Below are 69668 nucleotides of genomic sequence, written 5' to 3'. Positions count from 1 at the left end.
CACAGGGATGAGGAATATGGTGTGAGAAATATAGTCAATAGCTCTGTAATATCTTTGTATGGTAACAGATGTAACTAGACTTATCATGGTGATCATCTTTGAACGTATAGAGATATTGAATCAGGACTTCCCTGGTGGCGCAGTGGTTAAGAATCCACCTGCCAATGTAGGGGACACGGGTTCGAGCCCTGGTCCGGGAAGATCCCACATGCCGTGGAGCAACTAAGCCCATGAACCACAACTACTGAAGCCTGCGTGCTGCAACTACTGAAGCCCACGCGCCTAGAGCCCGTGCTCTGCAACGAGAGGCCACCTCAATGAGAAGTCCGCACACGGCAACAAAGAGTAGCCCCCGCTCGCCACAACTAGAGAAAGCCCGTGCCCAGCAACGAAGACCCAACGCAGCCAAAAATAAATTAACTTAAAAATAATAATAATAAAATAATGCTTAAAAAAAAAGAAATATTCAATCACTGTGTTGTGAACAGGAACTAACAGTGTTGTAGGTCAATTACAGACAACCAAACAAACTCATAGAAAAAAGAGATCGGATTTGTGGCCACCAGAGGAGGGGGGAGTTGGATGAAAAGAGTCAAAGGGTACAAACTCCCAGTTGTAAGATACTAAGCATTAGGGCTGTAATGTACAGCATGATCAATATAACGAATACGGCTGTAAGTTATACGAGAAAGCTGTCGAGAGGCTAAAGTCTGAGTTCTCATCACAAGGGTCCATCAGTCCAGCAATCCAGTTGGCTCCCATGCCCAACAGCAGACAGCCAATCTCTCCAGGGTCCTGGGCGTGGAAGACCCAACAGAATCTAAACAGGTTAGGGAAGGGCAGCCAAAGAAGGTGCTGCCCCGTCCTGGGCCCCTGTGGGCGCTGGCACCCCACCAGGAGAGTGGAAGTGAGGAGAGGGTCGGCTCCTGCCCCAGGAAGCGGCTGGTAGTCTGATGGGGGCGGGGCGGGGGGCAGCGTACATCTGTCCTGACGCAGAAGCCGTGAAAAATGCCACAGAGGGCTTCCCTGGTGGCGCAGTGGTTGAGAATCCACCTGCCGATACAGGGGACACGGGTTAGTGTCCCGGTCCGGGAAGATCCCACATGCCGCGGAGCGGCTGGGCCCGTGAGCCATGGCCGCTGAGCCTGCGCATCCGGAGCCTGTGCTCCGCAACGGGAGAGGCCACAACAGTGAGAGGCCCGCGTAACGCAAAAAAAAAAAAAAAAAAGCCACAGAGACGGATGTATGGAGAGAGTTCCCAGGTCCTCACGCCTGACGGTGTGTCCATTCCCAGACCACAGGCTCTGTGAGTGTGGGGACCATAGGGCCCTGTGCTCCCTGTGACCCCCCTAGCCCTCACTGCGGGGGCTGCCCCGTGGTTGCTGAGTGACTCTCAGATGAAGGGCTGTCTCTTTCCTGCCCCAGCTGCGCGCCGACGTGCTCTCAGAGCCCATTTGTTGGAGCTCCTCTTCAGCATCCCTTCTTTCCGTGTCTTTATTTCTTCCTTCTTTAGGAAGCAAGATCTTAAATCTCTCCTATTAAAACGAAATAAAGCAAAGCAAAACAAAACCTCATGTTTCCCAAAACTCATCCCTTTCTAGCTATTTTCCTGCTTTTCTCGAAGCAGTTCTCCTCAAAGTTTACACCCCTGGTTCCTGCTCATCAGGACACCCAGCTCTCAGTTATGTCAGTGATTTTTGTTTTTTTTCAATTTTTACCTTTTGGCTGCGTTGGGTGCTCGTTGCTGCGCGCGGGCTTCTCACTGTGGTGGCTTCTCTTGTTGTGGAGCACGGGCTCGAGGTGCGTAGGCTCAGTAACTGTGGCGCACGGATTTAGTTGCTCCGCGGCACACAGGATCTTCCCGCACCAGGGCTCAAACCCGTGTCCCCTGCATTGGCAGGCGGATTCTTAACCACTGCGCCACCAGGGAAGTCCGACATCAGTGATTGTCTAATTGCAAAATTCTAGGAAAACTTTTCAGTGCAGGGGATGGGAGGTGACTGGACAAGGGCAGAGGGTGAGGAAGGGGCCGCGGGCAGGCCAGAGGCGAGAACAGCTAGCCATGGGAGGGCTGGCGCTTCTCAGCTGGGGATGCTGGAGCCTGAAGGCGGGGAGCTAAGGCCCCAGAGCTAAGGCCAGCCCTGTGGCCGTGACCGACCTGGACCTACGTGCTGAGCCAGGCCTCCGGGCTGGGAGGGAGTGAGGAAGAGGCTTGGGTGGGAAAGCTGGGGGCCCTGGAAGGTGGTTGTACAGATAGATATTTAGGCCTGGAGGGGCTTCCCCAGACCTTCTGCAGGCAAGAGCACGTGGGAGCATGGTCCCCTCAACAAGCTGGCCTCCCGGCCCCCAGTGAGCGGGACAGACACTTTCCTGGACCTGAGGAGGCAGAGTGCGTTGAGTGTGATGACAATGGCAATACTAACAGCTAACTCTGCAAGTGAGTTTGAAACCATGCACCTCAGATTGGGACTTGAACCCACATGCTGTGACTCAAACCCGGCCAAAACCCACAGTCTTCCAACTGAGATCACACACCTGGTTTTAGAACTTAATGAAGCTCAGGTTTTTGATGTCTCGTTGCAGAAAGAATTCAGTGAGAAAGTGATAGGTAAGAAGTGGATTTATTTAGAGAGAAGCGCACTCCACAGAAAGAGTGGGCCATCTCAGAAGGCGAGAGCGGCCTCAGGAGAAACACACTCCACAGACAGAGCAGGCCATCTCAGAAGGCGAGAAAGGCACCAGGGCCTAGGGCTGTCAGCTTTTATAGGGGTGGGTAACTTCATAGGCTAATGAGGGGGAGGAGCATTCCAGCTATTTCAGGAAGGGGCGGGGATATCCAGGAATTGGGCCACCGCCCACTTTTTGATCCTTCTGGTCGGCCTTGGAACTGTCATGGCACCTGTGGGCGTGTCATTCAGCTTGCTGATGTGTTACAGTGAGCGTATCCTGAGGCTCACGGCCTAGTGGAAGTCCACTCGTCCGCCATCTTGGACCCACTTGGCTCTAATCAGTTTATGTCATGTCGTCGGGCTACGTCAACCATTCTTTCAAAGGTTGTGCCCTGCCCCCTTCCCTCCTGTTTCAGGTTTGTCCCATTGTACAGATGAGGAAACGTGGGTTGGAAGTTAATTTTCCCAGCTCACGGTGGGGCTGGGATTTAGAATTGACTTTTGTGGCGTCAAAGCCCAGGCCTTTCCATTTCACCTCCTGCCTCTCCTTGAACATGTGTAAAATGCTCCGTGCCGGGCCAGAGCAGTATTGAGGAGACCTTGGTGCGGTGCGCAGCCCTTATCCCCAGCAGTACTCTGTGTGGGAAGCAGGGGCAGCGGGGAGGGGGAGGGGGGGGCAGGGCAAGCCCGTGACCCAGTTTGGGCTTGGCCCGGGGCTGTGGCAGTACTCTGCTGAGTCATCCCACCGTGGGGCAATGACCAGGGCCTCCTCCCCACTGCTTGACGCTCCTCTTCAAATCAGAGCAGACTGACCTGGGCAACCCCGAGGCCCCCCTTACCTCCCCAGGCCCAGGGCCCTGAGGCCTCCACTCCAGAGGTTCCTGCCCCTCCCGACCGCCTGGCCCATGGTCCAAGCTGAGCCATCTTGAGACCAGAGTGACTCCCTTCCCTCCTTCCCTCGCCTCTGAGCAGTCAGGCTCTTCTTCAGGAGAGCCCTGCGGGCACTCTGCCCTCCTCCACCCCGCGGTCCTCTGTCCACCCAGCTCCTCCAGAGAGGTCATTACACCCTTTTGTCTGCCTGATGTAATCTCATTGCACTGAAGGAACAGGGTCTCCTGGCTCCTCTGCCCCAGGATAAACACACATTTCTCCTTCATCAGGTTTTTCCTGGTGTCTAGCTTGACTTATTTTTTTAATTAATTTATTTTTGGGTGCGCTGGGTCTTCGTTGCAGTGCGCGGGCTTTTCATTGCGGTGGCTTCTCTTGTTGCGGAGCACAGGCTCTAGGTGAGCGGGCTTCAGTAGTTGTGGCTCGCGGGCTCTAGAGCGCAGGCTCAGTAGTTGTGGCGTGCAGGCTCGCAGGCTCTCGAGCACAGGCTCAGTAGTTGCGGCTCACGGGCTTAGTTGCTCCGCGGCATGTGGGATCTTCCAGGACCAGGGCTCGAACCCGTGTCCCCTGCATTGGCAGGCGGATTCTTAACCACTGCGCCACCAGGGAAGCCCCAAGCTTGACTCTTTCTTGCTGTAAACGGAATGCTGCCTCCTGTATTTGTCCTCTTGGTGGGGGAGGGATGTGTGTGTGTGTGCAGGGGGCGGGGGGTAATGGGGACGGGCCTCACCGCTGCTCCAGCTCCAGGTAGGAAGGAGCGCTCTTCTCTAGAGGGATTTTTGTCACTGCCTTTGGAGGGTTTCCGCTCCCAGAATGCCGGGCTTCTGCTTCTTTGCAGAGTCCCAGGACAGTCTAGGCAGAACTTGGGCAGCCAGGGTCTCAGGAAAGCAGGCAGGGGTAGCCAGCCTGCCCTGGGTGGCTGTAGGAGCAGCAGAGGTCCAGGTCCGGCCAGCGGGGCAGACGGGGAGAGCCAGGTTGTCTTTAAATGGCACCTTACTCAGCCTGCAGCCCTGCCAGCTGGGCAGGGTGGGGCAGACAAGTGCTATTTTGGGACTGAGGGTAAGAGAGGAAGAAGGCTCCGCTGACAGCTCTCCTCTGTCCCCACTCCCTCTCCGGGGAAGGGCTCACTGACCCTTCCCACCTGGGGTCTGTTTTCAGCCTGACCCCGCGTGAACCATCTGCGCAGATGCGAACGGCCGGTCTTCCTCGGCAAGACCGGCTGTGCGAGGGCAGCTCCAGGTGCTGAGAACGACACTGGGCTCAGTATTAGACTAATCATGGCCCCCACGGTACCGGCGGTGAGGCAGCCCCGCAGTCAGAATCGCTGCAGGAGGCGTTCCTCGGACCGGGAGGTGGCGGCTGGGGATTCAGCAGCTCGTCCAAAGCGGCCCCAGGGGATGAACAGCCGAGTTAGGATGCAGGATGCAGAGTCCCCGCTCCGAACCACCGGACAGGGCAGGGGCCCTGCTCTGCCACTTCCTGGCTCTGCGAACTGGAGAAACTGCCCATCCCCTCTGGCCTCGGCTTCCGCGCTGTAAACGGACTAGGGTTCAGTCAGACCCACCAGAACCGCAGGTCAGCCGGCAGTGGCACTCTGGTCCTTCTCTCTCTATTCAACGGAAAAAGGATTTGCTGGAGGTCACTGGCAGGTCACAGGCGGGTCCTGGGCGGAACTGGCCCTCCTACCGCAGCCGGTGAGCACGCGGTCAGGCAGGGGAGCCAGGCTGGGAACCAGGGGAGCAAGAAGGCCATGCTTCTTTCTTTCAGTCGAATGAGATCAGACTGAGTCTCTATCCTGCCAGCTAGTGGGGAGTTCAGTCTGTTGTCCCTATGGTTTGCTCCCCCTGCCAGGATCCCAAAAAGGTCCCAGGACCTCACACAGTGCAAACACGGGGGCGGGCTCTGCAGATGTGAGTTCGGGAGACCTGCGACTCCAGCGGCCTCGACTTAACGCGGCCCAGGCACGGGGACCTTCCGGGGAGCCCCGGGTCCAGCCCTCACAACTCCTGGTGCTCTGCCAGGATCAGGGCAGGGTCCTCACGACTCACGGGCCCGCGGACTTCTAGAAGCTCCCTTCCTGTCTTCTGGGACCCCTCCCCCTCTCTTCCTCCAAGACCCTGGGCCTAATCTCAGTTGATGCAACCTTTCCATCAAGGATCCAGAAGCAGCTTATCCTCAAACAGTTCTGCCTTCCCCGTGCAAAAGCTGCTGAGGCAAGGAAGTGCAAAAACTCGGCTATGTTCCTGGAATAAGTGGAGAGAAAAAAACCTAGTTAAAGTAGATTAATACATCGATATTTTATAATGTCACGCAGACCAACATGCAAAAGCTCTGCTTAGCAGGTGGTAGGCAGGAGCCGCCGCCGCCGCCGCCTCCGTTTCTGTCCCCCGCACCCACAGCAGGACCCTCACAGAGCTGTCTTCCCAAAGGCTCACCAAGGCCCTAATTTAGCAGCAGCATCTGTGAAACTGAGTCACTCTAACCCAGTGAGTCAGGGAGACCGCCAAACACAGCTCCCTGCAACTGCGACTGCAGGGTGGGGAGGCAAGGGGCAGACGCCCCCCGCCCAAGCCCGAGGGTCTTCAAGCCGGTCCTCTTTATGTGTAACCACAGCCCTGAGGCAGGTGTCAGTTCCCCGTTTCACAGAGAAAGAAACCGAGGACCGGAGGTTGTCGCTTGTCTCAGCCTCGTAATCGTGCATCTCTGGGCCTGTTTCATCCACCTGTAAACGGGGTGGACACAGCACCTACTCTGTAAGGTTAGAGCTGACCCTTGAACATGGGTCTGCATGGTGCGGGTCCGCTAAGACGTGGGTTTTTCCAACAGTAACTACTACAGGATCACCCTGTCCCTGGTTGGTTGAATTGCAAATACGGAGAACCGAGGGCCTCCTGTAAGTCCTAAGTGGGCTTCCGACTGCCCCTAACACCCTCCTCCCCGAGCCACGGTCAAGGATCCACGGCAGAAGGTCTAAACGAGACCAGCAGGTGACACGTAGAGCAGCCCTGCATTTTGTCCTTCTGAAACAGCAGCAGCTGTCAGCCGCCCTGCAAGGGCAGCCTACCCCATCGCCATCAGCCATTCCCTTCGGGCAGTGGGCACTCAACCCAGAACCAGTTTCTCTCGTAACATCCCCAGAGCCACCGCACTGTTTCCTGTCCCCTACTAGACTGGCTCCTTGGGGAAGGGGCCAAGCCCCTTGCACCTGGCGATGGCCTTGCATGTGAGAGAGGCTTGACGTTTGCTGAAACACAATGGAAACAGAGGAGCCAGGAATCGGCTGTTACCATCTCCTTAGTGGTCACGGGTCCGCCGGGTTAGTGTCTTCCACGGGACAGGCCTTTAACCTTCCAGAGCGATGTCCTGTCTGCCCAAGTCCCCCAGCCCTTCCAGCTTCTTTCCTCCACACGATCCAGGTCGTCCACCTGGCCTTCCCCTTGCAGATGGGCCTCCTCTGTCAAGAGTCCTCATTGGGCACCAGACGCGACAGAGCACTCCAGGCGCACTGCCAGGCACAGGAAGGTCGAGGTTGCTGTACGTGACGCTCTGGACGCTGTGCTGCGACCCCAGCCTTCGTGTATACTGGGGTTTTGCAGAGACGCGTGAATAGCTCCTGGCATCACAGACACTCAGTACTGGCACAGGACTGCGCAACAGCGGTGCTTTGGAATCCTTGGCTCTTTTCATGGATGCTCTTGTCAATCCACATCTCTGAAAACCTTACATAGAGAGTCTGCCCACTTTTTGCAGCTTGTAGAGACGTTTGGACCCTATCTGAGAATAGGATCAGTACCTCCCCCTCTGCCCTTGTCTAGGACCTATTTCTTCTGTAAATGGCCTCAAACCCTCTTCTGGAAGATAAGGCATAAAAAACCCTCATCAGCCACTTACATCAAAGGAGGGCTGAGGACAGAGTGCCCTGGGGTACACCATAAACCACCCGATGGGTTAATCTGCACAGAGCTGGTGGACAGTCACCCACTTTTGCTTTCCTAATGCTTTTGCTTTAACCGTGTCCAGATTTCACCTGGTATGTTATTAAAACTAGACACTGAGGCCAGTTTGACATCACTCGCTCTTTTACACTTTATCGTGCTTGCCTGAGTCACCGGCTGGTCCGTGCTCCCCAAGCAGCGGCGCTCGAAGGTCAGGGGCGTGTGCTCCTCGGCTTCCTTTCCCGCCTGTGTGCTTCTCTCCACTGAGAGCTCTGTGAAGCCCTGGGCGAGGCCCTGGTGTCCTAGCCGCTGTTCTTCAGGGTCAGGGGACCTGAAGGATGTCAGAACAGCCAAGGGCTCTTATTCTCCAATGGTCTGACCTTGAACTCCAACTCCTTGCAAACAGGTAGCCCCACCCTTTCCATACTGGAGCTAGCTCTTTGGCCAAAAAGACAGACACAAAGGAGGAGCTAGAGAGAAACTTTTTGTCGGTTCCCTGGGCCTCCAGCAGGTCTTTTTCACCTCCTGCCCTGACAACGGATGTAGTCTCTGAACTCTCTTCCTCAAGGATAGAATGGAAATGTCTAGTGGGAACCAGCTGTCGAGGTAAACGGGATACGTGTGTGACAACGCTCTGGAAGCACGAGGAAGCGCCTGCGCGCCGAGGGCTGCCTCTGCTCTCGCCCACAGCGCTAAGTCTGTGGGGCGGGAGTAGCCCCCTAAATGCTGCCGCGACCCTTTCCTTCAGGACTCAAGTGCTGAGGCAGGAGGCCCGGTCCTCCCCAAAACCAGCGAGAGGAGAGCAGGAGGAAAGGACCTCGCTGGAGGATCACTCTGGCACTGGATGCAGACAGGCTTCCTAGGGAGCAGGCCCGGCCACTGTGCTGCTGGCAAGAGACCACTCCTTTGTGCCTATCCAGGACATCCTGGCCTGGTGGACCTTCAGCACCGAGCCCTGTCTTCAGACCTACAACCATGGGGCGAGTCTCTGAGCACCAGTGGCCAGACGTGCCGTCATCTCCCCAGAATCATGGGGGGAGGAGCAGTGGTCAGAGGCGACATGAGCCCAGGGCCTGGCTGGCAGCCCCGGGAACACACACACACCACCCGCCTCCCAGGCTTTCCACTGCAGGTGGGGGGCAGTGACCAGCAGGGACACCTAGCGGCAACAAGTCCCGAGGCTCCCAAGGCAGCCCCACAGAATCAATGCCCATGGGGGGGTGGTCTTTCCTTGAGAGAGTTAAATTCAGTTTATATTCTATTTTCCCGCTGAGACCACCACCCTAAAGGAATACTCTGCAGCTATTAAAAATGGGGCGCTGGGTGTGGGCAGTACCAAAAAAGGGGCTGCCGGGCTAATCCACCTTCCTCCTCCTGATTTCTTATCCTCATTCACTTTTGAGCCCACCACAGACTATTCCCAACTGGGAGAATCAATCACTTCCTCTAGGTCAGCTAAAACACACAAGGGTATCTACTACATGGCTCTACCTAAGCCTTTCCCCTCATTTTAATTTTCCTTCTAAAAGGAATAGAAGGCAGAGGTGCTGAGACACCTTATACCATGCAGACTAAATTCATTTGTAAAGATTACTTTACTCTCCTAGAAAAATACACATTGCAAATTTGAGGGCTACAACTTACCCATCTTAGAGAATTCCTGAGGGAGAGGGGGAGCCTCTGAATATCAGACTGTGTGGGGATGTGTGTGAGAGGCATGTTAAATATGGTTGGGTCAGGTGGACTTTTTAAAAAAATCTGTTTTTCCCCCATTTTTTTTTTTTTTTTCTAAAAAAGGAAAAACAAATTGCCACGTGTCTGGCTTATCCCGTGCGCGCACGTATACAGAGGAACAGCGTCGGGGAGGGGCTGTCATGCAACGAGGCAAAACCAACATGACCTCCTTCGACGGGGAGTCTCAGTGTCGCAGGAGGAACGGGGGTCCCTGGCGCTGCTTCCCCTCGCTCCTACAAGACCCAGCACGTCTGCGGTGGGGGGCAGAAAACACCACTGTCTCCCGAGGGTATTCCTATCTGAACACGTCAGATGTCCTGCGGAAGGAAACAGGTCCACTTTAGAATATGAATAGTCGTGACCTCCGGTGCTCGTCAGGCGAGGCCAAATAGTCCACGAACACGTAAAACCCTTCTGGGCACTGTTTCTGGCCCGGCCAGCAGAGGGCTCTAGGAGCAAAGGTGGGCACAGCTGGGGACAAAAAGGTTCCAGAGACGGGCTTCTTCAGGGTACTTTGGGAAACGTCCTTTGTTCCAGCATTCCTAGGTGATGGCACTGGTGAGCCTGGTCTGTACTGTCAGTGTCACTCTGCAGAGGCCGCTCCCGGCTGAGAAGAAAGTGCATCTCAAGGCCAGTGAGGGCCGCAAAACGGTGTGCGTCGGGGTGGGAGGAGGACCGTTTCAGATGCCAATGGTCTGCAGAACCCGCCTCTCGTGGTCGTTGAGGTGGCCTGAGAACACCACGTAGCAGGGCTGCTGAGCAAACTGGCAGAGGAAGTCCGTGAGGTACGCCTGGAGGAACGGAGGAACGAGGAGGGAGGCGTCCCTGAGGGCGGGAACCACTGGCCTTCACACTGGTGCCAGTGCCCCAGGGATGCTTGCCCATTCTTGGCTCTAGGGAAGGTTCAACCCAGAGACTGAATTCCACAGGGATTTCCCAAGACCACACCTTGCAATCCACCGCTAGGACACAGCCCCAGGACGCTGGATTCCAGCACGGGGCAAGGGCAGGAAGCCCCTGGGTGCAGAGTCCCCGCCCTCCCCCAGCCCTGCCCACCGGGCGAGACGAGGCGAGCCGCAATGGTGCTGAGCCACGGCTGCTGGCGAGACACCATCTCTGGACACCCTCACCTGCAGATCGACCTGATAGAGAGGGTCCTTCAGGGCATCAGGGTCGTCTTCCTCATCATCCTCGTAGTAATCCTCCTCTGGAGAGACACCAAGCCAGGGAGGGTCAGGGCGCACAGGCCCCGGGGGGCAGGCAGCACCCACACGGCTGAGGTCAAGGGGTACACAAGCCCATGGGACGTTCCCTGGGCGCCCCGCTCTTGGTGCCGGCGTGCACGGGGCTGGCCTCGACGCTCACCGTATTTACTCGTGGCAAGAATATCGGACAAGAGCTGGCCCGCCAGGCCATCCTCCTCGTCGTCGTCGTCCTCCTCCTGGTCGTCCCACATGTCGCTGGAGTCATCTGCACGGGGCCGAGAAGCAGCTGCAGCACGCGCACGCGTCTCCCTCCCACACCCAGACCGGCCGGGACACAGAAGCCCCGCGGGCCCCAGTGGTAGAGGACCTGGCCAGATCCCCCCACCAAGTCCGACTGGGGGGAGAGGACAGGCCGAGAGGCTCTGCGGAACAATCGGAGCCGGAAGCGCTGGCCTCCTGGCCACCCCCGAGGTGCTGCAGGCAGACCCTGGAGATCAGCCTGGGCCGTCGGGGACTCTGCCAGCCAGCCAGCCAGCGATCTGCAAGCCCGGGGCCTGGCTGCCAACCCAGCCTCCAGGGAGGGCGGGCACCTTGGCTCCACTCTGCGGGGGCAGCCTGGCGCGCGGCGTTGGCCTCCGTGACGCTGGACAGCTCGCTGATGATCAGCTTCAGGATCTTGACCAGCAGGGGGACGCTGGTCCAGCGCTCAGGGTCTGGAAGGAGGAGGAGGCTCCACGTCCCACTGTCCCTGGGCCGCTGCCCCGCGAGGCAGTGCGCCACACCTCCCCCGGCTCTCCACTGCCCAGCCCACACCCAGCCCTGAGGCACGACGGAAAATTAAATAGCTTCGTTCTGCGCCACGCTACAGGAGTTTAGAAGTCAGGAGAGATGAGAGATTTCGGGGACCAAAGGAGACAGGCTTTGCCAGTAAAAAAGCCTGCAAACCAGCGACCTGCACAGGGTGGAGCACTCCGGGCCCTGGGACTTGCAGTTTGAGAAACAGCACAGGTGAGCGCAAACCTGCAGTTAAAGAAGGCAGCTCCAGGGCTTCCCTGGTGGCGCAGCGGTTGAGAGTCTGCCTGCCGATGCAGGGGACACGGGTGCAAGCCCCGGTCCGGAAGGATCCCGCATGCCACGGAGCGACTAAGCCTATGAGGCACGACTACTAAGCCTGCACTCTAGAGCCCGCGAGCCACAACTACTGAGCCTGCGCTCCGCAACAAGAGAAGCCACCGCAGTGAGAAGCCCGTGCACCCCGCAACCAGAGAAAGCCTGCGTGCAGCAACGAAGACCCAATGCAGAAAAAATAAATTTAATTTAAGATGGTAAATTAAAAAAAAAAAAGAAGGCAGCTCTGCGCTCTGCCCACACATCACGAGTCACAAGCCAAAGGTAATCAGACACAGAGACACGAGAAGTGGGCATCCAAGGCCCAGAATGAAGCTGGATGCCGGGGGTCCCTGTACCTGGGACTCTTGTCCACTTGCAGCAGCAGAAGGACCCACGCTCTGCTCCACTGTTCACCTGGGGTTCTCTGCCGCTTCTTATCAAACCCATCACTAACAACCATGTCTTAACCGCCTCCCAGCCCAGGTGTCCTGAGCCCCGGGGGCAGGGTGGGGTGGGGGTGGCAGTGCGTGTGTGTGAGGGGAGCAGCGTCACCCACTCTTGGCCGCCTTGGAGCGCGTGCGGGTGCCCTCGTCCAGGCTGTGGATCTCCTCCCCCTTCACGCGGATGTCCTGCAGCCGCTTGTCATCCGCGTTGATGCCGTGCTGAAGCAGCTTACACAGCGCCACAGAGCTGGCGAGGAAGAGCCAGAGAGGGCCGATCAGCTGCCCCCTCGGAGTGCACCCCAAGGAGACAGGCAGTTACGTCCCGACACTTGGAGCGTGCAAGTGCTTTCACAACTAATTAGGGCACAGAAGAGAGTCTGGCTGCAAAGGGGATCTCATGTTCCTACGGACGGTCGGATGAGAGCTGTCCTTGAACAAAGCCGGAGCGGGTGAGCAGCACGACGACGTCCGCACCAGAGGGAGTGTGGGGTGATGAGACGCCGTGGACAAAAAGTCAGAAAGCTGGGTTTGTGAAGAAGAGGAAGCCGCCAGCAGCACTTGGCTGGGTGAAGGTGCGGGCAGGGGAGGGTCTCTAGCCGGCAGAGATCAAAAACACACGCTCTACCTGTGATGACTATCTTCTGGGAATTTCAAGAGGGCAGCTACTTGAATATACAGTTTAGCCAGAAAGAAACAGAGGGAAAAGGAACGCAACGGGCAGCTGGGTAGCTCAAGTCAGGGGAAGAGGCGGAAGGCCCAGAGGAGGAGGACGCGGCCCCACCTGACTTTGCCCTCGTACTGCCCGTAGAAGAGGTGCTGGCGGCTGGTCCACTCGGCCATCACGAACTCCAGGGCAGGCTTGCCGGTGGGCCCCGGGAGGCTGCACAGGAACTCCAGGAGGGGCTCCAGCTGGGTGTGCACCAGGTGGGCGAACACCATGATCAGGGACTGGGGGGACAGGAGGACACCTGCTTCAGGGACTCAGGCAGCCAGGCAGGAAACAGAGGGCAGCGTGGCCGTTCCCTCGCCAGCGTCTCAGGGGCTGGGGCCGTCCTACCTGCATGACGCTGAGCGTCTCCGCCTGCTGCATCTTGCTGAGAATGGCACGGAGAATCTGGTCCAGGTTCTCCCCCAGCTCCCGCCCCGCCTTGGAGATGAGGGTGGACACGAGGCGGCCCACGAAGGCGGCAGTGAACTCGGAGGTGCGGGGGTCCAGGAGCTGGCTCACCACCTGCATCACGTACCACAGCCCATTGTGGCCCTGCTCGTCATGCCACTGGGCCACCTGCTCCAGCGTCACCGACACGTAGGCCCGCAGGCACTCACCACCATTCTAGGAGACAAGGGAGGGGACTAGGTCAGCCGCGGGCACACAAGCCCTCCGTCTGCAGGGTCTGGGGGGCTCATCCCGCCGGAGTTGGGGCCTCGCCGTTGCAGACACAGGCGCGCACCACCCTGTCTCTGCTGTGCCGCATCGGTTAGCTCAGAAACGCGCGCTTCTCATCAAAGGGAGAATGGACACGCAAACGGAGTTTCAACCGTAAAGCTCTACCTCTGGTACTGAGAAAACAGCTAAGACACAGCAGTGACTGGGGGGACTGCAGGTCTCTGTGAGCATAAAGCAGCCTCCCACCAACCACGCTGCCTACAGGTCTCCAAAGGCCGGTCCCTTTGCTGACTTCGTTAGTCTGTACATCTATAAGCTCTTCCGCCGCAGCAATACCCAGACACAGAGAGCAGGATGGCTGGCACTCACACCTCTGAGACGCACAGAACGTCTTGGTTTCAGCAGTCGGAACCCTGCCTGGGTCCTCTGGGTAAATATGGATTTGAGGGGTTTCTCTCTCAAAGGCAGGAAATGGTGTCCAACTGCTCAGCCTGCTGCACATGCACCGCGGCTCAGACACCTGCGTGGTGATACCTGCGCGGAGATACCTGCATGGTGGCGTTGTCATCCGTGTGGAGGGTGCACTGGGCCACAGCAGGGAAAGCCTGGCAGATAAGCAGCTGGGAGAGGGGGGGCTTCGTGTTCCGCACGACCGTGGTCAGGATGTCAATGGCCGTCTGCAGGAGAGAAGTCAGGCTTGCCTCTGGGGTGGGCGGAGGGGGGCCCAACAACAAGATCCTTACTGTGCGGAGCCCACCCACCAACCCAGAGACACTCATAATGAAAGGCGCGTTTCTGGAAGAGGAAGACAGCAGAGGGTACTCTCAGTCTCCTGGCGGCAGCTCATCACATGAGAAGCCATGGGGGTGGGCGGGGGCGGAGGTTGACTGGACAGCCAGGGACAGTGTCATCACGGGACTGTCCAATCACCGAGGGCACCTTGGGAACAAGAGCTCCCTTCTGAAAGCCTCGAGAACCAGCCACTGTCCTCGTGGGTGAAGCAGCCCAGGAACATCACCCCGTGAACATATCACACTGCTGGTCGGCGTCAGCGGGGTGGGATCTCGGGGGGCTCGTGCAGGGCTCGCGCGTGCTCTCTCATCCCCACCCCGGCCCCGTAACGACTGCCGTACCGCACAGAGCCCCGCAGGGATCTTGTCTGCTGGTGCCTGCATGATGCTGACCAGGGTGGGAATCAGCCTCATCTGCATGGGGCCCTGGCAGGCTTCAATCTGGGACAGCTCCTTGAAGATGTCCTGAGCCAGCGAGGCGACCACAGGATCTGAAGTGGAGAAGGCAACATGAGTCCCCCCGCCTGGTGGTCTGTGTGTGCTTCTGCCTTAATGCTGCCTGTTGTTTGGCCCTAACCGAAGTGAACAACTTCTGCTTTGTTGTTTTTTTTTTTAAGAAATTTCATGTAATGTCTGAAACATTTATACTAACATATTTCCATACAAATAACCCAAAGAAAGTTTAGTATTAGTTGTTTTTTGTGTTTGTTTTTTTATACTGCAGGTTCTTATTAGTCATCAATTTTATACACATCAGTGTACACATGTCAATCCCAATCGCCAATTCAGCACACCACCATCCCCACCTCACCGCGGTTTTCCCCGCTTGGTGTCCTTATGTTTACAACTTCTGCTTTGATTACACATCACTGACCCGGGACCTGCTGGGGCCACCGGAGTAACCTGAAAAGCAGGGAGAGCTGCTAGCTGTCTGGGAGACAGCATGTGTGTGATCTCACGAAGTCAGGGACGAGTCAGCAACAGCTATTCCTAAAACAAAACCTGCCTCTTTTTCTGGGACAAATCTTTAATGTCTGTATTCTTGTGAAACTTGGACTGATTATGAAAACAAATGCTTAAGGGGAAAAAACGCCCCCACTGATACTTTGTTAAGAAGACATCAGTCTCAGAAACTGCCCAAGTACTGACTCTTCCCAGGTTCCCACGTGTCGACGAGGACCACGTACTTCTCCCGGGGGTGGTCACCACACACAAGAACTCCCGAAGCCATCGGAGGGCAAAAAAGGTAAAGCCTTCCAAAAGCAGAGGCTCGTGAAGAAATGCAACTTCAGCTCGACCTGCTTTGTGTAAGAAAAATATAAAGTCCTCCTCTACCTAGCATGAGACAACGTATGCAGTGTGCAGGGCACTAAGACACACGTTAGAAGTTCACCACAGTGTTGTCCGTAATAGACAAAAACTGTAAACAAGCCAGAGGTCCATGACCAGAATGGGTAAATAAATGACGATATTTATGGAATAAATACTATGTGACGGGCGGAGAGAACAAGGACTGTCTAAGAGTGCAGTGTGGAACCCTCCTTAGGACACATTTTTAAGTGAAAAAACGAATTGAATAAAATGTTTAGAATGACATCACGTCACATAACCAACCCCCTTCCAAGCTTCAATACTCGCTCTTCAGATACAAATGTCCTCAATATTTCTAATACACACTGACTGCAGAAAAACTCAAAATGCAGAAAAGTATTAAAGGAAAAAATACACCTGTAATTCCACCACCTGGAGATAACTGCCCTTAACATTTTGATGCATTTTCTTCTGGTAATTTCTCTCTATACAAATCCACACATACATCCTTTTCTAAAGCAAAACCAAAACTTGCAGTTATACTCCACGCATTCTGGAAAACAATCTATTCACTTACTACAAGGTGAGCGCTTCCTCATGGCTTTAACAATTCCTCTGAGGTTTGATTATTAACGGCTGCACAGCATTCCATTTTATAGATATAATTAATTAACCTCTTACTGTTTCCAAATTTTTGCTACTATAAAAAACACGCAATGAACACCTTATTCATAAACCTTTCCATGTATCTCCTTCTTCACTTTTCCTTTTCTAGTTATAGTTCTAGGCCTCTTCTTTTAGGAAGCTTTCGATTTAGTTGCTCAATTCCCTTACTTTACTGTCAAAGTCCCAGATTATATGTCTTGCCGGTTAGCTTTCTTCGTTATCTTTCTTCCCAGTTCTTACAAGACAGCAAGAGTTACAGGCATACGTTCTCCGCTGTTTAGTGCTGCTTGATCTATAGCATGACACTACCCTCGCTAATTCAAAGTCACATTCTTTGCTTCTAATGCTAAGACCATTAGACCCAGGGAAGCGCTCACGTGATCCCCGCCCACTCGCCCCCCACCCGCCTCGCGCATACCGTTACTGTACTTCAGGAAGATGGCGATGGTGAAGGGGCAGATTTTGCTCTCCATGCTCGCTGTGAACTCTGGGTCTACCGTACAAACGATGCACAGGGTCTCCATCACCAGGTTGAGGACCTCTGAGCTGAACTGAGCCGCCAGGTGAATTAAGCCATCCAGGATGCTGGGGAGGAAGGGCTGAAGCACGTGGGTGCTCTCTGAGACTTTCAGCTGGTCACAATAACTGGAGAGCAAGAAATAAGCAAGAGCTACTCACCAGCGGGTCCCTCAATTCCTGGTTTTTCCAATCAGCATTATGTGTTACAGCATTTTCATGTGAAGCTTTATGAAGCTACTTCTAGAGCTCATTAAGTTTTTATATCTTTCTGTGGCTTTTTTTTTAGAACTAGTACCACCATCATTTCTACGTTTTCTAATTTATTTCTGCTTTGGTCTTTGTTATTTCCTTTAAAATTTCTTTCATCCCTCTATTTCGTTTTGAAGCAAATCCCAGTCATGGTTACATCCAAATTATTAAGATATTAAGTCAAATGACTTATGATTCCTCAGACCATTGTTTTAGTCACATTCCTAAGATATATATATAATTTTCCAAACAGTGTTTTTAAATCTTTTCCAATACAACTGTTATTTACTAGGAGACTATTTTTTAACTTCCATGTTACAAAGATTTTATACTTTTTGGGGTTTTTTTTTTGCATCCTAAGATGAGATCAATGTATATAAACATTTTACACATACTCAAAAAACTGGTGTACTATTTGCAGGGCTTAAAAGTTTGTTTTCAAAACAGAAACAGACTCACTGACTTAAGAGTACGAACTTATGGTTACGGGGGTGGGTGGGAGGGATAGACTGGGAGTTTGGGATTGACATGTACACGTGGCTATATTTAAAATAGATAACCAACAACGACCTACTGTATAGCACAGGGAACTCTACTCAATACTCTTTTAATAACCAAGATGGGAAAAGAATTTGAAAAAGAATAGATACATGTATATGTATAACTGAATCCCTTTGCTGTACACCTGAAACCAACACAACATTGTTAATCAACTAAACTCCAATATAAAATTAAAATTTAAAGATTTAAAAAAAGGAAGTTATATTTCTTAAAAAAAGTTTGTTTTCTATACACAGTTCTACCTTATTCGCCTCTTATTCAATCAATAAATATTTACTGGGTGCTGCTTACCATGTCCAATGGGATACAATTATTAAAAATATATCATCTAAGTCTTTACTTTTGTTATTTTCAGAACGGTAATAAAAGTCAATAAAGGGCTTCCCTGGTGGCGCAGTGGTTGGGAGTCTGCCTGCCGATGCAGGGGACACGGGTTTGTGCCCCGGTCCGGGAAGATCCCACATGCCGCAGAGCGGCTGGGCCCGTGGGCCATGGGCGCTGGGCCTGCGCGTCCGGAGCCTGTGTTCCGCAACGGCAGGGGCCCCAGCAGTGAGATGCCCGCGTACCGCAAAAAAAAAAAAAAAAAAAAAAAAAAAGTCAACAAAAACATTGTTTCTCTATGTTAAAAGAACCTACTGCAGAAACAAGGCCCCCAGACCCCAGGTTCTCAATAAATGGTTTTTCTTAACTTAATTTTTAAGTGTCTTACAATCATATTATTTATATCAGCTGCTGGGTTCAAAGGTCCACAGTGACTAGTAAACCTGCGGGCTTAGATCTCACATTTGTTCAGATTCTTTGTTTTTTGGTCCATAACATCCTTTTTTTTTTTTTTTTTTTTTTTTGCGGTACGCGGGCCTCTCACTGCTGTGGCCTCTCCCGTTGTGGAGCACAGGCTCCGGACGTGCAGGCCCAGCGGCCATGGCTCACGGGCCCAGCCTCTCCGCGGCATGTGGGATCCTCCCGGACCGGGGCGCGAACCCGCGTCCCCTGCATCGGCAGGCGGACTCTCAACCACTGCGCCACCAGGGAAGCCCAACATCCTTTTTTTTTTTTAAGCCACACCTCACGGCTTACGGGATCTTAGCTCCCCAACCAGGGATCGAACCCAGGCCCTTGGCAGTGAAAGCGCCAAGTCCTAACTGCTGGATCGTCAGGGAGCTCCTCATCTATAACATCTCTATGTTCAATGCCACCGTGCTCTAATCTAACTCCTCCTTAAGAGCTGGCTCAGCATCTGGCCGTGGGCAGCTCTTGGCTCGTCAGACTAGGTTCTGCATCCATCTCCACTGGGACTGAGTTGTGCCCTACCTCTTCCCGCTGCTTCTCATTCTAAGGGTTTACAGAGTCTGGGAGACCACAGAGTGCATCATCTGGCCACATCATATGGGATCTTCTATGCCATGCTAAGGAGGTTATTAGACTTTATCCTGGAAGCCAGTGTATATCAAAGTTTTTTTTTTTTTTTTTAACAAATTACTCCTAACACCTAATCTCTTCCTTGCCCTACCCCACAGTCTTCAGGGAAAACCGACATCCCAGGAAAATGCTCTATATTTATCCTGTGGCGTCACGGACCGTCCAGTATACTCTTTCTTCTGGGTACCTGTATCCCAGAGTTCGAAGAGCACAACCAGAGCCATGAGTTTTAATTTTCAGGCACAAGAAGCTGAGCACACGAGCCAGGGCAGCCACAGTGGAGAGGGAGGAAGGGAGGAGAGGCGAAGGCACCAACCCTGGCAGAGAGCTGGCATCTCTGGGAGTACAGACCTCTATCTTTAGGTATAAGATCTAAAGGTACATGATCTGTACTTTTACTATAACAGGGACTACAGGTAGGGTAGGCCTGGAGGTGGTAAACAGTAAGCTCAGTAGTGGATGTGTTAGTTTTCAGGTGCTTGTAAGATACCCATCCTGGCACAGCCAGTAAGCACATACATTAATTTGGAGCTCTGCAGAAAGGCTGGCATAAATATGACTAGAGAAATGAGACACAAGTGGAAGTATCTGTCAATCCATATCTTGTTTCAGAAATGGTTTAAGGCAGTTTGCAATAATACATACACTACAATACGAATGAATATATTAAAACTGGGGTAAAAGAAAGAAAAGCGAAGGTGGTACGATGACCAGGAAAGGGCTGCTGGTGACATGAGAATGAGCACTTCAATGACATGATGAGAATATAAGCCAGACTGAAACTGGCTGGAAAACAAGAGGGAAAGGGCCAAACGGAGAATCCTGGCTGTGAAAGAAAGCACAGCTAGCAGCCCTTCACAGGAAGCTCTTAACCTGGGGTCCACTCTTCCACACATGATGTAAAATTTTATAATCAGGTATGAGTGTCCATTTCTTTGCTGTGCACGTTCATGGCTTTTGTCACTTTTCCAGAGACAGCTGTTACACCTTTCCAGAAAACCAATGCCCATGTAGTCAGAGAATTGAAAACTACTAAAAAAAAAGAGAGTTCTCTTCACATATTTTTTCTGATTATAAGAGTAATATAAAATTTAAACAATCTTGAAATTTCTTTAAATTTAAATTCTTCTCAGCTTTACTGCGGCGTGACCGACCTATAAAATGGTTACCTATGTCCACTGCGGTGACTGGACGTACATGCACAGCGTGAAAGGTTTCCTACGTCCAGGTCGTTGACACGGTCCATCATCTCAGATTTACCTTCTCCTGGGTGAGAACACTAATTTCTACGTCCTGTTACACGATGCAGTCACCATATGTCACGTTAGATCCTCAGCCCTTGGTCATCGGACCGACGACAGCGTGTACCCTTTCATCAATCTCTCCATGTTCCCCACCCTCAGCAACCACCTTCCTGCTCTCCTTTACAATGAGCTGGGCTTTTTAAAAGATTCCACATGTAAGTGATACCATGCAGTATCTGTCTTCCTCTGTGAGGCTTATTTCACTCAGCACCGTGCCCTCAAGGTCCATCCACGCTGCTGCAAACGGCAGGCGTTCCCTCCTTCTCGCAGCTGAGTTATATTATGGTCCACCTAATACTCACACATCTCCTCCATCCACTCAACCACCGATGCACACTCAGGTTGTTTCCATGTCTCGGCCACTGTGAATAATATTACAATAAACACAGGAGTGCAGACACCTCTTCGAGATCCTGTTTCCATTTCCTTTGGATATATACCCAGAAATGGGACTGCTGGATCAAATGGTAGTTCTATTTTTAAATTTTTTTAGGACCCTCCATACTGTTTTCCACAGTGGCTGCACCAATTTACATTCCCACCAGCAGTGCACAAGGGCTCCCTTTTCTCCACACCCTCACCAACCTTGTTATTTCTTGTCTTTTTGATGATAGCCATTCTAACAAGTTTGAGGTGGTGGCTCGTTGTGTTGTGTTTTTTTTTTTTGCGGTACGCGGGCCTCTCACTGTTGTGGCCTCTCCCGTGGCGGAGCACAGGCTCTGGACGCGCAGGCTCAGCGGCCATGGCTCACGGGCCCAGCCGCTCCGCGGTGTGTGGGATCCTCCCGGACCGGGGCACGAACCTGTGTCCCCTGCATCGGCAGGCGGACTCTCAACCACTGCGCCACCAGGGAAGCCCTCATTGTGGTTTTGATGCGCATTTTCCTGATAACTAGTGATGTTGAGCGCTCTTTCATGTACCTGTTGGCTATCTGTATGTCTTCTTTAGAAAAAGTGTCTATTCAAGTCCTCTGCCATTTTTAAAAATCAGATTATCTGCTATTGAGTTGTATGAGTTTTTCATATATTTTGTATATTAACTGCTTATCAGATAAATGGTTTGCAAATATTTTCTCCCATTCAGTAGGTTGCCTTTTCATTTGGCTGATGGTTTCCTTTGCTGTGCTTTTTTAGTTTGACGTAGTCCCACTTGTTTACTTTGGCTTTTGTTGCCAAATACAAAAAAATCATTGCCAAGACAAATGTCAAGAAGTTTAACTTTTATGTTTTCCTCCAGGAGTCTTATGGTTTCAGGTCTTAGGTTCAAGTCTTTAATTGATTTTGAGTTGACCTAAGTATATGGTGTAAGATAAGGGTCCAGTTTTCCGAACATCATTTATTGAAGAGACTGTCCTTCCCCCACTGTATGTTCTTGGCTCCTCTGTCATAAAATAATTGACCATATAAGTGTGGGTTTATAGCTGGGCTCTCTGTTCTGCTCCACCGATCTCTGTGTCTGTTTTTATGCCAATACCACACTGTTTTTTGATTACTGTAGCTTTGTAATATAGTTTAAAATCAGGAAGTGTGATGCCTCCAGCTTTGTTTTTCTTTCTCAAGATTGTTTTGGCTATTCAGGGTCTCTTGTGATTCCGCACAAATGTTAGAATTGTTTGTTCTTTTATGAAAAATGCCACTGGAATTTTGATGGGGTTGCACTGAATCTGTACATTGCTTTGGGTAGTTTGGACATTTGAAAAATATTCATTATTCCAATCCATGAATATGAAACATCTTTCTATTTGTGTCTTCTTCAATCTTTCATCAATGTCTTACAGTTTTCTGTGTATAGATCTTTCACCATCTTGGTTAAACTTATGCTTACGCATTTTATTGTTTTTGATGCAATTGTACAGGAGATTGTTTTTTAAATTTCTCTTTGTGATAGTTCACTATTTCTTCTTTTCTTTTCTAATTGCTCTGGCTGGGACTTCCAGTACTGTGTTGAATAGGAGTGGTGAGAGTGGGTACCCTTACCTTGTTCTTCATCTTAGAGAAAAAGCTTTCAGCCTTTCACTGTTGAATATGATGTTAGCTGGGGGCTTGTCATATATGGCCTTTATTGTGTTGGGATGTGTTCCTTCTATACACTTTTTTGAAAGTTTTTGTCATGAATGAGTACTGAATTTTGTCAAATGTTTTTTCTACATCTATTAAGATATTCATGTGATTTTTAATTTTTCATTCTATTAATTGGTGTATGACATTTGTCGATTTATGGTATGTTGAACCATCCTTGCACCCCAGGGATAGATCCCACTTGATCATGGTTTGTGATCCTTTTACTGCGTTGAATTCAGTTTGCTAGTACTGTGTTGAGAATCTCTGCGTCTATATTCATCAGGCATACTGGCCTGTAGTTTTCTTTTCCTGTAGTGTCCTTGTATGGCTTTGTTACCAGGAAATGCTGGCCTAGTAAAATGAGTTTGGAAATGTTCCCTCCTCTTCAATTTTTTGAAAAGAGTTTGAGAAGGAATGGTATTAATTCTTCTTTAAATGTCTGTAGAACTTACCAGTGAAACCATCTGGTCCTGGGCTTTTGTCTTATGGGAGGTTTTTGATTACTGACTCACTCTCCTTGTTAGTTATTGGTCTGTTCAGATTTTCAATTTCTTTATGATTCAGTTTTGTTAGGCTGTATGTTTCTAGGAATTTATGCATTTCTTTTAGGTTATCCAATTTGCTGGCATACACCTGTTCACAGTCGTCTCTTATGAACCTTTGTCTTTCTGTGTTATCAGTTGTAAAGTTTCCCCTTTCATTTCTGATTCTGTACTTGAGTCTGCTCTCTCTTCTTTTTAGTCTAGCTAAAGTCTGTCAATTTTGTTTATCTTTTCAAAAAACCAGCTCTTAGTCTCACTAAATTTTTCTAGTATTTTTCTGCTCTTTATTTTATTTATTGCTGCTCTCATCTTCCTACTGCTACCTTTGGGCTTAGTTTGTTCTCTAATTCCTGAGGTATAAAGTTAGGTTGTTTGAGATCTTTCTTTTTTCTTAATGTACGTGTTTTTATCTATAAACTTCCTTCTTAAAACTCCTTTTGCTGCATCCCATAAGTTTTGGTATTTGTATTTTCCATTTTCGTGTGTTTTAAAATATCTTTATTATTTTTTAAAATTAATTTATTATTTATTTATTTATTTTTGGCTGTGTTGGGTCTTCATTGCTGTGCGTGGTCTTTCTCTAGTTGCGGTGAGTGGGGGCTACTCTTCACTGCAGTGTGTGGGCTTCTCATTGTGGTGGCTTCTCTTGTTGTGGAGCACGGGCTCTAGGCGCACAGGCTTCAGTAGTTGTGGCACGCGGGCTCTAGAGCACAGGTTCAGTAGTTGTGGCTCACAGGCTTAGGTGCTCTGCAGCTTGTGGGATCTTCCCAGACCAGGGCTCGAACCCGTGTCCCCTGCATTGGCAGGCAGATTCTCAACTGCTGCGCCCCCAGGGAAGTCCCTCAGAATATTCTTAGATCTCTCTTTGAGTTCTTTGATCCACAGGTTGTTTAGAAGTGTGTTGTTTAATTTCCATATATTTGTGATTTTTCCAGTTTTCCTACTGTAATTGATTTCCAGTTTCATCTCAACGTGATCAGAAAAGATACTTGGTATTATTTTAATCTTAAATTCATTAAAACCTGCTTCATGACTTATCCTGGAGAATGCTCCATGCATGCTTGGGAAGGACGTATGTTCTGTTGCTGTTGGATGGAATGTTCTGTATGCTGTTGGGTCCATTTGGTTGAAAGTATAGTTTAAGTCCAACGTTTCCCTATTGAGTTTCTGTTTGGATGAGCATATTCATTGTTGAGGGTGGGGTATAAATCTCCTGCTATTATTGTACTGTTGTCTATTTCTCCTCTCAGATATTGATATTTGCTTAATATATTTACGTGCTCTGATGGCAGGTGCACATATATTTATAATTGTTGTATCTTCCTGATGAATTAACCCCCTTATCATATAATGACCTTTGTTTCTTGTTACAGCTTTTGAATTAAAGTCTACTTTGATAAAAGTATAGATACCCTCACTCTCTTTTGGTCTCTACTTACACGGAATATCTTTTTCCATCCCTTTACTTTGAGCCTATGTGTGTACTAAAACCTATAGTCTCTTTTAGGCAGCATATAGTTGGGTCTTCTTTTTCAATCCACTCAGCTACTTTGACTTTTAATTGGAGAATTTAATCCATTTAAAGTAAGTTTTGATAAGTAAGCCCATTTTATTAACTGTTTTCTGGCTCTTCTGTAGTCCCCTGTTCCCCCGACCTTTCTCTCTGGATGTCTTCCTTTGTGAATGGTGATCTTCCGTGGTGGAATGCTTTGACTCCTTTCTCTTTCTCTTTTGTGCGTCTATCATAGATTTTTGCTTTGTGGTTACCATAAGACATTTTATAGATATGATAGTCTATTTCACACTGACAACTTAACTTTGACTGCATACAAAAATTCTACCCCTTTATTCCCTTCCTTTAATGTTTCTGATGTCACGATTTAACTCCTTTTATACTGTGTATTCGTAATGATAATCATAAAGTATTTAGCTAGTTATTTTTAACACTTTCATCCTTTAACCTTTATACTAGAGTTAGGTGGTTAACACACCACCATATTACAGTATCAGAGTATTCCGAATCGATTATATACTTACCTGTACCAGTGTGTTATATATTTTCACATTATTAATTAGCATCCTTTCATTTCAGCTTGAAGAACTCCTCTTGGCATTTCTTGTAAGGCAGGTCTAGTGGTGAAGAACCCTTTTCAGCTTTGTTGTCTGGGAAAGTCTTCATCTTGTCTTCAGTTCTGAAGGACAACTTTCCTAGCTAAAGCACTCTTGGTTGGCAGTTTTTTCTTTCAGCACCTAGAATATATCATCCCACTGTCTCCTGGCCTGCAAAGTTTCTGCTGAGAAATCTGTTGCTAGCCTTATGGGAGTTCCCTTGTATGAGAGAAGAGTTTTTTCCTCTTGCTGCTTTGAAAATTCCCTCTGTCTTTGATTTTAGATAGTTTTTGCTACATTTTGTCTTGGAGAAGATCACCCTGGATTGAAATTTTGGGGTGATATATTAGCTTTATAAGTAGGAGGTACAAGTCTCTCCTCAGATTTGCAAAGTTCTCAGACATTATTTCTTTAAAAAGCTTTTTGCCCCTTCTCCCTCTCTTCTCCTGGGACTCTAATAATTTGTAGACTGCTTCTCCTAAAGATATCCCATAGTTCACATTTTCTTCCTTCTTTTTCATTCTTTATTCTCTACCCTCCTCTGACTGGATAATTTTGAAGGTTCCGCCTTCTATTTCCAGGCTTTTCCTTCTGCCTGATCCATTCCGCTACTGATGCTCTCTACTGCATTTTCCATTTCATTCTCTGTATCCTTCAGCTCCAGAATTTGTTCGGTTCTTTTTTATGATTTCTCTCTTTGTTGAACTTCTCGTTTTGTCTGTGAGTTGTTTTTCTGATTTCATGGAATTGTCTTTCTGTGTTTTCTTGTAGCTCACTGAGCTCCTTAAAATGGGCTGTTTTGAAATTCTTTATCAGATAAATCACAGATCTCCACACCTTTGGGGTTGGTTACTGGAACATTATTGTGTTTCTTTTGTGATATCATGCTTCCTTGGTTTTTCATGTTCCTTTATGTCTTGCACTGCTGCCTGCACATCTGAAGTAGCAGTCACCTCCTCCAGGCTTTACTGACTGACCTCTTCCAGGTGTCCCATCTTGGATTGTTTTTTGCTCCAGTGGTGTGCTAGAACTTCTCCACTGGGCTTGGACTTCGACAAAGGCTCTCTCATCTGTGGGTAACTGTCTCAGTCAGTGTTCTCCAGGAGGCCCTGGACCACGTCAAGATCCACAGCTGGGACCGAGGTCTGTGTTTCTATTATCTGACATACAGGTGGGGTGAGATTCCCCCTGGGTCCCTTGGTGTACAGTGCCGATGACAGAACCAAAGCCAAATGGGGCTGTACCCGGGACTATGGTCAGCAAGTCAGTGGCTGGGATGTGCACTTGTCTTCTCAAAACAGCTCTCCTTGTCCTTAGATGGCACTGAGTTTGACAATCTCCTCGCTTGGACAGATGCCAAATTGTTGTTGTGGGAGGGATAAGAGCGAGGGACATCTTATTCAGACATCTTGCCGGCACGCCCCCCCCCCCGCTCCCCCCTCCCCCAGCAATGCTTTCTAAAGACATATAGTAATGCCAGCACCTCAATCTCTGCTTCAAAAGGTAAGGAGGTAGCGCAGGCAGGTGGAAGGTGAACTCTGCGTTTTTAGGGTTTCAAGCAATTCTTAGGATTCAACTGAGACTCTGTAAGTTTGGACTTGAAAATACTCCTGAAAACATCAATACTCCCTGTGGTCTGAGAAGGAATATAAATAAAGGACTAATAGAGCCACTAGTACACTAGCTGTGAGAAAGAGAGGTAAAATTGGGAAAAAATAAGCAGTGTTTCCAGGCTACATTATCCCAAATTTGGTTTCCAATACAGAGGCAATCAATCAACCAAATGACGCTAAGCCTGCTTCTATGGCCCGCTGCTGTGCGACCCTAGGCAAGTTAGTTATCTCTCGGCGCCTCAGGTTCTGCTTCTCTGTAAGACAGGGAGTTGGTCTAGATGATTCCAGAGCTGGAGTGAATTGAAAAGGAACGAGGAGTAAAAGGGAACAGGATGTATCCGGGACTCACAGAAGCCATGTTTCTGGTATGGTTTCTTTCCCTGTCCTTCCAACAGCCATTCTGCGGGAGATCTTCAGAAATTTCCAAGCAACATAATCCACTGGACAACTGCTGTTTGGGACTTCTACCCTGAGCAACTTTCTCTTAAAACAGTTTCCGTTGTCCTAAGGTGGCGTACTCACCCCCAGATGGCTCTCACTGCAGAAATTCGAACTGATGGGGGTTGTGTCTCATGAAGACCACTAACTGTTGCCTGAAGAAACTGCTGGATCAATTCAGGGGACATAGCAACAGTGAACCGACTGGCAGCCCAAAGGGCCCGGCCCAAGAGGAAAGGAGACACTGGGAGGAAGAGAGAGCAGTTAGAGGCTGAACAATACAAGTTTCTGCTACTGCCCACCCTCCTCCCCACCACTATTCCTCAGTTTGTTGCAGTAACTGGATACCACCTAACATACATAACGTAATGGAGAGAAAAAGCATGATCTTGAAAGATAAAAGCAAATGTATGACCTATGGCACAGAATCATTTCCCTAGTTTCACTTTTCACTATTTGCAAAGTACATTTTGAATATTCCTAGACTACAAAGCCCCCCACCCTTGTTCCCACCACAGCTCTCACCACCCCTTACCACACTACTAGTCAGTCCTCTAGATGTCTTCTCCACTGCCAGTTTTTTCCTACTCTTGGACCACTATTGGAATACTGTAAATTATAGCTCTGTCATGCTTTTATTTAAAATGTCAGCAAATTCCATAGTCTACCAAATAAAGCCCATCTAAATTCGCACGGCATTCAAGGTCCCCTCAGATCAGTGACTCTAGCATTACCTCTCATTTCCCTTTGTGCCTTCCAAACGCAGGCACACACCCCTCCCTAGGAAGTCAACATCTTCCTTTGCCATTTCTGTGCTTTGTTTATAAGCCAACACACTCACCTCTCCTTGCATTATCTAACCGATCTCTTGGGCTGAAGTAATCCTAACTATCTCTGCCACTTTAAGCCCATGTCTTTAGCTTTCTAACATGACACAAATATATGTTTTGATATTCTAAGCACTGGTGTAAGGATTACTACCCCTTGCCTATTGTAAGATGCTTGAGGACAGAGACTATACTTATTCAGCTGTTATAGAGCTTAAATTAGTTACCTGTACAATAAACATTTAGTTGATGGAACCTATTCAACAGAACCTAGCAAACGGTGCCAAATAATTACATACTAATTCATGTAATGGAGAGCACCATCCAAGAACACCTGCAAGTCCCCAAAGTTAAAACTGTTTTCATAGCAATACCAAGACATTATTTGTCTTTTTTCATTCTCATTCCTTCTCGAGTATATGGTGGAATTTTCCAGAGGTTACTAATGTGTGACACCATGGCTCTGACAGCTAATGGAACATATGCTTGCATTTCTTATATTTTGAAAGCTTTTCAGTTTTAATTTCTAATATGTTAAATACTGTTACATGTGACTCACAAAAAAATCTCCTTGGGATCACTGATAATTTTTTAAAGTGTAAAGGGGTCCCGAGACCAAAAAGTTTGAGAATGGCTTGTACAGAAAAGCTTTGCTAGGGCAAGTTCTACAAAAAATGTGCTGGTGAGTTTGAGAAATTCCAACACTGTCATTCAACACGTGATTACACTATGTCCATTAGGTGCCAGGCACTGTGGGGCAAAAGGATATATTAGACGTGGCTTGTACTCAAATATCTTACATTCTAGCAGGAGAAAGAAAACATATTTGTCAACCACAACATAACGCAGCACGTGGTCAATGCAGAATCAATAGGAACGTGCTCAGTGGGTCCGGAGCTCTGGATGCTCAACCATCTTAATTCTGTGACTCAGGCCTGAGATGCCCCATGACAGCTGGCCTAAGGAGAGGTGGAGAACATTTTCCAATGGCTTAAGCTACCCAGAGGGCATCCTACGGAGAGGAAGCAGTGAGTGCACTGACACGGCCCCGACGACGCAGGGGTCCCACGACTTAAGTACTCAAGGAGGAAGCAGAGACAGCACTGGGGGCTCTGAGGGTAAGAACAAGGCACGGAGATCATCACACAGAGACAACGCCGCCTCTCAGCCGCTGCCCTGCGCTGCTGAGAAGTCAGGCTCACGCAGTCGAGGCTACTTTTTAAGGCTAGTAGTGAACGTGGACATGGGAACGGACATTTAATCATGTAGACAGAAGAGGTTGAGAAAACTGACAAGAAGCACACAGGAAGGATGAACCACACACAGGCTGCCTGAGGGCGTGGGGACTTTGCAATGACAGAGCTTGCAGCAGAGTTCTCAAGGCAGAGCAGCCAAATCTGCACTCTATTCAGACGCCAGAAAACACCCGGGACTTGAGCGCTGACTGGGAGAACAGTGTGAGAGAACAGCATGAAGAGCTATGAACGAGGCAATCCTAGTCTCTCAGTGGGTGAAGCTTGAGTCAAGGTCTCTGGGCAGTTCAGAGGTTCAGACGAGCTCAAGCTTTAGGGTGGAAGAAGAATGGTCACCCCGAGGTTTACCTGCCCAAGTGAACAACAGAACTGAGCTGATGGTGGGCCTGAGCACGGTGCTGAAACCTACCTGAGAGGTTGAGGTCCGCGAGGACGACGTTGGTCAGGAAGCCATGCATGTCGAAGGGGATCCTGCCACTCTTCACGCTGTCGGTGACGATGGACTTCACCGAGCCGAGGGCCAACATGCACGCCTCATGGATCTTCCACCTGCCAAAGGGACACCACAGCCTGGTCACACACACCCACGGTCAAAGCGACAGACGCTTGAGGGAAGCCAATTCAGGAAAGGGCGTTTCAGCACAGCCTGACCCCAAAGTGCATTGAGCTGCTCTTCCGATCTAAACCTATAACTGAAAACGGTGTAATTTAATAATAACACGTTTTTCTAATTAAAAACAAAGCAAAAGTCCTTCCTTTCAAACCTTTTTAAAATGGGGTAAAAGCATCTTAGCCAACTGTTTTAAGGATGGGAAGAACTGCTTTAAAACAGATAACGCAAAGCAAGGACACGCCTGCCTCCGACCTGATGCCCAGAGCACGTCCCTCAGTGGGACACCCGCCGCCCACTCTCACCAATGTCCGGTGCCGCCATTCTTGGTGTGCTCAGCTTCCTGTAAATGCCGAGTCGCTGCGGCGGCCAGGGCTGCTGCGCTCTCATTCTGGAAATCAGTGGCCACAGCCTGGTGGGAGGAGAGGCGCTAACAAATGTTTCTGTGCAAATTAAACTGCAAGCTTCATTGCACACTGAATGGTTCCAACTCCTTCCCATACACACGGCTGAGCCCAATGAGGTACACTCAAAATACAGCCCCTAATTGTGTTAAGGTCTCTACGGTAAAGCAGTACCCATATTTCCGCAGTGCCCAAGCGCTGTGAAGCTCACAAAATGGACAGCTCCCTCTGGCTACATTCAGCAGAGCCTAAGTGGTCAATGAGAGACTCAGCTCTGGATGGCAGGGGACCAGATATTTATTCTCTGGGAGCCTGACTGTGGAAATACAAGGCTAATCTACTAGCTGAAACTTGGCGTGGTCTTTCCTAGGTGCCTTAGAAACACCGCAGGATAACAAGGAGCGCTCACCAACAATGAAACAACGAGAACAGGCCTCGCACCTGACAGGCGGCAGGTGGCAGCTTCTTCACAGACCCTCAGCCTAGAGACAGTCCTGGGCTCCAGTCAGAGCCAAAGAAACATGAGCAGCCACCTGGGTGTCCAAGCTCTCGGCAAGTTTTTTTAACTTGCCAACGTCTAGTTTGTGCTACAGCTTCTTGCCGAAGAGTGAATGAAACTGAGAAGCTCCTGATTCAAGCATCCTTACTCATTAGAACACTATCCTCTGCACAATTCTTACACCTAACATCCACACGTAAATCAGAACCGGGAGCAGTGACTTTGGAACTCCGGACTCTCAGACGTCACTCGAGATGCTCTTCTTATCCCCCAAAAGTCTACGACAAAGTCACCCAACAACACTGCTCAGCTTGGGTTAGAGATCTGGAAAGAAGAGGAACGGCTCAGGATCATCTGGCTGAAGTGTCAAGGTGGCCCTCTTACCAGCAACAAGTCCTGGGCTGCGATCCTGACAGTGTAGGAGAAGGTGTCATCATCTTCATCTTCCACAAACTGCTGGGGGTTGGCTGTCCACACTTTGATCTGAAAGGACAAGGACGTCAGGCTTCCCTGAGGCTCCCGTCTGCTCCCCTTTCCATCCACACACTGGAATGGCTCAGCCTCTTGTTCTCAGCTCGAACAGAATGCTATTCTCTTTGATGCAGAGAAGCGAGCCCTTTAACAAGCTAAGCAGCAAAGGCCGCTGCAGAAGGTGGCTGACTGCTGGCCCCTCCTACTGTAGGTGGCTGTTACCCCCAGATACGTCAATTTGCTGAGTCTAGTAGGTCTGATGGGCATTTAATGGAAAATCATGTCCACCCTTGTGCTGTTCACACGAGACAGGCATTATCATATTTTTTAATGCTCTCTTCTGGTCTAATGGTTCACCAACCAGGCTAATGATCTGAACTCTATTACATCTCACTATTTATAGAGAAAGGTAGGCTTTTCTGGCTCTCTGGGCCTTTGGTTGGCGGCCCTATAGATGTAAAAGTATTAGTACTCTGAAAGCCCAATTACCTAGTGCAGGAGTTGACAAAACCCCACCACCCAGGGATTCGGCAACATACTGGCATCAGAGCTTTCTAGACCCTCCCATGAAGTTACTCTTCAGGTGTCTATTCTTCAAAATCACTTGGTCGCCTGACTTAGACCCCACATGCAGGCTGCACTCTCTGAATGCAAGCCGGTCACTGTCTCCCATACGTTGTTACCTGCTCCTCGGTGATCTGCATGTATAGGATGAGATAGTAAATCAACTCAGGCAAGGCCTTCTTGACGGTGCTTTTGAATTTGCTATTTTCTAGGAGAGCATGGACAAATTCAAAAATGCTAAAGACGAGATTTTCAAAGCCCAGGACTTCACCTACAGGAAACACACGAGAGAAGCTTTTAATGACAAGAAGCAAAAGGAAAGCACAGACGCTGGAAAGGAACTACACCATCTCTGTAAGTTAATGAATAGTTAAAGCACTTGCTAATTATTATTCTCCAGGGAATGGAAGAAGGGGCTGAGGAGTCAAAGAAAGGAACTTGAGGCTATTAAGTACTCTTCGGCTTTTCAAGTAAAAGAATCAGGGAATTCCCTGGCGGTCCAGTGGTTAGGACTCAGCGCTTTCACTGCTGAGGGTGTGGGTTCAATCCCTGGTCGGGGAACTAAGATCCCAAAAGCTGTGCAGCGAGGCACCACCCCCCACCCCCCAAAAAAGAATCAGAAACACTGAACATACCTTCCACTCAGAAATTCTACAATTTCACGAGACTTACGCAAATGCCCATGAGGAACAGATCAATGATTTTCAACTTCTCATTTCCCCACATCCAATACACTTAGAGGAAACTCGGTGAGAACACTCTCTTAAGAGCATGAAGCCTCTAAGTTCCTGCCTCTGTTCTGTCTTTTCCTGGCTCCCTTTCCCACTAAGTGGTGCACCTGTTGAGATGAGACACGCCACGTACCATCAGAATCCACAGGATCTTCCACTTCCTCTGTGTAGTTTACTTCTGTCCTCACATAAGTACAATGAAGAGTAAAGAAACAGAATCAGCAGTCTGCTTTGGACACACTCTACAAGGGAGTGCTGTACACTCCAGCACTAGGAGCAGACTCTTTAAGCAAGCGGAACCACATGGACGTTAGGACCCAAGGCTAGATTCCCAACCATGGGCTGGCAGGCCCGTCAGCCTTCTGGAAAGGATATAAAGCTGCGCTCTCAGTTAGGGTGTTCCAAACAATAGGCAGAATCTGCTGCATGGAGGACACCATGTGCTTTGGGAAGTTTTTCACCAGGGCTGTCACTGCCTGGGAAGTTAAAGAGAAAAACCCCAAGAGTTACAAGTGCTATGGGGAAAAAATCACTGCTTTCAGAGCACCCTTCAAACCCCCAGCACCTCCATCGCAGTAAATGTTTACCTTCAGGACTTCCATCTTAAACCCGCTGTCAGACGTGGGGCCGTCTGGTATCTGGAGGGCCTGGACGAAGGCCTCTGTGAACTGCTGCACCACAGGGAAGATCAGGACTTTGGCCGCGCCCTGGCGGCAGAAACCAAAGTCAGTACTGGACGCAGCCCGAATCAGTGGCTCAGTGCATGCACCAAACACCGAGACCCGCGCTGTCTCCAGACCCCTTCAGGCTCGGGCCTCAATCAGAAGGGCGTGGCCACAAGGTCACTGGAGGTGTCCCCAAGGTCTGCTGTGTCCTTATCCAACACTGGCAGCTCCTCACCAGGAGCTTCTTCAAAGCTATTACATAAGGCCAGCTTCTCAATCCCAGGGACTGGTATTTTTCAGCTAGGCTGGTTCCACATGGGAGAGAGATAAAAGAGCAGTGAAGTTCTGGGTGATGACTAGCGTGAAAAAGATGCAGGAGGAGGTGTTAGAAAAAATAAGGCTCAGACGAAAGGAAACTAAGCTACACGCAGATGAGGAACTTAACCAGAACATTCACTGCATCCACAACACGGCGAGTGTCCGTCCTGGCACTGCTGTGCTGAAGACCTCTAGGCAGGCCGTCTGTTACCAACCTAAAGGCTCACTCACCTTCTCCAGCTCCTCCATGTTACAGATCATATGGGCACAAGTGGTAAAAATCTCCACGGCTCGGGAACGGGTTCGAATACCATACACCTGGAAACAAGTTACAGTGTAGCCATGAGACTGGTGGGTGTGCGTTCGTGCGTGCGTGCATGCGCGTGTGTGAGACTAAACTGTGACTACTAAATCCTGACATGGGACTGGAGGTACAGAGACAGGAAGTGTCAATCACTCATGTCCAGGAGACAGACTCTTCTGTAATCCAGAGAATGGAAGGCAGCACGATGTCAGAACTTATTAGAATCAGCCTTACATACAGGCCTCTGTGGGTTAATCTGACAAAAATATGAAGCTGGATACGGCCTGAAATCCCAACACGGTTAACGTATTTCTGTCAAAACACAGCCCTTGGCTGGGGCCGGAGAGGAGGAGGGAGGTTAACCAAACGCATACAGAGTAAAGGAAGGGCTTATCGGGCGCAGTGCAGGGGTAGAATCGTTTCCAAGTACTCGGCTGAGGTGAACAAGCTTGGGTGGGCTGCCCCGTGAGAGGCAAGGCAGCACCAAGGCAGCAGGGGTGAGATGTGAGGGGAGACTGCAGCTACTGCACGCTCTCATCACAGGCTTGTCCTCGCAGTTACAAGCGAAGGCCTAAGTATCATCCCAGCTCAGTCTTTGTCAGTTCTTGTCTTCAGGTCTGGGGACCGGCAGCCAACACAGCGGGCGCCCCCTGAGCGGGGGCGGCTGGCCAGAGCCCGAGCAGCTCTGCCTGCTGGATGGCGCAGCTGAGACTCGTACCTCGGCCATGGTGAAGATCTTGTACATCTCTGGGAGAATGACAGGAGCAACCAGCGGCATCTGGGTGTCTGTGACTTCTCGAGTGAATTCTACAGAGAAGAAAGCCCCGCTTTACAAAGACATTCCGCGTGAAAACTGTTGAACTGCTTCTAGGCGGCACACAGGGAAAGACACTGGTTGGGAGACTTACCCTGGCGTACGGAAGTAGTGTCAATTATTGGTTAGAAGGGAAAGAGAACGCAGAGATAAAGGAGAATACACGAGATTAAGAAAGAAAACCTGTAACGGAACTGTGTAAGAATCCTTGTGAGGTTGCCTTAGGAAAATTCGGAATTAATCTAGTTTGTGCCCACTGTCACCATCCAGGTGCACTTGGAGGCGTCTCACCTTTGTTCCACTTTCAATACCCTGCCCAAGAAGCTGTTCTGATGCACACAGTCAAGTCTGTGCAGACTTACCTGGCTTGAGCTCCACCCTGAAGATGGGGACGATGTCTACTGACCTAGAGGTCAGGCCACTGCTCAGAGGAAGAGAAGGGGGTTTACACCCCGTGACGGTGGCGAAGAGCACCCCGGCCGCGGAATGAGACTTGAGGAAGGCGAGGCAAGTGTGGGTCCCAGCCTTCCCTTCACTTCCAAAACCTCACAAGGCACCGAGACAGCAAGCAGGGCTCTGGATTGTGTCGCTGAGCGTGGAATACAAGCCCTCGAGTCCCAGTGGCCTCTGCTGCTTAACCAACCACATTCATTACTCTCATGATCACTCTTGATAGCCTCAATTTATCAACACTTTACAAGCTGAAGTCCAAAGTAAGTTTTCTGAAGTCACTCATCAGGTCAGAAAAAGCATGGGATGCCAGCGACATCAGTCTCCAAAGCTCTTTGAGAGCGAAGAGAAAGCTGAGGCTCATGGATCACTCATTTCAAGCCCTGGCGGCTGTGTCTGCATTTCCTTCACACCATCAGCCTTAGCTGTCATTGATAAACAGCTAAGTGTAATGGGAATAAGCCTTATTACATTCGAGAGACTGGGACAGCACCTTCAACAGCCCTGACGAGAGTCAGACCCGCTCTCCTGCCGGGCTCCTGCCCCCACACCAGTGCCCTGCTCCCCGCACGCACACCTGAGCTGCAGCTGCCGGAGCGCGGCCCAGCCTCACGTGAAGGTGTGTGGCTGACAGAAAGGTCATCTCACTGAACAGTGATTTCCTTAGTCAAGCACAACAAGGGCTCTTGAGCAAGCCAACTGTATATACAAACGTACAACTATTCTTTTCTCCAGGTTTTTAAAAAAGAAGCTGAACTTTGTGTTGCAAGACTGGAAGGGAATAGGCTTCCTTTCCTTAGTAGAAAATAGGTCTGTTAATTGATATTTTGGCATCATGAGCTTGTAAGTAAAGAATCCTAGGGCTTCCCTGGTGGCGCAGTGGTTGAGAGTCCACCTGCCGATGCAGGGGACGTGGGTTCGTGCCCCGGTCCGGGAAGATCCCACATGCCGCGGAGCGGCTGGGCCCGTGAGCCATGGCCGCTGAGCCTGCGCGTCCGGAGCCTGTGCTCCCCAATGGGAGAGGTCACAACAGTGAGAGGCCCGCGTACCGTAAAAAAAAGAATCCTAGAAAGCTCATTCCACGGAGAGGGGTAGGAGAAATCACCTGAATAATACGCCGTACAAGAGAAACAAGGGCAATAAGCCGGGCAGGGAGCATCTGAGCAAGGAGCATTTGACCTTTTCAATAAGGTCAGCTCTATGCCCTGAGCACCCGTCACAAGTAATCAATAAAAATACACTGGGTGGTGCAAAAAGGCAGCTGGGGCACGGGAAGAGGGGGTTTGAAACAAAAGGAGAGGGGCGATTTGCTTTTGGACATAGAACTGGTATTATCTACTATCAATATTAGATGGACTAGTAAAATTGGGCCCAAATGCCAAGTTTAGTAAACTGATTGACACTCAGAAAAGGTTGTAACAGCGTTCCTAACTAGGTAAGAATACCTTTCAGGTAAGCTAGCAGATCACGGAGGAGGTGGTAAGACAGGGGTGAGACTTTCGCAAACTTATATAAACAGAAAGCAATGTGGTTTCTAACAGATCAGTACCCAGTGGCTAAGGTCCACATAAGGATTCCCTGAAAGCAAAGGAGAGCAGTGACCCCACATGGGGGACAGGAAGCAGGGCAGAATTTGCAAGAGACTGGGAGACTCAGGCCATACCTGGGGGTATTTAAGGATAGGTCCTATGAGGGACTGATAGGTTAGCTAAGCTTAGAAGAGCTGTTCACTAAGTCTCCTTGGACTCAAAGTTCAAGTATTTCTCTCAACTTCTCAGAACAGAAAGAAAGAAAATACACCAAAGACTACATATTTTTCTAAGCTGGCCAGACGAAGATCAGGATTGCAGAGCGGGACTGTTTTTATCTTCTTTCTTATATCTCCATAAAAATTCAACTTGACTATTCTTAACTTTGCTTTGGTTGAACCAAGCAGAAAAATAATATATAATAATGATCTAATCATGATGGCTAAAATCCACTGTGTGCTACCACAGGTCACTTTACACAGATTAGCTCACTTATACCGCCTAATGCTCCTTTGAGGTGGACACCATCATTACCTGAATTTTACACACAAGGAAACTCAAGCTCAAGAGACGAAGTAGGTTGGGTCAAGGTTAAGCCAGACTGTGAACTGAAGTCTGCATGCGTAACCGCCACACTTGACTCTTTCCTGAGTGGGAAGGGCTCGCAGTGGCGGAAGCACAACACCGACTTCGTCCCCTGGGAAGTGTCACCGGTTCGGGAGGACAGCCATGGACGTGACAGCTGGAGGAGCAGCAGGGAGGGTGATGCGTGGGATCCAGGGGGCAAAACCAGGGGATGGTCTCCAATACCTGTAAGCACTCGCATGGCGCCGTGGACTGCGTTTAAGTCTCCGCTCACCAGCATCCCCATGAGCAGGTTGAAGAGCTGGGGCCAGGCTTCGGGCCAGTCCCAGTGAGCGATGGCTGACACCGCATAGGCCACGCTGGAGCGCACCTTGCTTATCGACTCTCTTAAGCCATTGGGCAATAGCTCCCGGATGACAATTTTTGCCTGGAGAGGAGAAAAGCCCACCTGCCATTAGACCAGGTTATAAGTGAGTGGCAGAGTCCTATCCAGTTCATATGCTGGAAAAGCAATGTGTACAAGACACTGCATATCTATGGAAAACTCCAATACGCCAACTGGACAAGTAATTCATCCAGAGAGTCTAACTATGGTCTCTAAACTTATGCTGTCCATTATGGTGGCCACCAGCTACATGCAGCCATTTCAATGTAAATTAATTAAAATTAAATGAAGTTAACAATTCAGCACATCAGCTGCCCTAGCCACCTTTTAGGAGCTCAGCACCCACAGGTGACCAGCAGCTGTACTGGACAGCACAGACACAGAATGTTTCCATGACGCAGGAAGCTCCAATGGACAGCGCTGCTCCAGACCTTCTACCTCACAAGTTCTTGGGGGCCCAGCACGGTTGCACAGCACTGGACTAACTAGAAACATTATTTCATGTAACCCTCAAACAACTCTTTAAAGTTGGAATTTTAGATATTTAGGAAATTGAAGCTTAGAAGTTAAAATACTTTTTGAGTATTTCATAGCTAGTAAAAGGCAAACTGGCATCTGCACCCAGGTCCGCCTGGCACTCGAGCTCTCTCATCTGTAGCATGGCTCCTGCAATGCCAGCTACCAGTCACTCCATGGCCTTCTGATAGCTCCTTGTGGTCAGAGAACGGCCCTCACCATCTCCACAGGCAGACAAGTCGAGTACCTCTCCTCACCCTTTCTGTGGTCTCAGGAGGCCTGAACCTCTCCGACTGGGCACACCAGTGAGTCTCCACGTACTGCTTCAAGATGACTGATGCCAGCTGTGAAAAGAGTAAGCCAAGTAGCACAGCAAGAAAAAGACTCTCTTCACACATACAAATCGTACACACGGCCCGATATATTCATCTGAAGTCTATCTAAATCTGGTATAAAATTCTAAGTTATTTATAAAGTGGCCTTATTCTTTCACTTTCCCATAAGAAAGTTTCACCAAGTAAAGGGAAATTACTTATAAACTGGGCCAATCAGTCTCGACTTACCTGACGGATCGCCAATGCCCCCTGAGGATCTACGGTCAGCTCTGCCAGGTGAACACCAAATTCTGGAAGGGAAAAGTCTATTGTGAGTCCAAGAGCGCCCAGGAACGCCATAGTGGTTTACTGAGCTCTAATCCTGATGCCAACAGGAAAGATTTCAGAGGATTCAGTGGCTCCAAGAGTGCTGATGACTGCTCAGATTGGCTCCTCTAAGCAAGAGAAGCAGGGCAGGGCTGCTCGCGATGAACAGTCCAGCACCTCTCACTTCCTCCAACCGCTGCACAGCCGTCTCCGCCTTCCAAGGTAGCGATGCACGTAGTATCTAACCAAAAACCGCTGCTATCTAACCCCAAAGGAAAATTAAAAGGTGAGACTTCAGGAGTTGTCCAGATGTACACCACCAAAGAAGAGATGATTAGGTCTAAGAAAATCTGGCCTTCACAGGCTTAGTCCTAAAAATACAACTGTTGTAAGTGAGCAGTTTCTAACAAGCAACGTAAGTAGTAATCTCGAAATGCATATTGGGAGGCTACAAACAACTCTGACTCCCAAATTAAAATTTAGATCCTTCAATGTAATCCCTATCAAAATCCCAATGATTGGATTTTTGCAGAAACAGAAAAACCCATGCTGAAATTCATATGGAATCTCAAGGGACCCCAAATAGCCAAAACAGTCTTGAAAAAGACCAGAACTGGAGGACTCACACAAATCTACAGCCATCAATACAGTGCGGTACTGACATAAAGACGGTCGTACAGATCGATGGAATAGATCACTCAGTGCGGAAAGAACAGTCTTTTCAACAGACGGTGCTGGGACAACTGAATATCCATGTGCGAAAGGAGTAAGCTGGACCCTTACCTCACACCATAACAAAAATTAACTCAAAATGGGTCAAGGACCTAATAAGGCCTAAAACAATGAAACTCTTAGAAGAAAACATAGCACAAAAGCTTCGTGACATCATGACATTAGATTTGGCAATCATTTCTTGGATGTGACGCCAAAGGCACGGGTAACAAAAGAAAAACTAGGCTTCATGAAAATTAAAAAATGTTGTGCATCATAGGACACTATAACAGCGTAAAAGCAGCTACCCACAGAACGGGAAAACTTGCAAATAGGTATGTAATAAGCCACTAACATCCAGTTATATAAAGAAATTCTACCACTCAACAACAACAAAATGCCCCAATTAAATGATGAGCATAAGACTTGAACAGACATTTCTCCAAAGATTTATGAAGGCCAATAAGCACATGAAAAGATGCTCAACATCACTAATCATTAGGGAAATGAAAAGCAAAACTGAGGTACCACCTCACATACATTAGGATGGCTACCATCAAAAAAACAGAAAACTGCCATTGGAGAGGATGTGGAGAAACTGGAACCCTTGTGCACTGTTAGTGAGAATGCAAAAGGGTACAGCCACTGTGGAGAACAGTACAGTGGTGGCTCCTTAAAAATTTTTAAATAGAATTACCATATGATCCAGCAAATTCCACTTATGGGTATATACCCGAAAGAAATGCAAGCACTGTCTTGAAGAGATATTTATTTGTATGCCATGTTCACAGCAGCATATTTCATAATAGCTAAAATGTGGAAGCAACCCAAGCGACCATCAACAGATGAATGGATAAGCAAAATGTGGTCTATATGTACAATGGAATATTACTCAGCCTTTAAAAGGAAGGAAATTCTGCAATAGGCTAAAACAACTGCTATAATGGATGAACCCTGAGGACAGTACACGAAGGGGAACAAGCCAGTCACAAAAAGACAAGTACGTACGTACCCACTTACATGAGGTACTTACAGTAGTGAAAATCATAAAGGCAGAGAGTAGAATGGTGACTGACAGAGGCTGGGGGACGGGGAATTGGAAAGTTACTGCTTAACGAGTATAGAGTTTCAGTTTTACAGGAAGAAATGGGGATAGTTGGCAGTGAGGGCTGTACAACAACGTGAATGTATTTAATACCACTGAACTGTGCACTTCAAGAAGGTTAAGATGATAAACTTTATATTAAGTGTATTTTACCACAAGAAAAAAAGTTTGAATTTAGATCTAATTTATACTTGCAAAGGAGTAAATTATCAAATATATATTTGTGAAAAGAGGAAGCAGAATGTAAGGCCAAGAGTGCACCCTAACTTTCGCATCTTGCCTTCCAGGGCTGCGTGATCCAATATGGCAGCCATCAGCTACAAGTGGCTACTAAGGACCCGAAATGCGGCCTCCGAGAACTGACACGTGCTGGAAATGTAAGACATGCACCAGACTGCAAACGCAGTATGAAACAAAATACTGTGGAATATTTTAGTAAAGTTTATATCGATTACATATTGAAATAATACACCGCATACATTTGGTTAAATGATTACAGTATTAAAAATGAATTTTACCTGTTTCTTTTTTACCCTTTAGCTACTAGATGATTAAAACGTTCATGTGACTCACATTCTTCCTACCGGACAGCACTTTTTTGAGAATGGACAGCAGCTTTCAGAACTGCTTGGTCGTGGCAGGTGCACAGGTTACAACAGGCTCACCATCCGACTTGAGAGCTATGATCAGTGGGGTTAAAGCCTGGGCCCTGAGCTGCCGTGGCAATCCCTATCCAAATTCCAATGGCGCTTTCCACAGAAACAGAACAAACAATTCTAAAATCAGCATGGAACCACAAATGACCCAAACAGCCAAAGCAATCCTGAGAAAGAATAAAGTTAGAGGCATCACGCTCCCCGATTTTAAATTGTATTACAAAACTGTAGTAATCAAAACAGTGTGGTATTGGCATAGAAACAGACATACAGATCAATGGAAGAGAACAGAGAGCGTAAAAATAAACCCACACATACATGGTCAATTAATTTATGACAAAGGAGCCAAAAATATACAATGGGGAAGGGAGAGACCCTTCAACAAATGGTGCTGGGAAAACTGAACAGCCACATGCAAAAGAATGAAACCGGACCACTATCTCACAACATACACAAAAATCAATTCAAAATGGATTAAAGATTGGAATGTAAAAGACCTGAAATCATAAAACTGCTTGAAGGAACCACAGGCAGTAAGTTCCTTGACATTGGTTTTGGTGATTTTTTTTTCATTTGACACCAAGATTAAAGGCAACAAAAACAAAAACAAGTGGGGCTACATCAAACTAAAAAGCTCTGCACAACAAAGGAAACCATCAACCAAATACAAAAGCAACCTACCGAATGGGAGAACATATTTGTAAATCATGTATCTAGTAAGGGTTTAATATACAGAATATATGAAGAACTCATACAATTCAATAGCAAGTAAAACAACTGGATTTTAAAATGGGCAGAGGACCTGAATATACACTGTTCTAAAGACCTAGAGATGGCCAACAGACACATGAAAAAGATGCTGAACAACACTAATTATCAGGGAAATGCAAATCAAAATCACAATGAGATAAACTCACACCTGTCACAATGGCTATTATCAAAAAGATAAGCAATAACGGGACTTCCCTGCAGGGGATAAGACAGGGGGTGCAGGTTCGATCCCTGGTCAGGGAACTAGATCCCACATGCATGCCATAACTAAGAGTTCGCATGCCACAACTAAGTAGCCCTGGAGCCACAATTAAGGAGCCTGCCTGCCACAACTAACACCCAGCACAACCAAATAAGTAAATAAATTTTTTTTTTTAAAAAGGATAAGCGATAACAAGTGTTGACAAGAATGTGGAGAAAAGGGAACCTTTGTGCATTGTTGGTGGAAATGCAAAATGGTGCAGCCACTATGGAAAACAGTATGGAGGTTCCCCTAAAAATTAAAAATAGAGCTACCATTTAAGGCAGCAATTCCACTTCTGGGTGTTTATCCAAAGAAAATGAAAACACTAACTCAAAAAGATATATGCACCTCATGTTCATCGCAGTACTATTTACAATAGCCAAGATGTGGAAACAACCCAAGTGTCCACCGATAGGTGAACGGATAAAGAATATGTACGTGGTATGTATGTATGTGAGTACAGATACACACACACACACACAAAATAGGATATTAGTCAACCATAAAGAAGAATGAAGTCTTGCCACTTACAACACTACGGATGGACCTTGAGGGCATTATGCTAAGTAAAGTAAGTCAGTCAGAGAAAGACAAATACCATATGGTCTTACTTATATGTGGAATTTAAAACAAACAAACAAAACAAAACAAAACAAACAAGCTCACAGACGCAGAGAACACACTGGTGGTTGCCAGAAGCTGGAGATGGGGGGGTGGGCAAAATGGGTGAAGAGAGTCAAAAGGTATAAATTTCCAGTTATAAAATAAATAGAGTCATGGGGAAGTAACATGTAGCATGTCAACTACAGTTAATAATACCGTGTTGCATATCTGAAAAGTTGCTGAGACTAGATCTTAAAAGTTTTCATCACAAGAAAAAAAAAAACCAGTTGTTGTCCTATTATTTTTATTGCCCATCATGAGTACACTGTTTGGCTTTCTTACCGATGTAACTAAAGTTACTTTCCATGGTAAGTGCTAACTATCATAACTAGATTCCACTGAAATAGCCATCCAAAGGGTATTTATGCAATACAAAAGCTTAATATCAGGAAAAAGTTGCTCCAGGCAATGTTCCATGTTCAAGGCTTATCCAGGTAAGCAGGTGAAAAACTACTGAAAATAATCTATGCCTATTTCTTTTTAAATGTTTTCCTTCATATTGTTCTCTTTTGTATTTGGGTTGCTCTATTTTTTTAATGTTATTTATTTATTTATTTTTGGCTGCGTTGGGTCTTTGTTGCTGCGCGTGTGCTTTCTCTAGTTGCGGCGAGCGGGGGCTACTCTTTGTTGTGGTGCGAGGGCTTCTCATTGCAGTGGCTTCTCTTGTTGCGGAGTATGGGCTCTAGGCGCGCAGGCTTCAGTAGTTGTGGCGTGTGGACTCTATAGTTGTGGCTCACGGGCTCCAGAGTGCAGGCTCAGTAGTTGTGGCGCACAGGCTTAGGAGCTCCGCAGCATGTGGGATCTTCCCGGACCAGGGCTCGAACCCGTGTCCCCTGCATTGGCAGGTGGATTCTTAACCACTGCGCCACCAGGGAAGCCCCTATGCCTATTTTTTAAAATTAATTAATTATTGGCTGCGTTGGGTCTTCATTGCTGCGTGCGGGCTTTCTCTAGTTGCGGTGAGGGGGCTACTCTTCACTGCAGTGCTGAGGCTTCTCATTGTGGTGGCTTCTCTTGTCGTGGAGCACGGGCTCTAAGCAGGCGGGCTTCAGTAGCTGTGGCACGTGGGCTCAGTAGTTATGGCTCATGGGCTCTAGAGCGCAGGCTCAGTAGTTGTGGTGCACGGGCTTAGTTGCTCCGTGGCACGTGGGATCTTCCTGGACCAGGGCTCAAACCCGTGTACCCTGCATTGGCAGGCAGATTCTTAACCACTGCGCCACCAGGGAAATCCCTATGCCTATTTTTTTTAATGTTTAACTTTGAAATAATTTTTAGACTTAAAGCAGTTTCCTCCAATGCGTGACAGTCCTATTCTTTCCTTGTCTTTTATGACCCGACCACTTTTGATAAGTAACGGTCAGTATTTCGTAGAACACATCTTGATGTTCATTCGACTGACGTCTCCTCATGATCAGATTGAGGTTATTCATTTTTGGCAAGAATATCAGGGAAGTGATGCTGTGTCCTTAGCGTATTATAATGTTGATAAATTTTCTTATTGGTAATGTTAACCATGACCACTTGGTAATGTGCGGTCTGCTGGATTTTCCACTGTAAAGGTACTGTCTTTCCCTTTACAAATAACAAAAATCTTCAGAGAGATGCTTAGAGATTATGTTCATATCCTGTTTCTCTTCAAACACTCACTGATTGATTTTAGCACCCATCTGTGGATCCTGCCTGCAACAATTATTACTGTGTTGTTTGTCCTGTGGTGCTTTTGTATTTCTTATTCTCTTTACACTTACTAATTACTTGCAATTCTTTTGTAAGGAAGCACTGTCCTGTCTCCTTTATTTATTTCGACCCGTGTGGACTCATGCTTATTCATTTCACTTCATGAGTTTTAACCCAACATTCTCATTATTTGTTCTGTTGCTCAGCTGTTCCACTGTGGCCGCCAGCACACCTTCTTGCAGGCCTTTCCACATGCTCCCATCGTTTTTCAAGCCCTTCCTTATATTCTGTTATCACAGGATATATTCTAGGCTCACCTTGTATTTTCTCTGCCTAAACCCTGGAATCAACTTTTCCTCCAAGGAGCCCTGGTGCTTTTTAGTGGAGAATGCTATTTAGAAATCAAGATCTGGGCGCTAGGTGTGCTCACTGTTTCTGGGATGTCACTGCTCCTAGGCCCTCTCAGAGAACAGCACTACGACACACATGTATGCATACTAACCCATGCTTACACATACATCTGTCTGTCCATCCGCCTGCCAATCCATCCATCTATCTACTGATAACTCAAATGCCAATCCAATATCTCAAGGTTCACTCTGCTTGTCCTCCTTATTTGTAATGCTTTCTCTGATAGTGATAAATCTGGCTCTCACTATCTACAATAAAATTACTTATTTGTTCAACCTTAGTATACACAGAAACTAATTACAGAACTATTAACACTTGTGGAAAACAGATATATTAACTGGAGTATAATTTTTGTGTACAGTCCTTTTTGACTTGAGTCTTACAATATACAGTCAAAATACTATTTTCCAGGGACTTCCCTGGTGGTGCAGTGGTTAAGAATCCTCCTGCCAATGCAGGGTACACGGGTTCGAGCCCTGGTCCAGGAAGATCCCACATGCCGCGGAGCAACTAAGCCCATGCATCATAACTACTGAGCCTGCATGTCGCAACTACTGAAGCCCGCGCACCTAGAGCCCATGCTCTGCAACAAGAGAAGCCACCGCAATGAGAAGCCCAGGCACCGCAGTGAAGAGTAGCCCCTGTTCACAACTAGAGAAAGCCCGTGAGCAGTAACGAAGACCCAACGCAGCCAAAGATAAATAAAATTTAAAAAACAAAAAACCAAAATACTGTTTTCCAAAGTTACTTAGGTTAGCTCTTTCCTCCCACAACACCTAGTAGTAGTTACACTGTTCATCTGTAATACAGTTAGGTTCATGTGTTACTAATTGTACCCTTCCATTGTTTGATTTTAATTATTTACTTCTTTTGGGGGGTATGTAAAACTATATTATGATTCTCAGAGTTAAAGCTACACAAGAATGCATATGCTCCCTCCTCATCCCTAACAACTTCCTTCCATCCTCTCCCCAGCCGCTCCACATAGATAACCAATCAGTTTCTGTTTTATCTTTTTGGTATTTCTTTTGCATGAACAAGCAGATACATGTGTATTTTCTTGTATCCTCTTGTTTACATGAAAAGTAGTATATTATACTCTTTTGCACTTTGCTTTTTTTCAGTTAACATTATAATCTGGAAACCATTCCAAAACAGTTCCTCAAGATTCCTTATTCTTTTTTTACGGCTGCATAATATACCACTGTATGGATACACATACTTTTTTCAGCCATTTTCCTACATATGGGCAGCTAGACTGCTTTCAATTATTTTGCTTTTATAAACAATGTTGCAGTAAATAATAGTGTGCAGCATGTATTTTTATATTGTTAAATGTGTATCTTCAGGGTAGATTCCCAGAACTGGGACTGCTGGGTCAAAAGTGTGTTTGTAGTGTTGTCAGGTGTGGCCAAATTTCCCTCCAGAAGGACTGCACCAATGTGCATTCCCACTAGCACTGTTAAGGAGTGTTTCTCCAGGACTTCCCTGGTGGCACAGTGGTTAAGAATCTGCCTGCCAATGCAGGGGACAGGGGTTCGAGCCCTGGTCCGGGAAGATCCCACATGCCGCAGAGCAACTAAGCCTGTGCACCACAACTACTGAGCCTGTGCTCTAGAGCCTGCAAGCCACAGCTACTGAGCCCACATGCCACAACTACTGAAGCCTGCACGCCTAGAGCCGATACTCTGCGACAAAGAGAAGCCACCACAATGAGAAGCCCACGCACCACAATGAAGAGTAGCCCCGGCTCACTGCAACTAAAGAAAGCCCGCGCGCAGCAACGAAGACCCAACGCAGCCAAAAATAAATAAATAAATAAATAAGTTAAAAAAAAAAAAGTGTTTCTCTACCTCACCAACAGAACGTGCTTTAAAATTTTTGCTAGTCTGATAGAGGAGAAATGATATCTTAATGTTGTTTAATTTGTATTTCTCTAAATCATGAGGGACTTTAAACTATTTGTGTGTGTTTGAGTGCCTTTTTAATGACACTTAGGAGGAGGGGTGAGTTCTCTGTCCATGCCCCACCCCCTCATTTTTCTATTGAGGTTTTGGTCCTTTGTTTCTCAATTTTTAAGAGTTCTTTATATATTAAGGATATTATCCTTTTGTCTGTGGTATATGCTGTGAAAATTTCTCTCACTTTGTCAGCTGTCTTCTGACTTAAATTTTCATCTCTATTTATTTCTTCTGAGCTTGTTTTGAGATCTAAGTTTCTACGGTATAATTTCCCTTCTCCCTCAGGAACTCCTGTTCACATATCTTGCAGGGCAGGTCTGCTAGTAATGAAATCCCTCAATTTTTGTTTGTCTGAGAAAGTCTTAATGCTTCAGTTTTGAAGGCTGATTTCAGTGGATACAGAATTCTAGGTGGTAATATTTTTCTATCCTCACTTGAGATATCTCACTCCACTCTTCTCTCGCTTATATGGCTTCTGAAGAGCGGTCCAATGTAATTGTTAATTCTTTTTTAATTTAATTTTATTTTTTTGCGGTACGCGGGCCTCTCACTGTTGTGGCCTCTCCCGTTGCGGAGCACAGGCTCCGGACGCGCAGGCTCAGCGGCCATGGCTCACGGGCGCAGCCGCTCCGCGGCATGTGGGATCTTCCCGGACCGAGTCACGAACCTGCGTCCCCTGCATCGGCAGGCGGACTCTCAACCACTGCGCCACCAGGGAAGCCCAATTGTTAATTCTAGTTCCTCTATGGGTAAGGCACTATTTTCACTCCTTTTAAGATATCCTCTTTGTCTTTGGTCTTCTGCAGTTTGAATATGATAGGCCTAGGTATAATTTTGTTTTGTTGGTACTGACTTTTTATACGGTGTTTTTTGTCATGAAAATTAAAATTTTAATGTAGTCAAATTTATCAACCTTTTCCTGCCTCCGGATTTTGAGTCATAGTTAGAAAGCCTTTCTTTATGCCAAGGATAAAGAAAAATTCACCCATACTTTCTTCTAAAACTTTTATGGTTTCATGTTTTCAATATTTAGATTCCTAATCATTTGAAGCTAATTTTTTGTCTGGTGTGAGATACTGATCTAATTCCAAATGGCCACCCAATTGTCCCAGCACCTTTATTAAAAGGTCCATCTTTACCCCAATGATCTGAGATGCCACCTTTATCAATACTACATTTCCATAGTTACTCGTGTCTACTTCTGGACTTTCTTTTTTATTCCACAGTTCTATTTGCCTATTTGCGTGCCAGTGCCACACTGCTTATTTTAATTATAGAGGCTTTACATAATGTTTTAATGTCTTGTAGAACTAGTCCCTCCTCACAGTTTTCCTTTTTTGGTGTTTTTGGAGCTATTTCTTCCAAGCTTATGTTTCTATGAACTTCAGAATCAACCCTTCTCACTCATCTAGAATGCTGAGCTGTGCTATCCAAGGACAGCGCACACCTTTCCATTTCATGTCTGCTTTTAAGGCTTTCAGGAATGTTTAAAAAGTTTCCCCTAATAGGTTTTTGCACGTTTCCTGTTAATTTTATTCCTAAGTATTTAATCTTTTTGTTGCTACTGTAAAGGGTTTTAAAAAAAACACCATTATATTCTCTAACCTTTTACTGTTTGTGTATATGAAGGCTATTGGTTTTTATATTTTAATTTTTTGTATTTTTAATTTACGCTACCTTACTGAATTCTTAGATTCTTAACTCTTTCTTATTACACCCTTATTTTAAGCTTCAGTTACTGATACAACCTTACGGCACCTATCATTTCACTCAGGAAAGGAAAATTTTCGCAAGACCACCGAAAAAGCCGCCACATTCTTTCTAAAGCATTTATTAAGTGATTAAATCACAAGCAAACACTTCACACCTGCAGAATTACCGCTAAAGATGCTGAAATCCATTCTAATTCTTAGGGTTAATCTGGCGACTTCAGCCTCTGGTAAGTCTAAAAACCCCATTTTTAACAGAATAAACAGTAGGTGCCTACAACCCAAAGATATGGGAATCAACTTTCCAAATGGACTAAAACACAGATGAGCCAGACATAACTTAGGAACACCTCTTGGATACCAACCAATGTTCAAGTTTAATGGAAAAAGGCACTCTAAAATGCATGTGTGGGGTCTTCCCTGGCGGTCCAGTGGTTAAGACTCCGAGCTTCCACTGCAGGGGGCATGGGTTCGATCCCTGGTCAGGGAACTAAGATCCCAGCATGTCGTGGCCAAAAAAAAAGAAAAAAGAGAGAGAGAGAAAGAGCACTTGTAACGCTCTGTAAGGCTCCCAGACTTCCTCTGACTTCAGATACTTGGTGTGACAATGGATGCTAACTTTATGGCCCTAAGTCTGCTAAGAACGTCACTGTCTACCCAGGCTTAGCTCCCTGGATACTGTCAACCAATTCTGACGAGCCTATATGAGCTCCTTCAGAATGACTATAAACATATTCACAAATTATCCAGGCCACGCAGTATTTTCTTTTACAGCACTGTTTCAATAATTTTTGCATGGACCACTCTGATATGCATTTTTAATGTTCCTGCCAAGAGTACAATTTCTGGATCATCACTACAGGGACAAAGTAATGAGATCAAGATAAACAAAATCTTTAATCATAAGGTGTGAAAAAGACACTGAGGTGTAAATGAGGACTTTTTTTGAGGAGGGCTTGAAACACGAGTGGAGACTATAAAGCTTAAACTAATCTGAGTAATTTCCTCCCAGTAAGCACAGATGCTGCCGTCGGGTTTGCGCCGAGGCTCACAGAAGGGGAAGGGAGAAGGAAGCAGGCCTTCTCCGTCAGTCCACACTCCCACCGACCAGAAGAGCCATTACAGCAGGAAGACCATGCAAACTCTACACAGGGGTCCTTTCTCATCCACCTGAGAACCTCAAGTTCACTCTTTTTGAAGAAAAGCTTAGTGTGAATACACGCTTTCCGTCTGAGCGCCGGGAGTGCTCGCACTCTGCTGAGGGTCGCGACAACTGGGAGCCCTTCATTCTATAACATAATCTTTAAATTCCTCTTGTCCAGGGACCTATCAGAGATCACACCCCGATTTCCACCAAGCACCGTGCGTCACACATCACTGAGACTGTAAAAGGTGGTGAGAGTGAGGGATCATCAGAAGATTAAGATCCATGTGGGAGCCCAGGAACCTAAGTCAGCCAGGGGACTCATACCCACAACAAGCATTATAGAATGGATTTTCTCTGAAAGTTTATTTCCTCCACGTTCGAAAGTAGAAGCTCGAAAGTTCGAAAAACATGATTCTCTGTTCAAAAGCTTTAATGGGAAAGAAAATCTTCAAAGAGGATCATCTAAAGACAAATTTTTCAAACAGAATGGATAAACTGAATAGATTTTCTTTCCTCCAGGCTCCCAGAGTTTCAAAAACAGTGACACGATCAACTCTGGTTTGGAAACCCCCCAAATTCAAAGACAAAGAGCTCATGTGCATTAGGTTACAGGGAGATATGAGGGAAAATATCAATTATTATTTTATTTAACCTAATTTAGTCTGTCTAGACCATATACCCATTAGAAATACAGGATATCAGTCGCCATAAAAGTTTCCTATCATAAAATCTAATTTTATTTTTAGTTAGTTTAGTTTACTTAAAAGCTGTATGAAGCATCACTGACAAGACGTGACAGTGGTGGTGTGCGGGCGATGAACTCTGTGCTCTGCAAAACTCACAGGATGAAAAGCCAGAAAAAACCCTCAATTGCTCTGACTTACTTTAACTCTGATCAACACCACTGCCTTATCCACTGACGACTTCTGTGAAGTAGGAACAATCCTACTTACAGATATTCACTTAACAGAGATCATACGATTTTCTTTGATGAAGTATAACTAAGTATATCCATAAAGAAAAAAGTCCTTATATTTTAGTGTGTGTTGGGGGATTTCCAGTTTTTCTGAAATTAACATAATTTCTTTAGAAAGCATTAGAAAGAACAGCTGAATAACTTACTTTGGAATGATTAAGGCAGGGAAAATACAAGAGACACAGACAGACAGAGCTGTTTTATTCTGTCTTGCTTGAAAAGGACCAATTACAGATTAAACTAAGATTCAATCTGTGAAGTTAGGCCAAAGGGGGACATTCTCAAGTGGGCTGTATGAAGTTAGCTTTCTAAAGCCATTTTCGTTAAGAAATTTAATTTCTCTAGTTCCCTTTCCCAAGGTGAATAAGGACAGACCTGTTGGGTTAACCTGGGTTTGTACCCTGACTCTAAGTGGTTCTGGATTAACCTTTAATCCAACCCAAAATGGTAGCCTCTGACTTCCTAAGGAATCTTTTGCTCTCTCTCCTTAATCATTCTCTAGCCTTTTAGTCTCTGCCGCCCTCTCTGGTTTTCCTCACTCCTCTTTCTCTAATTTCACCCCACTTGGCAAAAACACGATCCTTCTATAACTTGGCTGAGAAGGGAAGATCCAAAGGAGAGCATGGAGGAGAAAGGATAAACTGAGAAACACATGCTCCTGGTCTTAAGGGTCGACTGGAGACATGAGGCTTGGACAGTCAGGAAGGCTCCTACTAGGAAGAACTGGGGACAGGGACTGTCTGGGAAGGAGGGAGTTCTGAGGAGAGCTCTGGAGAAGTCCCCCTTTCTCACAGGGTTTTTCACAAAACCACAGCTGAAAGGAAAAAGAAACTGCACCACTGGCCTTTTTCCGAGCGTGGCCGCCTTCCGCTCGGCTCAGTGCCCGCCACACGCCCAGGAGTGCGTCTGGATCCTGGAGGGCTCCCTTCGCAGGTGACAGTGCTTACGCTACACTGGAAGAGAGCCAGAAAAGCGCCCATGAGAACCAGAAAGCAAACTCCCACCAGCAGGATCATCTCTCTAGGCACCTGAGATGGGGAATCAACACAGATATCTCGGCAGCGTTGGATGTCAGTAAAAGCGAGGGAGAGATAATGCCCCCTCCCCAGCTCAATATAATGGTGGTGGGAGGAAAGAAAAAATGTATCTTCTGTGACACATCTGCTGGGAGCAAGACAGAAGAGACTAAGTCAAGGCCAAATGTCTTCATTTCTAACAGACACAAGAAGTGACTAAAAGAAGAAAGTGACCTGGGGCCTAAATCTAGTCATATAAGAAAGGCTCTGCTACACTGGCTGGCCTGGAGAATTAAAGCTTCAGAATGGAAGCAACACCTTCCACCGCTCAGGTGAGGCTGCTCTTAGAGGACGGTAAACAGAGAGGAAAGAAAAGCAAATAACTTCGCTCTAAGATGTAAAAAAAGTCAAGCATAAGTACACCAAAAAAAGAGAGCTGACATTGTCAAAAGTCACGATCTCACAATAAGTCACACGAAAAAGAGCTCATAAAGCTGAGGAGAGAACATTAGACTTTGACGTAAGAGACCTTTGGCAGTTCACACACTTTCCTTCTCTTTAAATACTGTGTTCATAAGATGCTTGATATGATCCCACCTAGTAAACAAAATGGAATTAGAAGAATGCTCTAACAGATCAAACAGACTAATTCTTACTTTACTGAGGTAGAGCTAAATTCCTACAAACCCTGTTGATAAAACTCAAACTCTCAGTCTTCCTAAGGAAACAAAAGGGTACCAATGCTCTGTTGGAATACTGTATAGCAGAGGAACCTCCAACTTTCAAGTAATAAGTTTCTCAGTTCAGGATGTGAGTGCTGTCTGAAGAAGGTGGCTAGTGGCACCATCTTCTCTGCCACTGGGCCCTGTGAAATAGGCTTTCACTAGTCAGAAAGGTTTGCTGGGTTTCCCTCAGATTCCAAGTGACTAGGGAAAACAGCAAGCACAGGGACTGAAGAAGACCATCCCAGGAGAGCAGGCTGGTGGGCGCAGCCTATCTTCATCCTTTCAAAATTAGCCCACTGTACAAGTCAGGTGGGTCTCTGACATACATACCGTTTCTTGGCTTAAGAGGACAGGTTCCCATTCTGGGAAACATGGTAACTGATAATAGGCAAGTTTTTCCCGGAAAATACCAGCTGGCAGACTGAATGACCTGGATGTACTTTGGGCTCCGGCACCTCAATTTTCTAAGATAACTGCTTCTTAAAATCCCCTCTACTCCAGAATTTGGTCAGAGCATGGCCACCTCTCTTATCTGTCCACTTAACAGAGAGTTGACAGCTGACCTGTGTCTTTCCCCCCAAATTAAATTAGAAATTGTTCCCTTTGTCAAAGGGAATAGATGGGTTAATCTTCAGGATCAGTTGGGACCAGCCTCCCACGTGAGGCAATAATAAGGCTCCTAAAGACAGTGTGGCTATTTGAGGGGACAGAGGGACTAGACACAACCAGATCTGGTTGTCATCCAATCTTGGGCCTCTTGGAACCAAAAAAGGATTGAAAGAACACACATAATAATAGACACCAACTCCCAGATCCCCCATCAACTCCAAGTTTTAAGGAAATGTGTTTCCTAGGACCAGAAAGCAAGGTTTCTTCTACTAGGATAAAACTAAAACGTGAAGCAGCTCCAAAGGCGTGGAAAAGATTCATTCACTTGCAGGAACGGCTGCTCGCCTAGGCCTGCAGTGTGTTCTAACAGTGGGAGCAATGCCCTGCGTGCGTCCTCAGGACAGACTGCTGGCTAAAGCCGGGCTGGGAAGGCATGTACTCTGCTTTCATTAAAGGAAAAGAAACTGGTCGCGCAAAGGAAATGTGTGACATTCAGACTGAAGAGAAGACAGGAGGTGCTCGGGACCCCACAGCTAAAAACAACTTGTGAAAGGCCACAAGAAGAGGAAAGGAGAGAAGCAAGGTACTGTATCTGAGGAACGGATCACCATCCGCCATCTCAAAAAGAGGTTACTGAAAGGGGTGGATTTCTATAGTTTTTCAATAAACAAAAGAAATTAGACTATTTAAAAACACAAACAACCCCCAAAGGGTCCAAAGTACCACATTCAACTCCACAGACTTGATTCAACCTTGCACATCACATCCCAAACCTGTGAGTCACATGCCTTCCTACTGGGTCACCAACAGCAGGCTGCCGTGTCAAAGCCTCTCCACGGCTCGCAGCACACTGGTAACAGGTTGCCGGTAACTTATGGGGCGTGTGTGTGAGAGGGAGAGAGAGAATCTATTCCCATCAGTGGCCTAGATCAAATGCAAAATTCTGCACTTCTGTTTAATTTCTTATTTTGAGACCCAAAAAGACGAAGTAGGACAGTAGAACTTCAAGAAGATCTCAAGAAGATGATAACTGACTTTGCCTAGATGAGACCATGGTGTTGGCTAGAGTCGAAGGGATCAGAGCCCAATCGGAGCTGCTGCTGGACAGTTCAAACACGAGCGAAGGTTCACCTTTTGTAGGAAAGCACCAGACCTATGCCTGGGGCACCTTCAACTTTATTCAAGTAGCAACTTGAATGTGATGAGGTTCCTTTGCTCTGTCACCCTTTCTCCTTCACACGCAGGGGAGGCAGACACGTTAGCGTGAATAAAGGAATTTCACCTAGTAGGCTGTAATAACTCCTACAGGTCAATCTGTGCACAGCTCCTCTTATAGGATCTGACATTTCACAAGACAATGACAATTACAACTGGACCTTCAAAATGGTCCTTAACCTGCTAGATCCCAAATCGCAACGTATTTCCAATAGAGATAATTTAGTTCTTCAAGAGCTCTCTCATGCTGCGAGAGAATATAAAATTAAATTTAAGTGAGATTTGTCTTAAGTTCTTTTCAATAAAAACCCTCAGTCCATAGGCGGGCCAACTCCTACGGACACTCTGAGAGGTGGTGGGACCGTCCTGCGGAGCTGGAGGAGTCCGCAGGTTTGGAGTTCTGCCACTGAAGCCCCGACAGGCCAGACGTATTCCTGACATAAACCCCGAGCGGATTTCCCTCCTCCTGTTTCAGGATCTAATGCTCTTCGGAGCGTGGCTGCCCCGGGCCTGGAGAAAGGCCCGCTCGGCAGGAACTGAAGGACAACCTCAAGCCAACGGCTTGTTTTCTCCTCCATCACTTTCAAGCTTCCAATAGGAGGAGGGGGACAAAGACACAAAGACAAAGGACGATCGGCTCCTCCGAACAGTGCCGGCCGCTCCGAAAACCGGCGGGGACGCGGCGGGGAGGGGAGGCGGCCGCACAGGCATGACTGATTCCCGGGGAAACATGTGGAGGCCCCGCCAGGCCCCCAGCTGACAGCCGCGCCCAGGCCCACCGTCCGGCGGAGAACGCGCCCCCGCCCCAGCCCCCGCCCCCACTCCGGCCTCGCGCTCCGGCCCGGTGCCCCCGGCCCCGCGCTCCGCCCGGCCGGGCCCCAGCGGCCCCAGGCCTCCCCGGCCCCCGACCTCCCCGGGCCCAGCCTCCGGCCGAAGCGCGGCCAGTGGTCAGCGCGGCCCAGACCCGCCGCCCTCGCGACGGCCCGCCTCACTCACCCTCCGTCACCTCCAGCACCTTAATCTGCTCCTCGGCGGCCGCCCGCACCTCCTGCACCGGGGACAGGATCCCAGTGAGCGTGTCCACCAACGCCTCCTTCAGCCCCTGGGCCACCGGCCCCGGCAGCCCGGAGGCCGCACCAGCTGCCGCCGCCGCCGCCATCTTGCTCCGCGCCGCGCGCCAGCCCCGCGGCCCAACCCGCCGCCGCCGGACGGCTCCTGCGCGCGGCCAATCCGCGACGCCGCGCCTGCGCACTGGCCGGGCAAGCGCGCGGGGGCAGGGCCGAGGCCCGAGCCTCCGGAGACAGCGCCACCTGCCGCGGGAACGAGAACTGCACCGTCTCCGCAGGAACCTGGGCGGGGGGCCAGGAAGTGGGGTTTCTCCTGTCGCTTAACGGCGGCTGAGCAGCCTTGCCGGGAGCGCAGCTCGTGACCTCTGACTCCACATGCACCGGTTCTGCACGCGTAAGATACTAAGTCAGGAGAGGGTGGGATGGGGATGGGTGGACGAGGCTTTAAGGAGAGGGTCGGAATTAGCTTCTCTTTCAAACCAACCGCTTTTGCCCCGAAACAAGTGAGAGTCTTCATCTCTTAGCCTCAGGAATCCAAAGGTCGGGGGAAGGAATCTGCGTCGACTGGGCGGTGGGGAGTCCATTGGTTTTTCAGGTGGATGAACCAACCTCAAGGTTGGACCGTGGCTGGCCAGGAAAGAGCGGCGTGGGAAAGGGAATTCCGTCCAGGGTAAGTGCTTACAAGTCCTGTTGAGAATAAGTCCTACTAGCTGAGAAAGTATAAAGTTTTTTTCCAGGGAAACTATGGCTGGACCTTACAGGGTGGAGGGCTAAGTAGTTAGTATGGCCATCCCGGGCTGCTCGGGGACATGGCTCAAGATGCAGAGACACTCCTAAAGCCTGGAGCAAGCGGAGAGGATTGTTGAGAGAGGGGTTAGCAGTGCAGGCAGGGCAGGGGCAAGCACGCGGCGGCACAGGGATGGGGCTGTCGTTGGAGTGCCAGGGTCAGAGCAAATGGGAACAGGCATTTCTTAGTAAGCTGTTCAGGTTAAGTGTCTTGAAAACGTTTCTAGGAACCACGACTCCTTCTCAAGTGGCAAAGAAAACCAGTTAGCGATTCCTAGCCCAGTTCTAAGACTTCAGAGGCTAAGCTGATCACAGGAATTAAGTCACCTCGGCTGAGTATTCTTCCGAAAGAATGATTCCTCGATTATTTATTTTGAGGAGAGCTCTAAACCCACTTGCCACCTCCTACTAGAGGGCAGAGGTGGCTTGTGTCACCACAATTTCGCGGGGGAAAGATGCCCTTTTGGACACCACAGTTCCACAGTAGGGCAGAGTAGGACTTCCTATTTTCCTTCTTTCAGTGGCCAGCAGAACTCTATTAGAACAGCTTCTTTTCTCAGAGGTTTAGTCACTTTTACCCCAAGAAGAAAACTTAGGCAAGTCCAGAGGGTGGTATGTTTTCAAACATCGAGGCAGTGGAGGGAGGATTCAAAGAGCCCCGAGGTCTGGGCTGGACGTTTCGAGTTCTGGTGAAGGAGGCTGCGTCCAGTCTGCAAGCAGGACCCCACCCCACCCTCAACCAAAGGGGCCGAGAGGGTCCTGCTTAGGGCTGAGGATCAGATATCCAGGCAGCTGGCTCTTACCTCTGGGTTTGGCAAATGACCTTCCCGATCAAAGGCACAGGCCAGAAGATAAATGGAAACAGAAACCAGACAGAGGGAGCTGGAGAGAGCAATAGGGCAACACAGAAGATAGCTTTATTGAAATGCAAATGGCGTCAAACAGGTGACTCTTGGTGGGAGGAGACATGCCTGATGGACAGAGGGCCCAGGTGAGGGGCCTCCGGCAGCGATGGAGGAAGGCCTCTTCTGTGGCCCGGCATGGACTTAACTTTCAACCACTTTGTTATTTAAGATGAATCACCGAGGGCACGGCCCAGCTCTCTTTATGATTGTTACCGCAACTATGTACAACGGCTCACTTTCTCTACATCAGATATAAAGGGGGGTAGGTTGAAAGAGGGAGGGCCAGTGATAAAAACCATAAACACAGACACACACACATATCCAGGTTTGGGGGTTTGTGCACAATAAATTAAAAAAAAAAAGTGTTACAAAGATTCCTGCCCACCTTCCACCTGAGGATCGCCATGCGTTTGAGAAACAAGATTCCATCACACAAACAGCACTGCCTAAAACGGGGACGGGTGCGTTAGGGACAAGGAAAGGAACCCAGCAGGGGCTGTAATTCATTTGAGAAAAAGATTGTTCTGTTAAAAAAAAAAAAAAAACACCAAAACCCAAAAAACAGCAAGTGGGAGGCCCTCGCACAGCAGTGGCCCAGAGACGGGCTGGGATGGGACTGGGATGGGAACCCCTGCCTTCCCATCCACATCTTCTGTCTGGAGACACAAGACATGGCCTGGATGCGGGGAGAGCCCGCAGGAGCTGGACAAAGGGCCCGGGGTGACTTTAGTGCAGCGCTTCACTCGCCTTCTCGTGCTCTTCCAGCTGCTTGGTCCCCGAGCCCAGGAGGCCCAATGCCAGATGGTTCTTCGTCCTCCACCCACAAGTGCTCTCACGAGGAAAACGGACAAACTTGAAACAAAACCAGTTGTACGCACCTCATCTCCCACAAGGCCCCACCAGTGGGGGTCTGTGAGTTTGGAAAGATATGAAGCTCCTTTTAGATTAAAAAAAATTTTTTTTTATTCTGTCGCCATGAGTAGTTGTGTGTCCCGGTGCGGGGAGAGGATGGATGACCCCGACGACTTGGTACTCCGCTGCCTCAACCTTTCTCCTGCGGACTGAGCAGGGCCGGGGTGTGTGTGTGGTGGTGGGGGGGTGGGGGGGCAGGCAGGAGGTTCTCACAGGTTCTCAGACCTGGCAGTGCCCTTTAGAACTGGGGCAAGGGCGAGGGATGCTGCTAAGAGAACAAGTTTTCATGGAAATGCAAGTCACATTTTTAAGCCATTCTCATCCTATTATATCACCAGAAAAAGGCTGAGTAGACACGTCACCCAGCCGAAGAGCTACCTGGAAGAGCTCTCCCACTACATCCCCCTGGGAAGCCCCTAGGAATCTCAGAGCCATGACATTTCTCTCTGAAGGTTGTGTTTGACTAGGAGATGCAAGCATTCCCCCCTAACTTCTGCCCAAAGGCACACATACCCGTCCTTTCTGTTAAATGAAAGGAAGAACAGAATCATGAGGAAGCACGAGAACACTCTGAAACTAATGTTAAAGTCTGAATTATAACCGAGGACCTTATTTTTGGTCCTAAAGCCCCAGTGTGGGGACTCTGACCCTTGGCTTTCCCTAACACAGTGAGCTGCAAACTGTAGTGTGCAGCAGAATTACCAAGAGGTTCGTTAAAACACGAATCACTGGGGCTTCTCCCCAGTTTCTGATTCAACAGGTCCGGGATGGGTTCTGAGAACTTCATTTCTAACAAGTCCTCAGATGCTGCCAACGCTACTGGTCTGGAAACATATGTAAGAACATATTAAGAAATGAAAGAGGTGGGCGTCAGCTCCCAGTTCCGACGCAGAAAATATAGCAGCACACAATATGTTGTTTTGGCAGAAAGCTATGAATTTGAGTAGGGAATGTCTGTCACGGGGGCCTATCCAATTAACTCGCTTGTCTAGAAGTCAGAATAAATAGTTGAGAGGAGACAAAAAAAGAAAAAAAAAAGAAATGAAAGAGGTGAGAATTCCCTGGCGGTCCAGTGGTGAGGACTCAGCGCTTTCACTGCTGTGGCCTGGGTTCAATCCCTGGTCAGGGAACTAAGATCCTGCAAGCCGAGGGGCACAGCCAAAAAAAAAAAAAAAGAGAGAGAGAGATGAATCAAGGGACCAAGTGTTCACTTACTTCCACGACCGTGCCTATCACACAAAACTCTCCGTGGCATAACCACTAAGAACCAAAACACCAAACGGGGAGGATCCAGTACACACAGGCTAATTTTCCACTGTGTTGGTATTTCTGCAGCTTCCAAATTTCTCTTGGTGGCCTCACATTCAGACTATGCTGTCTCTCGCAGGGTCTGTGGCTGGAGCTGACACGCACACAAGGACCCTCAGCAGTGAGCAAGCCAAGGTGGCGGCCCCCTATTCCCCTGATCAGGTTGACTGAGGGCTCATGAATATATAAAACGGATTCAATTATAAAGGGCATTATCCTCAGGCTTTGGCCTTCTGGGAACACAGTGTCCCTAAGACCGTTTTCTTACGGCCTCTTTGGTGGGGGCCGTGGACAGAACTCACTAGCATCCCATCCGTTGAGGGGGGTTGCTTACTAGTAGACTAGAGTCTACTCACTAGCTTCAGCTTAGGTATGGCTTCCCTTAGGTAAGGGAAAAAAGTATGATGAGAAGTTACATTTGGTGACCCAGATGACTTTAGCCCTAGGAAGAATGCCTCGTCAATGTGTGATTAGGACAGGTGCACTTCCTCTCCCAAACGCCTTGCAATAAAGGGTCCCTAACGCAGCATGGAGGCTCGCCCTGATCCCAGCTTACGGGGCCAAGCCCCACTCACGCAGGCAACTTTCACCCCTGTGCAGGGTTGGTGTGTGTGAGGTGCTGGTGGGAAGGCGCAGGTCACCGCCGCTTTCTTCCCCCTCTTGGAAAAGTACAGGAAATAAAGTGACCTCAGAGACTGAAGCGTGCCCCTCTTGTCTCAGGGAGCTAGGAGCGAAGAAATGGTGAGATTAGGCCCAAACCAGAAAGCAAGAAATAAAAAATTTTTAAAAAATCACTATTTTGTCTTGGGTCCTTAAGGAGTATGGATAGATGAGTGAGAAGGTTGGTAATTCAGAACCAAAGCTTAGCATGTGACCAAAGCTTAGCATGTCAATCACTAAGGACTCTGCAGTAGGGGCTCCCCAGGGCCTCAGGAAACCCAACTTCCCTGCAGCTTCCCGAGGCTTCGACCACGTGACAAAGATGCTGGGCTGACACTCACGCACACACAGAGATAAGCACCGCAGAGCTGCCTCAAAGCAGAGGTTTTAAAAAATACTCGGTGAAGCTCAGAAAATAGGGAGTGGCAGCAGTCAGCTGCTCTTGTGAGAGAGACACACACAGACATCGGGTCCTCTGCTGGCCTCCATCACCTAGTACTTTATTTTTCGTGCCTAGGCAGGGGCTGAGGACAAATACACTGGACAAAACGCGTTGGTCTCCTTCATCCAGGAACGAGGGGCCGCGGCCGCACCTCTGCCCTGAAGCGGGGCTGGGCGTTGAGCCACGTGGTCTGCTCGCCGGCTTTGGTGAGGAAAGGAGTTGGGGGCTGGGGGGGGAGGGCACACACTCCAGTCCTGGAGAGGCCGGCTTCTTCTCAAGGTGCTGGGCGTTGCGAGTTTAGCCCTGGGACCCAGCTTTTCTTTTCTGAGGGATCCCAGTGGTCTCGACCAAGAAGCAAGGGCGTAGGTGGGAAAGAATGCTGTGGGTCTGCACTGGCCACTCATTCCAGGGTGGAGGCAGTGGGGCTCGGGCTTCAGCTCCAGAGGACTCGGGATGAGCACCCCGAGGGTCCTAGCACCGTGAGGAGTTTCGGCCTGCCCCGGTCGCCATGTCACCGTGATTCCTGGGGGATGATGCACGCCCACAGCCAGGGGCCCAGGCTCCAGAGGGAAGGCGGAGGGGCAGTGCCACTTCGCCAGATGGGATCCCGCTTCTTGGAGGCAGGCGGCTGGAGACCCGGGCTAAACGCGGCAGTCAGCCGAGAGCAGAGCGGTGGATCCCCCGGGAACGGAGATGAAACGCCGGAACCTGAGGCCTCCAGAGCCAGCCCGCTGAGGATCCACGTAAACTTCGCGGTGGTATCCACGGTGACCAGGGAAGCGGGAATCGCTGTGGGGGGTCTGAGGCAGTTGGAATGGAGGAAGAGGGTCACCCCTTTCCTTTTTCTCAAGTAGCCAGTTAACGCCCATGACCGAAGGCACTGGCTGGGCAGCACCGAGAACAGAGAGAAAGGCTCAGCCCCCGGGTGGAGACGGCGCTGGGAGCCTGAGCCCGGCCACGGGACTGCAGCCGGGGAGGGGCCACGAGAGGCCAGAGCCCAGAGAAGGCCCGCTCGGGTGTCTCCCCGTCCTTCCAAGCTAGAACGCCCAGCTGCGGGGCTTTCCTCCTTCTGCACGGCAGAGACCTTAAGGCAGTGATGTCAGCACCATCCTTGGACAAGCAGCCTCTTCCCGCTCAGAATTGCATATTTTCCGGCTGAGCTGGGGGTCTCCACGGCTCTAGCAGCATCAGCAGACATCGTCTCGAGCAGAGACGAGCCCGTCTCCCATGGCAGCCACCAGGTGAATGCAGAAGCTTTTGGAGGGAGCAATCTGGACCACCTTTTGGACCTAAATGAAAGTCTTCCGATATGAAGATTCAGAGGCAGCTACTCCTTGGTTTGGCGGGACAGAGCGATCCTGGTTAGTGATTAGTGTGCCTGTAGGTTCTGATAAGGTCTTGTGCTACTTGGGGATCTGAAGAGCAAACACGCGGGCCCAGGCTCATCACACATCCCTGGTCTGCAGAGCCCCAAACCGCAGCCTCACCAGGCAACCCAGTGCGCTGGACAGCTAATCACGGGCTTCTCGTTGGCTGGCTCCTGGGGTTTTGGCTCCGTTTCTCAGGTGATCCTGACGGTCCAGAAAACAAGGAGACGTGTGCATTTAATGGAAGTTAACATTTGCCTGCTAGACTGTGAACATAAGGGCCCACGTCCTTTTTTTTTTTTTTTAACCTAGTGACTTGTACACGGTAAGCGCCCTGTAAGTGCTTGTCCGATGAAGGAATTAGGACTGCCGAAACTTCAGGGCAACTTCTGCAAAAAGTGGATCCCTTTGGAAGGCAGATCTCTGCCACCAAATCAAACTCCTTATATTCTGATTGGGAACATCTCACATGGATGTCCACTCCTAAGGGACTAGTCACTTGTTCGAAACCAACAGTAAAGGCCGGCTGGGGACTGTGGATTCAGTTGGGCAAAGCGGTCGCCGTCAGGATAGCGCAGCGAGGGGCTCCACAGGCCCCAGGACAGAGAGACTTCCAGTTTGCGGTTTTCCTCCGGTCCACGGGGAAGCTCAGATTAGATCTTGTATCAGGGTGAGGCGATGCGCTCTCCTCCAGAGGCTGGCTGCCGGGCTCCAGGCAGAGCGTGTGTTTTCTCAAAAGGGACCTCGAGGTCCCTCGTGTCCCGCTGCTGAGCCAATGCTACATGTCCCACGTGAGCCCCAAGGGTGGCAGACACAGTGGCATGGCAGGTGTCTAGCTGGTACCAATCAGGTGGCATCGGGCTCTCCAAAGAGCGGCTTGGAAAAGCAACGTGAGCATCTCGTGGACGTGGGAGGAAATGGGGAAAAAAACAAACCAAAAAAAGAGGAGGAGAATAAATAGGCAAATGGGAGGGGAAAATGGAAACAAAACAAAAAACAAAAATAAAAAGTAAAAAAAGTAGGGTTTATTGACTCATGCGTGTTAAATTAGAGGCTGAGATGGAGCCGGCGGTGCTTCTCTGAAGGCTGTGGTGGCACCTCTGGGGTCTGGCAGCTTCTCAGCTCACAGCCGTCTCGTCGGTGCCCCCATGTGGTCCAGACGGCAGGGCGGGCGGCACGCTCCCTGCCCAGGCAAATGGATTTCCTCCCTCCAGCTTCAGCTTTTGCTTTTTTTTTTTTTTTTAAACCCTTTACAGATTGATTTAAACGTTTTTAAATCACATGCTTCTTTTTCTGGGCTGCAGCCAAATCTTGGGGTGCGGGGAGAGCTGTTGGCAGTGGCGATGGAACAGGGCAGGGTCCGCGGGAAGGTCTGGGGAGCCACCGCCTCCCCCAGCAGATTCCCCCACGGGGCCGTGTCTCTGAGTTGTCTGTGAGCATCAGTTAGGAACTACTGCAGGCTTGTTTGATGTCTTCTGAACCCCTCCCCAGAAAGCTCAGGAGTTTGTAATTGAGACAAGAAATCAAGGAAAAAGACCCAGGATCATCTTTTCCCCAAAGTCACAAGAGGAGGCCAGGAAATGTACCTGGGGACACAGGTCCACCCACCAGTCCCACCGGGCGTTCTTTAAGGTGCAGCACCAGGAAGCCGCCCCCTCCTTCCACCTCCCCCCTCCTGTCCTCGTGGCCAGAGAGCCAGCGCCCAGGAGGAAGCGGGGAAGAGGAGGCTGCACGCAGCAGTGGCCGCGTCCTGCTGTCCTGCGACTGGCTGCCGGGCCCTCAGAGCGTGGCCTGGAGGTTGGGGTCCAGGATGCTTTCTCGGTCTGGAGACTCGATGTAATTGGCAGCCTCCTGAAGTTTCAGCAGCATGGCCATCTAAAGAGGGGCGGAGAGACAGTTACGGAGAGTTGGGACTTTGGGAAACACAGAAAACCACGCTGTGGGTCTGGTCCTGCGTCTGCAAGGGGCTGAGAGCCCAGAGAGTTTGCGGCTGGTTCAGGAAGAGGCCAAGATGACTGCTTCCATCCTGTGTGTAAGCTCGAATGCAGGGACCAGCCCTTGGGGGTGACGGGCAGGTAGGGTGCTGCTCTGGCCGTGACGTGCAGGGAAGGCCAGAGGGCAGAGCCACCTCCTCCCTGCAAGGTGCCAGCGCTCCCCGGCCAGTCCCAGGAGGAGGTGGGAAGGGCCCAAAAACCGTCTAACAGCTCTCCTTGTAACAGACCACGGCCCAGCGGCTGCATCCAGTGCCCTTAGGACCTGCTTCTCCCTAGTTCCCACCTCATCGCTTCAGCGGGGCCTGAGTTGTGCCACGCGGCACGTGGGATCTTAGTTCCCCGACCAGGGATTGAACCCGCACTCCTTGCATTGGAAGTGTGGAGTCTTAACCACTGGACCGCCGGGAAGTCCCACCTCCCGCCCTTCTTCCCTCAGTTTCCCTCAACACTTCACGACTCGGACTCTCCATTCAGCTAAGGAAGCCTCATTGCCTCTCTAGGGCTCTGCCTTCCAGCCTCCGTTTCCAGGATATTAGCACCTTCCCGATTTAAAAGCCTTTTGACACAGAGGACATCTGTTTTCTACAAGGTCAAAATTTAAATAATATGTCTTAGGACTAAAGTAGAGGAATCTCCTACTCGAAAAGGTAAAATTGCAAGGTCCTGGAGTTTGTGCACGTTAGGTTTTTCAGACCATCTACCAAATCATCCTCCAAAACAGTGACTGACAAATGCCCCCCCCAGCAGAACAAAGGTCCGAACTTCCCCACACGCATGATTCTGCAAAGGTGAAACAGTTATCTCCTTGTCGTAATACGTGTCTCCTCAGTGATTAGAGAGGGGAAGGGTCTTTTTCTGTTTGTATTGGCCCTTTTTAGAAATAGTATTTTTTAAATTAATTAATCTATTTATTTATTTATTTATTTTTGGCTGCGTTGGGTCTTCGTTGCTGCGCGCGGGCTTTCTCTAGTTGCGGAGAGCGGGGGCTACTCTTTGTTGCGGTGTGCGGGCTTCTCATTGCAGTGGCTTCTCTTGTTGCGGAGCACGGGCTCTAGGCACGCGGGCTTCAGGAGTTGTGGCACACAGGCTCAGGAGTTGTGGCTCGCAGGCTCTAGAGCGCAGGTTCAGCAATTGTGGCTCACGGGCTTAGTTGCTCCGCGGCATGTGGGATCTTCCCGGACCAGGGCTCGAACCCGCGTGCCCTGCATTGGCAGGCAGATTCTTAACCACTGCGCCACCAGGGAAGTCCCTTTATTGGCCCTTTGCATTTCCTCTAGTCAACGCCTGCCCCTTGCCTCCTTTGCCCATTGTTGTTCTGCGTGGCAGTTTTGGGGGGAAGGGTCACGTGTTCTGGGTGTCAGTCCTCTCTCGGCTACAAGCACTGCAGACATGTCCCCTAGTTTGTCACTTGTCTCAGCTTACTTTCCAAGGGCTCCTGAAGCCCCTGGACCGTGGCAGCCCGCAGGACGGCACCAGGGCAAGCACCCGTGGGTCCCACTGCTCTCCTGCTCTGGCCGCCGTTCCCACCTGGGCTCCGCGCGGACCCGGGTCTTTGCTAGAGGACACACACCTTGCTGGCGGGTGACACTGTGTAGCTTAGCCCGGGGTTCTGACGGTCAGAGTTTCCCACCCCCTGGCCTCATGCTTGTCCCGGCCTCCGGGCCCCAGCAGGCTGTGGACGAGGGTTCAGTTCTGTGACACTCTGACTTTTGCCTTAGAGCGGCCTCTACTCACCAGCGGGTCGGAGTCCAGGGAGCTGGGGGTGCTGTCCTTGACCGTCCTGTCTTCAGGGGGCGAAGCAATGCTGTGAGGGCCCACGGTGGGTGGGGGCAGGTGGTACAGCTTTGACTGGTCTTGTTGGGCTGATGGCCAGGGAAGAGTGTCCCGGACCCACTCGACGGGGTCCTCCCAGGCGGCTTTCTGCCCGTGAACCTGGAGAGAAGGAGAAATGTGATCACTGGGCGAGGACCCGCAGATGAGAGGCTTGTTCGTGGAGTCTCCTGAGGGCGTGTGTACTTCCTCAAACCTAAAGTTCGAGGCTCTGATCCCTGTGGGATTTCCTTTGAGTTTCCCAACGAGGGAAGTACAATAAGTTGGCATAAATTGGTAGAAACCATTCTGGAGGATAATTTGGCACACTGCATTAAAACTTAGCATGGACAAATCTTACAATCCCACGATTTTATTTTCCAAGTAAGAAATTCTTTCAGTTTAGTAATACCTCTTGAGAGAAATTTCACCTTTGTTGAAATGAGATATTATCTGTGTAAAAATGATGTAAGTCGGGGGACTTCCCTGGTGGCGCAGTGGTTAAGAATCCGCCTGCCAAGGCAGGGGACATGGGTTCAAGCCCTGGTCCGGGAAGATCCCACGTGCTGCGGAGCAACTAAGCCCGCGAGCCACAACTACTGAAGCCCGTGAGCCACAACTACTGAAGCCCGCGCGCCTAGAGCCCGTGCTCCTCAACAAGAGAAGCCACCGCAATGAGAAGCCTGTGCACCGCAACGAAGAGTATCCCCCGCTCTCTGCAACTAGAGAAAGCCTGCGCGCGGCAACAAAGACCCAACTCAGCCAAAAATAAATAGATTAATTTTTTAAAAACACAAAAGAGCTTTAAAAAAAATGACGTAAGTTGGAAAACTATTAATAATAATGCAAATTAAATGAAATAATGATACATTGCATCTCTAGAAATCTACCATATCATCAGGCAGTAACACATTACTGCTATGGATAATACGTGACCAGTAGGGTCTAGTCACCACATCACAGGTCATTGGATCATGCCCTAATTAACAGGTGAGAAAACTAAGGAGGTTTTTTTAAAAAATGACATTTTCCTTTCACACCAAGTTCTTATTCTAACTTTTACTTTTACAAGTGTTTTCACGTATTTCATTTGCCTTCGCAACACTGCCAGTGATTTAGGCAGAACAGAATTTATACCACCTCCTTTTTCACACATGAGGATATTAAACAGTTTAAATAACTTGGCCAGAGTAACATTTTATTAGTAGTTAGTAATGAGCTAAGGCTGTAATAGGGTTTTACTTAATTCTTTGCTCAATTATTTCTCTAACTGCCCTGATCCCTAGAGCAGAGTCAGAAGGCCTAGGGCTGGACACACGGCCCCAGGGTCAGTGGTCATTTAGCGATTCGCTGAACGCTGGCCGAAGGCAGGAAAGCAGTGTGGTCTGTCCAGTGCCTCACCTGACCTGTCAGGAGGAGACCCTAAAGATCTCCGTGGCCCTGTGTCTAACCCTGTTTCTGCTCTGTGAGGTGGGCCAGCCTGGCGTCTGGGCTGAGCGGAGTCGAGGGCGGGCTCACCTTGATGCCGTCCTTGGCCCCTTCCTGCAGGTAGGGAATGATGGAGTTGTTCCATAGGTCAATGAACCAGGTCCGGAAGTCCTCAATGCCGATGGGGCAGGACAGAAAGAAGCAGGGGCCTGGGAAGAGGATGGGGCCGTGAAGACGGCCGGGAACCTTGCTCTCCCTGCTCATCTGCCCCCTTGACTCCTTTACACCTGGCCGAGGGTCTCATAACCACAGGGTTGAAAGAAGCGCTGGGCTGGGCTAAACTGAGACTGACGTCAGGACGGGCGGGAGCTGAGAGCCTGGCTGTAGCCTCGTGAACGATGCCTCCCTGGGTGGACGGGAGGTGGGGGAGCGAGGGGAAGCTTTAAACTCCCCCGAAATCCCTTCCCAGTAATCGTGGGGAAACGAGGGCGAGGGGTCAGCTCTCTGACGGCTGACTCAGGGTGCGGACTGCACTGGGGGGCGCTTGCGCAGTGACTCGGGCACAGGGTCGGTGACTCTATGCGCTGAAGACATGAGAAGGAAAGGGAGTGCCCTGACCCCGGCCCCCAGGTGTGGCGCAGGAGGCCATGGCAGGGCGGGCCATACCGATGAGGAAGTCCGAGGTGCTGTGCTTCTCCAGGAAGGTGTGCAGGTGGTACCACAGCTTGGGCACCCAGTCCAGCACCCGCAGCAGCTCCTCCCTGTTGGCGTTGACGTCGCAGTCCGACTCCACCAGCTTCCTCCTCAGGTAGCGAACCAGGAAGCCGTTGGCGGGCTCCACGTTGTTGGAGAAGGTCAGCATCCTGCGGCCAGGGACGCGAAGGGTGGGGCGGAGTGCGCGGGGGCGTGTCCGGCTCATCCCCCGCGGGCCCATCCCCCCCCCTCCTCCCACCAATGCCCGTGGGGTCGCTGGACTCAGGGCCGCGGCAGAGCTGACTCTCGGATCGGTGACCCCCCTCAGGTAACCATCTGACCTCACTGGCCTGGACAGGGGGCGTGCGGGCACAGAACCCGAACCTCTGCCATGAAGCCGCACCTCTCAGCTTTACAGTCCTTTCCTGTCTCAGTGGCTCGTCTCCCCCTGCACTGCCACAGCACACACACACCTGCTCTCTCCCCAGCCCACAGGGCTGCGCTACTTCTCTTTCCTCCTGCTGCTCCTCTGGCCACATCCTGGATTGAACTGGTTTACAGACTCGGGTAGGGCTGGAAGGCTCATCCAGGGCCCCAGTCCTTACCTGAAACTCAGATGCAAGCCGTGATTGGGGGTCATTTTCACCGGCTGATTAGTGGTGCCTATGATATAGGGACTGTGGGAAGAGAGAGAAAAGATTTGCGTAGACTTGTCTGAACGCTCGCTTTCTGCCGCGTACCCTCCCCCGACGCCCGTGGAGAGTTCACAGCTTGGGCTGGCCCGGGCTCCCCTGCTGCCCGCCGTGATGCAGCTGGTCCCGACCCCAGCTTACCATTTGTGATACTTGCAGGTCAGGGCCCCGTTGACCAGCTCGCTGATGGAGCCCGCCTCACTCAGGTCATCCAGCAGGATCACCAGGGGGACATCCCCAATTCCCGTTTCCCGGTCTATCTGGTTAGCCAGGTTGGAGAGATACAGCTGCAGATCCTGAAATGAGAGGAGGCAGTGGGTCAACATCGGGAGCAGTGAGCCCCTGGATGAGCCTTGAAGAGGAGGGTTTCAGAGACGCTGAGCGGGCTCCGGATGCCCTGGGGCCTCGGTTCCTGTCTGACGCGCTTGGACCTGGAGCTACGGAAGACACCACCCCAGGCCGATCAGCAGTGGCCCCTAGAGCCCACAGGGCTGGGGAACACACGCTTTTCTTCCATGGATTTACGCCAGGGACCACTCCTAATGGACGAGCCTCCCCGTGGGGTGGGGGCGGGGGCCAAGGTCTGAAGCCACGGCACAGCATCGGGGGGAACTGGGGAGGCAGCGGGACCTGGCAGGGGACAGCACAGTAGTGACAGTTCTGAGTGCTTCCCTGACGGAAGCCCACAGTCAGGGACAAATCCTGGAAAGAAAGGAAATGAAAGAGAAGGGGGGCACTGACGAGGCGGGCAGAGGGCCACTGGGACATGAGGGGACAGAGTGTGGACCGCGGTCCCTGCTGGGGTGGGAGCTCCCGGAGGCCCGGGGAGGGAGGAGACTGGAGCAGGGCTGAGATGGGAAAGGGGGTCACCGAGGGGCAGGGAGGTCAAGGCAGCGGCGAGGAAGGGGAGGGAGGACGGGGCAGGCGGGGTGGCGGCCACCTTGCAGGACTGCTGGTGCATGTTGAAGGTGCTGACGATGCCCTCGGTGACCTCGCGGCCGGAGCGCTCTACCAGGTACTCGGCCAGGCGGTTGGTCAGGTAGGTCTTGCCGGTGCCACTGGGGCCGGAGAGGACAAGGCGCCGGTGCTTGAGCAGAAGGCCAATGTAGTGCTGCATCATGGGCTTGGGGATGAGCGTCTCAAACACCAGGCTGTCCACACACTTCTCCTTGAGACCTGGACCCCAGCCCCCGACGGTGTGAGCCTGGGCGGCGCCCTGAGGCTCACCTTCCTCACCCGTGGACCCCGCGGGAACCCCCAGGCCTGGCTCTGGACACGTGGGGCAGGCCGTGCACTGCGGGGGTGGGCGGAGGGGAAGCCCAGGCCGGGCAGAAATGTCCTGCAAACGACAACCTCCCTGGGACAGGTCGGGCCCGGGCTCGTTCATCTTGCCCCTCACGGTGACCTTCACGGTGACCTTCACCTTGTAGCCCCGCAACCAGTTCTTGCTCAAGGAACGCGTGACGGACCACCCGACGGTCTCCACCCCG

General features: G+C 49.4%; 2 protein-coding genes and 1 long non-coding RNA gene across 13 annotated transcripts in view; 1 reads left to right on the top strand and 2 right to left on the bottom strand.

The window, feature by feature from the left end:
- Positions 1-9068: 9068 nt before the first annotated feature.
- IPO9 (importin 9) lies at positions 9069-55311 on the bottom strand. 3 transcript variants are annotated; one of them, XM_067729895.1, is made up of 24 exons: positions 55112-55311; positions 38442-38503; positions 38136-38222; positions 37203-37404; positions 34318-34406; positions 33527-33613; positions 32900-33019; positions 32688-32788; positions 32446-32504; positions 31701-31852; positions 30931-31029; positions 29949-30055; positions 29443-29582; positions 27038-27197; positions 16558-16784; positions 14505-14653; positions 13920-14048; positions 13042-13317; positions 12766-12932; positions 12098-12231; positions 11022-11144; positions 10592-10696; positions 10357-10433; positions 9069-10017 (listed from the first exon to the last, which is right to left on the bottom strand). In XM_067729895.1, exons 1-24 carry the CDS (start codon positions 55272-55274, stop codon positions 9907-9909), a joined length of 3126 nt encoding a protein of 1041 aa, XP_067585996.1. In that variant the 5' UTR covers positions 55275-55311; the 3' UTR covers positions 9069-9906. The 3 variants fall into 3 exon arrangements, with proteins under 3 accessions (XP_067585996.1, XP_067585998.1, XP_067585997.1); XM_067729897.1 differs by lacking the exon at positions 55112-55311 and adding an exon at positions 51395-51499; XM_067729896.1 differs by lacking the exons at positions 9069-10017; positions 10357-10433; positions 10592-10696; positions 12098-12231.
- Positions 55312-55443: 132 nt separating this feature from the next.
- Positions 55444-57838, top strand: LOC137220184 (uncharacterized). Of its 2 annotated transcripts, none has more exons than XR_010941523.1 (3): positions 55444-55576; positions 55778-55852; positions 57639-57838. It is a non-coding gene; the product is annotated as an uncharacterized lncRNA (long non-coding RNA). The 2 variants fall into 2 exon arrangements; XR_010941524.1 differs by having other exon boundaries at positions 55707-55852.
- Positions 57839-60219: 2381 nt separating this feature from the next.
- The window catches only part of NAV1 (neuron navigator 1), a 210840-nt gene continuing 201391 nt past the window's right edge, over positions 60220-69668 (bottom strand). For all 8 annotated transcript variants that reach the window (XM_067729888.1, XM_067729889.1, XM_067729886.1 and 5 more), the window contains 7 exons: positions 69119-69354; positions 68320-68474; positions 68092-68163; positions 67460-67656; positions 66884-67002; positions 65291-65488; positions 60220-63437 (listed from right to left, as the gene is read on the bottom strand). In XM_067729888.1, the coding sequence (XP_067585989.1) occupies positions 63342-63437; positions 65291-65488; positions 66884-67002; positions 67460-67656; positions 68092-68163; positions 68320-68474; positions 69119-69354 (1073 nt within the window). In that variant the 3' untranslated portion in view covers positions 60220-63341. The remainder of the gene's footprint in view (positions 63438-65290; positions 65489-66883; positions 67003-67459; positions 67657-68091; positions 68164-68319; positions 68475-69118; positions 69355-69668) is intronic.

Source organism: Pseudorca crassidens, chromosome 2 (assembly GCF_039906515.1).
Source record: "Pseudorca crassidens isolate mPseCra1 chromosome 2, mPseCra1.hap1, whole genome shotgun sequence".
Taxonomy (NCBI): Eukaryota; Metazoa; Chordata; class Mammalia; order Artiodactyla; family Delphinidae; genus Pseudorca; species Pseudorca crassidens.
The sequence above is the reverse complement of the archived record's forward strand: the minus strand, read 5'-3'. Positions and strand labels throughout refer to the sequence as shown.

Bases quoted from the DNA above. Each gene is read 5' to 3' on its own strand.
- IPO9 (XM_067729895.1), bottom strand. From the start codon at position 55,274: ATGGCGGCGGCGGCGGCAGCTGGTGCGGCCTCCGGGCTGCCGGGGCCG. The intron at 30,056-30,930 runs GTAAGAGGGCCA...TCCTCCCACCAG, and splicing joins CAGCCCAGGACTTGTTGCTG to GCTGTGGCCACTGATTTCCA. The intron at 14,049-14,504 runs GTACGGCAGTCG...TCTCTCCTGCAG, and splicing joins TCCCTGCGGGGCTCTGTGCG to ACGGCCATTGACATCCTGAC.